The 72,089-nt window shown below is 40.7% G+C and overlaps 1 pseudogene; it reads left to right on the plus strand.

The window, feature by feature from the left end:
* The first annotated feature begins 41,536 nt into the window (after window positions 1-41,536).
* LOC127668492 (sorting nexin-18-like) lies at window positions 41,537-49,924 on the plus strand (annotated as a pseudogene).
* The last annotated feature ends 22,165 nt before the right edge of the window (window positions 49,925-72,089 follow it).

Genomic DNA, 72,089 nt, shown 5'->3' on the forward strand with positions numbered 1-72,089 from the left:
AAGCCAATGGTCTCGGGAAATGAGCCGGAGTAGCCATTCTAATATCAGATAAATTTGACTTTCAACCTAAAGTCATCAAAAGAGACACTGAGGGACACTTCTTGCTGGTCAAAGGAAAAATCCACCAAGAAGAACTTTCAATTCTGAACATCTATGCTCCAAATGGAAGGGCACCCTCATTCGTAAAAGAAACTTTACTAAAGCTCAAAGCACACATTGCACCTAACACAATAATTGTGGGGGACTTCAACACTCCACTCTCCTCAATGGACCGATCAGGAAAACAAAAACTAAACAGGGACACAGTAAAACTAATTGAAGCTTTGGACCAATTGGATTTGACTGATATTTATAGAACATTTCACCCTAAAGCAAGTTCCTGATGTTTAAGAGGTTCAGAAATTAAGATGAGAATCTTCAGTAGGCCATACAGGCTTTGGGAACTCTGATCACCTTGGACCATAGCATTGTACAAGGCTATCTTGGGTTAGAGTGTTTGAGAGCAGTATTCAATATAGTGTAATGACTAACTGGACAGAGCATTGACCTGTTTTCTCTGATCCCAGTGGCAATATAAAGAAAAATTGATATATGAGGAGTTGGGTGAAAACATTTGAGAATTACTAGTCAAAACCCAGAAAAAAGACATTGAGATTTTAAATTTGCCTCAAAGAATTCCATGCAAATTACCTTTATTTGTAACTGTGTTGAGACCACACTTGTTGTTCCTGTACACGAAGATTCGTCATTGCCTAGACTCTGTTGGTCTGAGTGCCTAGGGTTCAGGAGGTTCCCACCTGTCACAAGATGAACAATAAGTTAGGAAAGAGATACATTGCTTCTCTGTGAATTAATGTTATATTACATTAATATATGCATTGCTAAATAAACCACTGTGCCATAGTAAGTCAATCTCCATTGAAAATTCCTGGTAATCCCCTACATTGCTGCATAAAGCCATTCCAGGACCAGGGCTCTCTCCTTCCTCTCCTAGTTTCTTCTTGGGAATGATTTGATATGTGACAGGACAGAGAAGTGGGAGGGGTTGATTGGGGAACAGTCAAATGCAAGAGGGCTTATGGGATTATGCTGAGGGGCAAATAGGGAAAGGGAAAAACATATATAATATAAACAAAGAATATAGAAAATGACAAAAGAGAAAATTCCTATAGATGATAAGTTTCAATTTATTTCAATTAAAATTGTAAGTGTATTATTCTGCAATTTGGGTTGTGTCTACCATCCTGCTTCAGTCACTTAATTGTAGGATTAAAAGCCTGTATCTCCATGGCTCCCAAGTGCTCAGGTGGCATGTCTTCACAAGTTGTGCTGGCACTGGCACTTCTTTTAAAGATTTTGCCTGGAGGATTACAGCAGGTAATATAGTTTCTTTGTGTCCTAGACATGACACACAGTCACATTTTCTGTCCTGAAATTTCCATTCAAACCATAAAGATCTGGTCCATAAGGGTTATACTCTGAGTCCCCAGTAGGACACAGCTGCCAATCCTGGCAGGCCAGACAGGACAACCCTTTCCATAGAGGGTTGGCAGATGTGGCAGCCAGTTTCCCTCCCATCACAACACTGCTACTGAAGAGCACTGCAGTTCAAAGGTTAATGTGGAAACTGAGTGCAGGATGGCTACCACAATGAGACATCTTAGCTTTGAGTGTTCCTGTGAACACCCCAGCTCTCTGTCTGCTTCTCTGGAAGACCTCTCATGAACTACCTGGGTGTGTTATCTACACTGTTCTCTCCTATGCACTCTACCTCTAGGTGGGCTCAGAGCCCAGCCTGTTAGTTTTGCTACTATGGAATGTGAAGATACTTATAGTTGAAGATGGAATGCTCTCTCCAAAATCATGAGCTCAGATATAATAGAGCCAAAACTAACACTAGGGCACCAGATTCTAGTTCAGTACATTCCCTATGCTTCCACACTTTCTGGACTTCTCAAAATATATGGGGATATCAGCTAAAGAAATGTGTAGATTTCTTTCCTTTCCAGACATTTTAAGGTTTGTAATATGAGCAAAGTTTGGGAATATAGGTTTGTCCTTATCATAAGGACCCCAAATTGATTCAGGTGTTGATTGGCTAGTAGGTAGAATAGTATCATGAAATTGGTAGTGATGTCCAAAATTATAAGAAGGGACAATTCATACTGCTCAAAGGAAAAGTCTTCCAAGATGAACTCTCAATTCTGAACATATATGCTCTGAACATAAGGGCACCCACATTCATAAAAGCAACTTTAATAAAGCTCAAAGCACACATTGTACCCCACACGATACTAGTGGGAGATTTCAGCACCCCACTGCAAAAAATGATCAAATCATGGAATCAGAAACTAAACAGAGATACTGTGAAACTAACTGAAGTTATAGACCAACTGGATCTAACAGATATTTATAGAACATTCCACCATAAAGCAAAAGAATATACCTTCTTCTCAGCACCTCATGGTACCTTATCCAAAATTGACCATATAATTGGTTACAAAGCAGGTCTCAACAGATACAGAAATATTGAAATTATTCCATGTATCTTATCAGATCACCCTGGCCTAAGGCTGGTCTTAAGCTCAAACAACAGCAATGGAAAACACACATATACATGGACTTTGAACAATGCTCTTCTCAATGATAGCTTGGTCAAGGAAGAAATAAAGAAATTAAAGACTTTTTAGAATTCAATGAAAACAAAGACACATCATACCAAAATTTATGAGACACAATGAAAACAGTGCTAAGAGGAAAACTCATAGCTCTAAGTGCCTCCAAAAAGGGAATGGAGAGAGCTTACACTAACAGCTTGACAGCACACTTGAAGGCTCTAGAACAAAAGGAAGCAAATACCCCCAAGAGGAGTAGACTGCAGGAAATAATCAAACTTAGATCCAAAATCAACCAAGCAGAAATAAAAAGAGCTATACAAAGAATCAAGAAAACAAAGAGCTTGTTCTTTGAGAAAATCAAGATAGATAAACCCTTAGCCAGACTAACCAGGGGGCATGGAGACAGTATCCAAATTAATAAAATCAGAAATGATTAGGGAGACATAACAACAGGAGCTGTGGAAATTCAAAAAATCATCAGACCCTAGTACGAGAGTTTATACTCAACAAAGTTTGAAAACCTCGATGAAATGGATAGCTTTCAAGATACATACCAGGTGTCAATGTCAAAACAGGATCAGATAAACCATATAAATAGTCCCATAAGCCCTGAAGAAATAGAAGCAGTCATGAATAGTTTCCCTTCAAAAAAAGGGCCAGGACCAGATGGGTTTAGTGGGGAATTCTATCAGATCTTCAAAGAAGAGTTAATTCTGATACTCTTGAAACATTTTCACGAAATAGAAACTCAAGGAGCACTACTGAACTCATTTTATGAAGCCACAATCACACTTACACCTAAACCAAACCAAAAATACTAAACAACACCCTGACCAACCGAATCCAAGAATGCATCAGAAGTATATAATTCACCATGATCAGGTAGGATTCATCCCAGTGAGGCAGTGATGGTTCAACATATAGAAATCCGTCGTTCTAATTTACTACATTAACAACCCAAAGAAAAAAACCCAATGATTATTTCATTAGATGCTGAAAAGGCTTTTGACAAAATTCAGCATCCCTTCATGATAAAAGACTTGGCGAGTTCGGGAATCCAAAGCCCATACCTAAACATAGTGAAAGCAATATACTGCATACTGAAGAACTGAAGACCCAGCAAAGAATCCACACACCTCTAGTCACTTGATATTTGACAAAGGAGCTAAAAACATACAGTGGAAAAAAGACAGCATTAAAAAAAAATGGTGCTGGATCAACTGGAGGCCTGCATGCAGAAAAATGCAAATTGACCCATTCTAACTAATCAACATCAAACTAAATGGAGAGAAACTTAAAGCAATCAGACTAAAATTGGGGACCAGACAAGGCTGCCCACTCTTTCCCTATCTATTCATCATAGTACTTGAGGTCCTAGCCAAAGCAATCAGGCAGCAAAAAGAGGTCAAAGGTATACAAATTGGAAAGAAAGAAGTCAAACTATCAATATTTGCTGATGATATGATAGTATACTTAAGCAACTCCAAGACTTCCACCAGAGAACTCCTAAAGCTGATAAACAACTTCAGCAAAGTGGCTGGATATAAAATTAACTCAAACAAATCAGTAGTCTTCCTCTACTCAAAGGATAAACAAGATGAGACAGAAATTAGGGAAATGACACCCTTCACAATAGTACCAAATAATATTTCACACCTAGGTGTGAACCTGACGAAGCAAGTGAAGTGTCTATATGAGAAGAACTTTAAGCCTCTGAAGAAAGAAATCGAAGAAAGTCTCAGAAGATGAAAAGATCTCCCATGTTCATGGATTGGCAGGATCAATATAGTAAAAATGGCCATCTTGCCAAAAGCAATCCACAGATTCAATGCAATCCTCATCAAAATTCCAAATCAGTTCTTCATAGATCTAGAACAGCAACTCACAAATTCATCTGGAATAACAAAAAAACCAGGATAGCAAAAATTATTCTTCACAAAAAAAGATATTCTGGGGAAATCACCATCCCTGACCTCAAGCGCTACTACAGAGCAATAGTGATAAAAACTGTTTGGTATTGGTATGCAGACAGACAGGAAGATCCATGGAATAGAATTGAAGACCCAGAAAAGAATCCACACACCTATGGTCACTTGATATTTGACAAAGGAGCTAAAAAACATCCAGTGGAAAAAAGAGAGCATTTAAAAAAAAATGGTGCTGGATCAACTGAGGGTCTGCATGCAGAAAAATGCAAATGGACCCATTCTTTTCTCCTTGTCCAAAGCTCAAATCCAAGTGGATCTACAGATAAATCCAAGGATCTACAGATAAAATCAGACACACTGAAGCTTATAGAGAAGAAGTGGTGACAAACCTTGAACACATGGTCACAGGGGCAAAGTTTCTGAGCAGAACACCAATGGCTTATGCTCTAAGAACAAGAATCAACAAATGGGACCTCATAAAACTGCAAAGCTTCTGTAAGGCAAAGGACACAGTCAATAGGACAAAATGGCAACCAAATAATTGGGGAAAGATCTTTACTAACCCTGCATCGATAGAGGGCTAATATCCATGTATACAAAGAATTGAAGACTTTAGTCTCCAGAGAATCAAATGACCCTATTAAAAAATTGGGTACAGAGCTAAACAGGAAATTCTCAACTGAGGAAACTCAAATGACTCTAAAGCACCTAAAGAAATGTTCAGCATCCTTAGCTATTAGGGAAATGCAAATCAAAACAACCCTGGGATTACACCTTACACCAGTCAGAATGGCTAAGATGAAAAACTCTGGGGTCAGCAGATGCTGGAGAGGATGTGGAGAAAGAAGAACACTTGTCCATTGTTGGTGGGATTGCAAGCTGGTAAAACCACTCTGGAAATTAGTTTGGTGATTCCTCAGAAAATTAAACATAGTAATATCTGAGGACCCAGTTCTACCACTCTTGGTCGTGTACCCAGAAGATGTTCCTACATGTAATATGGACACATGCTCCACTATGTTCTTAGCAGTTTTATTTATAATAGCCAGAACCTAGATAGAACCCTGATGCCCCTCAACAGAGGAATGGATACAGAAAATGTGGTATATATACACAATGGAGTACTATTCAGCCATTAGAAACAATGAGTTCATGAAATTCTTAGGCAAATGGATGGAACTAGAACGTGTCACCCTGAGCAAGGTAACCCAGTCACAAGAACACACATGGTATGCACTCACTAATAAGCCGTTGCTAGTCCAAAGCTTAGAAGAAACAATTTACAATTCACCTAGCACAGGAAGCTCAAGAAGTAGGAGGGCTTAACTGAAGGTGCTACGGTTCCTCTGAAAAAGGGAACATAATACTCACAGGAGCAATAAGGGAGACAAGACATTGAAGTAAAGGCCACCCAGAGACTGCCCTACCTGGGGATTCATCCTATAAACAGTCACCAAACCCCGACACGATGACAAGAAGTATGTACAAAAGGAGCATGCCGTGGCTGTCTCCAGAGGGACCCTGCCAGAGCCCTACTAATACAAAGGCAGAAACTAGCAACCAATTATTGGACTGGGCGTGGGGTGTCCAATGCAGGATCTGGAGGAGCTGAAGGGGTTTACACCCCAGGGGAAGAACAATGACTTCAGCCACCCAGACACCCCAAGACTCCCAGGGACTGAACCATCAACCAAGGGGTACATATGGTTCCAGGCAAAAATGTGGCATAGGAATGCGTTGTTGGGCATCAGTTGCAGGAGTGGTCTTTGGTCAGGTAAAGGCTCAATAGAGGCCCCCAAAAGGGAAACCGACAGAGGTGGGGAGGAGGTGGAAGTGTGTCAGGTAGAGGGGCATATACATGGAGGCAGTGGGTGGGAGGAGGGGTTGGGAATCTTTGGGCAGGGAGCTTTTGGGAGGGTAGAAATTGGGAAAGGTTTTATCATCCACAGTGTAAATGAAGAAGATACTCAATTTAAAAAAAGAAATTGAATTTGAGCTGATTCATGCTTGAAACCTTTACCCTTATGTCCTTGTTTCTTTGTTATAGGAACATACTCTGTTGGCTACTGAAACAGAAACAAATACCAACTCAGCCACAAACCCCTTGACCTACAATATTTTCTGTTGAAAGTCTGTTATTCAGTCTCATTTGCCAGTTATACCTGCCAGATATACTAGGGCAGTGGTGTCAGAGAACCTCTAGGAATAATATAAAAATGTCTGATTTGACTTAAGGCCCAATTAATGAGACAGAATATATACAAGACACTGCTTATGTGACAAAAACAGAGTCTAGATGGCCAGAGATCTAGTTTAAAATCAAATCCTACTGGTCTAAAAAATTAAATAAAAGAAACAATCTAGCAGTCCAAGTCTTCTAATCCCACTGATCAATGCCCTATTCAGCCATTATAAGAAAAGATTCCTTCTGCAGCAAGTGTGAACATAGTGTCCAATACCAAGATACTATGGAGGAAGAGAGAGAGAGAGAGAGAGAGAGAGAGAGAGAGAGAGAGAGAGAGAGAGAGAGAGAGAGAGACAGAGAGAGACAGAGAGAGACAGAGAGAGAGGTAAAGAGAGAGGCAGACAGACACAGACAGTGACAGAGACAGACAGAGCAACAGAAACAGAGAGAAACAGACAGAGACAGGGAATGAAAGACACAGAACTATGTGATGTGTCTCCATCAATCCCCCTACCAGTCCCATTCATATATCATGGAACTGTGCAGAATAGGAGGACAAAATAATGTCAAAGCAGACAGAATGAAAGAAAAGAAGAACAGAGCCCTCCAATTGATCTGAGCAGAGCTAGCATGAACTGGGAGAAGCAGAAAGCACTGGGCCTACGCAGATCCTTTGCAGGACATCTGCAAAAATATGTAGCTTCCTTTTTTTCTTTTTTTTTTTCTAGATAGCGTTTCTCTGTATATCCCAGGCTCTCATAGAACTCACTCTGTAGACCAGGCTGGCCACCAACTGGGAAATCCACTTGTATTTGCCTCCCAAGTACTGGGATTAAAAGTGTGTGCCACCACTGCCTGCTTCTCTGCAAAACCTCCCATGAGCTACCTGGGTCCTTTCTCTATACTGTGCTCCCTTAAGCACCCTGCATCTACTTGTGCTCACAGGTCAGCCTGTTAGTTTTGCTGCTATAGAATGTGAAGATCCTTATAATGGAAGAGGAAATGCTCTGTCCAAAATCATAATCTCAGATATATCAGAGCCAAAACTGACACTAGGTCACCAGATTCTAGTTCAGTACATTCCCTATGCTTCTACACTGTTTGGACTTCTCAAAATATGGGCATATCAGCTAAAGAAATGTTCCCATTTCTTTCCATACAATACATTGTAAGGTTTGTAATGTGAACACAGTTTGGGGAAACAGGTTTGTCCTTATCATAAGGACCTCAACATGGTTCATATTTTGATTGGCTAGTAGGTAGAATAGTATCATGAAACTGTACTGGTAGCTCTGGTCCAAGAATTCCTGGTTGGGGAGACACAGTCTTATTGTGATATACAACCAAGTCTTTATTGATTCCTGTCTTATTTTTGTAGCTTTATAATTCCTTGTGGTTACAAAGATTATACTGTGTCTAGTAAGGTAAATGAGTATAAAGCTCGGAAATTCAATTTAGCTTGATCCCTAATACTAAATAGAATCTAGATTACCACGATGACTCCAGCTGAAAGTCAGAGTAAAACAAAATCCCTAGCACAGTCCCACCCATTTGGCACCTGTCAACCACAAGTGCTCAGAAAAATTTCTATTTCTTTGTAATAATAATTTGACTTTATAGTCAGAGATTGCCTATAATTCATCATTCTTTCTAGAATGGGTATAAACTAGCATCAATCCCTCTCCCTATGCCACCTGTGTGCTAGAATTTTACTCTTGAACCCAGACATTGCACTAAGATTTGGTTCTCCAATATATGCATAGAATGCTTATTTTCTAATTGTAAAGCATCATCAGTGTTTAGGGACTCAGAAGATGATAAACATGAAAGGTGTTTTTCCTGATAAGCTGGCCCTCCTAGTAACATCCTGTGCCAGCCTAGGGATCCTTCCGGATCTCTTGACCTATATGTCCATTAAATCACAAGCAGAAGACTGATCACATGGCAGGAGATTCAGGATTCTCTGTGGGGTCCAGTGTTCCTGACTTGACCTGTCCAGCAACTCTGCCTTAAATTACTGGTGAGCTTCAGTCTCAATCCTGTTTTCCTGAGCCAGATGCAATTGGAACCACTTCTACACAAGGCTTGTCCTAGTGAGAAACCTGTGGTGACTCACCTGGCCTGTTCATGGTGACTCACCTGGCCTGTTCAAGGTGCCACCTTCTGGGGCCTCCTTGGCAGCTGGTGATGTTGGTGGAGCTGCTTCATCGCAGACTTTCTTTCCTGAAGGCACCACTGTTGGACTGAAGGTTCCATTTGTTACTGAATAAGGCTGAGCTTCCTTTGATGAAATTGGTCCTCCAGAGCCCTCCTCCCCACCTTGTTTATTTTTCTTGAGAACCATACCATTTTTGAAAAGGAAAGGAAGCCCATTTTGAAAGTCGTGTTCTGATCTTTTGTTTTTCCTCCAAGAAAGATGCCTTCTTGGACAGTTCTTCTTCTTTCTTCTGTAGGAAAGGAAAAGAATTTAGGCCACTACTTCAAAGTTTGGAAGAAAGTCTTTTCAGCCCAGATATGAACAAAGTGTAGTTCCGTTAAAGTCTGACATTTCAGTCTAGGGCCTTGTATCCCTGGTGTTTTGGAAAATCCATTCTTCTAACTTACTCTTTTCCTGTTTTTAATAAAGTTAGGTCTCAGTCTTCTTAGTATGCCATGACATTGTATGTGTGTGTGTGTGTGTGTGCGTGTACATGTTCATGTGTGTTGATTGGATTACAGAAGGCATGTGGAGCCCTTTCATTGACTCACACACTTCAAAGACACTGAACAAGACAGTCCTGGGTACAGAGTGAGTAGTTGTCACACAGTCCTCCTATATCCATGCTTCTCCTCACACTGACCTTTTCTGTCAAGTAAACAAGATGTTCTTCAGTGTATTCATTTATCAGGTCTCTCTTCAGCTCCTCAGCCCTTACAAAAATCTGTTTTGTTGTCTACAATACAAAACCAAAATGTATAATTAGAACAGTGGTAATGTCAGAAAAGAGAGAAAGGAAAGAAGTTGGCAGGAGCAGCAGTATCTCATGCATGACTTGGACCCCATTCCCAGCCATCCCCTCTATACAGAACTCCTGAAGCAGCATTGCCCGCCCTTCCTTCTAGCGACATCATCTGTGGCTTTTCTGTGAGCAGCTGTGTTCTGCTCTGGAGTTATTGGTCAGCCACATTGAGAATGAAAACCTACCTTGAGAATATTTGATTTTTTATAAATCTCCACAACGTCTTTGTACTTTTTATCTGCAGGGAGCTTTTCCACATAGAGTCTAAAGGAATAGAGCAGAGAGACTAAGCTGTGCAGAGAAATTAAAATGTCTAAATGAGTCCCTGAGGAAATTTGGACTCTGTAGTCACTGCTTTAGAAGTTACTGGTGTTTAATAAGCACACCATGAGATCCCACATCCATTTCCATTACTGAGACTGGAGAAAGAATATCAAAATTCTTCCATGAAACTGGCACATTCAGCAAACATTAGCAGCCTATAAGCATAGTTAATGTGACACAGTGCCAGTTGGTCATTTCAACACCCAGGAGGCACCAGATAGACCCACAGATCCTTGAGGAAACAGGATGGACTCCTGGACTTAAACTAGAAAAAAATACAGTGGTCTCAGTCTTTCATTCCCAATATTAATCTTTGCTCACATAGCACTTTTGTGTATTGCTTACTGGGAGTTTACCACCTCACCTCAGATGTCACTAGGCAATGAGAGGAGATACTGAGGGTTCTCAGTTCTAGGTGCTGATGTGCCCTGGGCACCTAGTCTCATGATGCACTAAAAGATGCTAGTAAACTGCTTCAACGCTCATGTCTGTCCAAGATTCAAGATCCACTGCCTTGTCAGAAACTATGCTTGAGAAGAGGATATGACCAGAAATTCAATCTGGGAAGCTGATGTATGGGAGAAAATGTGACTTTTTGGTAAGAGAGACTTGTTTTTTGAAAAGGGAAGAAATGAGAGGAGATTTATTATGATCTCAAGAGGAAGCCTTCATTTTACTGGAAACCACCAGTGGAAATCCAAGAGAACCCCTGTTGTAGTATGTGTACAACAAAGGGACTGCAAACTGTGGTGCCTCAACTCATCTATAAATCTAAGTTTTGTAGTTGTGGAACAGTAATTGATGTACCTACTAAACATTCAGTCTTCTGAAGATCAATGAAATCATGTCCAGAAAACCACTCCCTAGTAGCTGAGCTCCTGCATATTTCCTTATATTCTGTTTCATTAATTTTAAGGCCAATCAGGATTGGTGAGACTTTTTGATCTTCCCCTTAGTAAAGTCAAAGCACCCTTGTCACTGAGGCTGTAAGAACTATTTCATGGTGACAACTTTACATTATATTTTTCACTCTTTCCATGCAATACAATGAACAGTTTGGAGAAATCCCTAAGGATGGTTAACCACACAGAAGCCAGGTAGTCAACAATCCTCTGGTGACTGTGAAGCTACAGGAATGCCTACCTCTCTCCCATAGAACTCAATAAGCATGGCCACCCATCAGAGACAAACCTGTGACTGTTTATATCAGGGGAGATTTGAAAACCAAAGTAGCTATCAATTCAGATACACACTGATTTTCAGCCCTCTTTTCTTCCACTATGAGCTGGACCTTGTGTACCATTAAAATTCCTTATTTATAATACCACCATTTTGGTCCTCATATCTTTGAATCACAAAAAAAAGTCTGCGTGGGCAGTGCCAGAAATCTGATGATATAATAACATCCTCAAGTTCTATAGCTGTCAACAAAGAAGAAAACCCTGAATAGAAAAGCAGTCTGAGCAAAAATAGTTTTGGAGAAAAGGAGTATAAACTGCAGGTTCTCACGTGAGGAATTTGTGGTAGAGCACAAAGGCTGCTTCCTTTTGTCCACAGTGATCAAGGTCAGCTGCCATTTTGGAGAAGTGTTCGCTCAGGCTCATATAAAATGCCAATGAAAAATTCTTATTTATTTCGATGTTCTGCCCAAGAGCACTTAGCAGTTGGAACCGCTCTTGGGGAAGAAGAGTGGCATTATCATGCCTGGCGATGTTCTAAGACAGAAAGGAGAAGACAGGAAACATCAAAACACTTTGCCTGGCATTCTGCCATTCCAGCTTTCTAGCATAATAATGCTCCCCCCCCCATTTACGTTTGTATATCTGTGTCAGATTCACAAACCTCTCTCCCTAAAGAAATCAGAGTGAATAGAACACCCCAAGTGTCAATTCAACTTCATAAATTTAGTGAATAATCATACTTTGGTATGTCTTATTATGCTAGTAAAGTGATAGATTTGGGATTAGGAATGTCTCTTCTGATTATAAACATAATGCAAAGGAGCTCTGAGGGAATGTTCAACTTAAGGAGTTGGGTTACAAATAGGCTATTTATTGAAATCAGGACCAGAAGACTTCACATAGCTGTAATTGAATGTGTACACATAGGAGGGTTATGCATTTGCATGATCATGAGGAATGAAAACTAAGATCCTGATGTTTAAGAAGTTGAGAAACTAAGGCTGAGGATCTTGAGGAGGCCATACAGGCTTTGAGAACTCTGAGCCCCTTGGACCACAGCATTGTACAAGGCTGTCTTGGGTTAGAGTGTTTGAGGGCAGTGTTCAATATAGTTCAATATAGACTAACTGGATAGAGCATTGACTTGTTTTCTCTGATCCCAGTGGAAATATAAGGAAATAATAATATACTACCAGTTGTGTGAAAACATTTGAGGATCACTAGTCTAAACACAGAAAAAGACATTGAGGGTTAAATTTGCCTCAAAGAATTCCACGCAAATTACCTTTATTTGTAACTGTGTTGAGACCACACTTGTTGTTACTGTACACAAAGATTCGTCATTGCCTAGACTCTGTTGGTCTGAGTGCCTAGGGTTCAGGAGGTTCCCACCTGTCACAAGATGAACAATAAGTTAGGAAAGGAGATACTTTGCTTCTCTGAAATTAATGTTATATTAATATATGCATTGCTAAATAAACCACTGTGTCACAGTAAATCAATCTCCATTGAAATTTCCTGGTAATCCCCTACATTGCTGCAAAAAGCCATTCCAGGACCAGGGCTCTCTCCTTCCTCTCCTAGTTTCTTTTTGGGAATGATTTGATATGTGCCAGGACAGAGAAGTGAGAGGGGTTGATTGGGGAACAGGCAAAGGGAAGAGGGCTTATGGGACTTATCCTGAGGGCAAAACTGGGAAAGGGAAAATCATACATAATATAAACAAAGAATATAGAAAATAAAAAGGAGAAAATTCCTATACATGATAAGTGTTGACTTAAGTCCATATTTCAATTAAAGCTGTAAGTTTATTACTCTGCAGTATGGGTTGTGTCTACCATCCTGCTTCAATCACTTAATTGTAGAATTAAAAATCTATATCTCCATGGCCCCCTAGTGCTCAGGTGGCATATCTTCACAAGTAGTGCTGGCACTGGCACTTCTTTTAAAGATTTTGCCTGGAGGACCACAGCAGGTAATATAGTTTCTCTGTGTCCTAGACATGACACACAGTCACATTTTCTGTCCTGAAGTTTCCATTCAAACCATAAAGATCTAGTCCATGAGAGTTGTGCTCTGAGTCCCCAATAGGATACAGCTGGAAATCCTGGCAGGTCAGCCAGGACAACCCTGTCCGTAGAGGGTTGGCAGATGTGGCAGCCAGTTTCCCTCCCATCACAACACTGCTACTGAAGAGCACTGCAGTTCAAAGGTTAATGTGGAAACTGAGTGCAGGATGGCTACCACAATGAGACATCTTGGCTTTGAGTGTTCCTGTGTACACCCCAGCTTTCTGCTTCTCTGGAAAACCTCCCATGAACTACCTGGGTGCTTTCTCTACATTGTGCTCTCCTAAGCACTCTACCTCTAGGTGTGCCCAGAGACTGTTACTTTGCTACTATGGAATGTGAAGATCCTTATAATGAAAGAAGGTATGCTCTGTCCAAAATCATGAGCTCAGATCAATCAGGGCCAAAACTCACACTAGGGCACCAGGTTTTAGTTCAGTACATTCCCTATGCTTCCACACTGTCTGGACTTCTCAAAATATATGGTGATATCAGCTAAAGAAATGTTAAATTTCTTTACTTACCAGATATTTTCAGGTTTGTAATATGAACACAGTTTGGGAAAATAGGTTTGTCCTTACCATAAGTACCCCAAGGTAATTCAGGTTTTGATTGGCTGGTATGTAGAATAGTGTCATGAAATTGTACTGGTAGTTTTAGTCAAAAAATTCCAGGTTCAGGTGACACAGACATATCAGTGATGTAAAATAGAGTCTTTAGGGATTCCCGTCTCATATTTGTAGCTTTATAATTCCGTGTGGTTACAAAGATTATATTGTGTCTAGTGAGGTAAATGATTATAAAGCTGGGAAATTGCCTTTAGCATGATGCCTAATACTGAAGAGAATCCAGATCAAGATGATTTCTCCAGTTCCTGTGTATGCTCCAGGTCAGAGTAAAAGAAAGTCTCTAGCACACACAGTCTGACCCATTTGTCACCTGTGAACAACAAGTGCTCAGAAAGAATTCTATTTCTTTTTATTAATGATTTGACTTCATGGCCAGAATTTGCTTATATTTCGTCATTCTTTCTAGAATGGACATAAACTAGCATCAATCTCTCTGCCTATGCCACCTGGGTACTAGAACTTTCCACTTGAGTCCAGACATTGCACTAAGAATTGGTTCTACAACATATACATAGAATTCTCATTTTCTTTTTTTTCTCATTTTCTTAATTGTAATGTATCATCAGTGTTTAGGGTCTAGGAAGACAAAAACTAAACATGAAAATGGTTTTTCCTGATAAGCTGATCCTCCTAGTCAAACCCTGCCCCAGCCTCAGGTTTCTTCCTGATCTCTTGACCTATTTGTTCATTAAATCCTTCAATGTTTGCCATGTACTCAGCGATTTATATGCACTGTTCCTTTTAAAATGTATTTTTAATATCATTTGGCTGCCTTGAGTATTCAGTGCTGAGCTTCCTGTGTTACATGGTTAACACCTCTATATTCTGTCCTCTCCTTTCATCTATTCTTTCATATTCTCTTCTCCTTCAGTTTTGGCCCTTTTTTTATTTTCTTCACCATCTCTATGTAGGCGGTGTGATCTTTATATTAATGGTCCCTAGTTTGCCTTCTCAAGAGTATCCTTACTGGCCTGTGATCAACCCTTCGGTCTCAGTTGTTTTCAGACATAAGATTCCAAATACTGAGAATGATAAGTTTTAAAATGGATTTCATTTTATTTCTGGAGTTACTGTCTTATAGCCCCAGACTGGTTCTTTTGACGTTACTGTCCAATAGACACTCTCATGTTCTCCTTCGTCCTCATGCCTCTGGTTCCCAAGGACTGATATTAAGACTATGCGAGACTACTCTAGCTATTCACATTAGGAGTTTGTTTGTGCTAACAGTCATGGATATGTAATTGTCTTAAACCATTACCAAATTTGAGTGGCAACCTACTCCATCAGTAAGGTACCCTTCATTAACCCAGTGTGCAGCACCAGGGAGAACACAGTTGTTCCTGTGCAATGGAATGTAACAAACTATTCTTTTGTCAGAGAAATACTTTTTTCCACATGACAGCATGAGAGAAAACAAATGTGCAACCATGGAGGAGAAAAGTACATCTATCCAGTTGGCAAAAATTAGTCAATCTCCTTTGCTAATTGAACAGTGGCAGATGTCTTATTGAATCTCCTCATTTCAACATTACTCTTAAAGAAGCCATCTTTGCAGTACTATTGTGGAAAACTATGTAGTCTGTCAACAAAAGAGAGGCATCTTGGGCCTCAGTTCTCCTGTGTCTATACACAGTTCTCTCTCTGCTTCAGTTGAAACAGCCCAAGAACTATCTGGATTCCTTCTCTATCCCCACCTCCTAAAGACTCAATTCCCTAGAGAGCCCTAGAAATTGCCAGCAAGTAGATAAGTAAAGGTTCAGTTACAAAGTTACAACCCTAGGAAATGTCAGAGCCAAGACCTTAGTTAGGGCACAGTCTTGTCCTTCAATACTTTCTGAACAATTCTACCTTACTTTAATGGTTCCTTATTTGAGGGACTGTCAAATACACACGTTAGTTTCTTTTCCTCCCTGACATTGTGGAGGCATGAAGATGAGTAGAGGTATAGGATTTGGATAAAGGGATGATAAACAGGTTATTGGGATTCACAAGCAAAATTCACATGTGCCTGTTGAAGTAGTTCAACTAAACACTGAGCCAGACTTGTTTACTCAGCTCCATGGTAATCTCAAGATTCTATTAGGAGCTGATTGGATGAGAGGGAATCTGATGTGATTAGGCAGATGAAAGCCAACAGTAATCTCAGAAATTAGAGAAATGACACCCTTCACACTAGCCACAAACAATATAAAGTATCTTGGTGTGACTCTAACCAAACAATTGAAAGATCCATATGACAGGAACTTCAAGTCTTTGAAGAAAGAAATTGAAGAAGACCTCAGAAGATGGAAAAATCTTCCTTGCTTTTAGATTGGCAGGATTAACATAGTAAAAATGGCCATCTTGCCAAAAGCAATCTACAGATTCAATGCAATCCCCATCAAAATCCCAACTCAATTCTTCATAGACTTAAAAAGAGCAATTCTCAAATTCATCTGGAATAGCAAAAAACCCAGGATAGCTAAAACTATTCTCACCAGTAAAAGAAGTTCTGAGTGAATCAGTATCCCCAACCTCAAGCAGGAATACAGAGCAATTGTGTTAAAAACTGCCTGGTATTAGTACAGTGACAGGCAAGTAAATCAATTGAATAGAACTGAAGATCCAGAAATGGACCCACAGAATTATGTTGACTTGATCTTTGATAAAGGAGCAGAAAATATCCAGTGGAAAAAAGATAGCCTCTTCAACAAATGGTGCTGATTCAATTGGAGGTCAGCATGCAAAAGAATGCAAATTTATCCATTCTAATCACCTTGTACTAAGCTCAATTCCAAGTGGCTCAAGAACCTCCACATAAGACCAGACACACTGAAAGTAATAGAAATGAAACTGGGGAAGACCCTTGAGGACATGGGCACAAGGGAAAATTTCCTCAACAGAACACCAATAGCTTATGCTCTAAGATCTAGAATTGACAAATGGGACCTCTTAAAACTACAAAGTTTCTGTAAGGCAAAGGACATTGTCAAATGGACAAAACATCAACCAATAAATTTAGAAAAGATCTTTACCAACACTGCATCTGACAGAGGGCTTCTATACAAGATATACAAAGAACTCAAGAAATTAGACTCCAGAGAGCCAAATATCCTTCTTAAAAATGGGGTACAGAGCTAAACAAAGAGCTTTCACCTGAGGAATATTGAATGGCTGAGAAGTGCCTAAAGAAATATTCAACATCCTTAGTCATGAGGGAAATGCAAATCAAAACAACCCTGAGATTTCACCTCACACCAGTCAGAATGGCTAAGATGAAAAAGTTAAGAGAAAACAGATGCTGTCATGGATTTTGAGAAAGAGGAACACTCCTCCACAGCTGGTGGTGTTGCAAGCTGGTACTACCGCTCTGGAAATCAGTCTGGCAGTTCCTTAGAAAACTGGGAATGATACTTCCAGAGGGCCGACTATAACATTCCTGGGCATATACCGAGAGGATTCCAAAGCATGTAATAAGGATACATGCTCCACTATGTTCATAGCAGCCCTATTTATAATAACCAGAAGCTGGAAAGAACCCAGAAGTCCCTCAACGGAGGAATGGATATAGAAAATGTGGTATCTATACACAATGGAGTACTATTCAGCCATTAGAAACAATGAACTCATGAAACTCTTACAGAAATGGATGGAACTGGAGAACATCATCGGAAGTGAGGTATTACAATCTCAAAAGAAAACTCATGGTATGCACTCACTGTTAAATGGATATTAACCTAGAAGCTTGGAGTACCCAAGACACAATGCACATATCAAATGATGTCCAAGAAGAAGGAAGGAGTGGCCTTCACTCCTGTAAAAGATCAGTGCAGCAGTGCCTGGGAATACCAGGACAGTCAAGTGGGAAGTTATGGATTGTGGAACAGGGAGAAAAGAAGGCTTATGAGGTTGTCGGGGAGGGGGGATCCAGGAAAGGGAAAAATCAATTGAAATGTAAATAAAGAATATATCAAATTAAGGAAAAAAGGAAAGAAAAAAGTGTGTGCCACCACTGCCTACTTCTTTATAAAACCTCACATGAACTACCTGGGTGCTTTCTCTATACTGTGTTCTCTTAACCACTCTATATCTATTTGTGATCACAGGTCAGGCTGTTAGTTTTGCTACTATGAGATGTGAAGATTCCCATAGTATAAGAGGGAATGCTCTGTCCAAAATCATAATCTCAGATATATCAGGGCCAAAACTGACACTTGGCACTAGATTCTCATTCAGTACATTCCCTTGGCACTAGATTCTCATTCAGTGTATTCATACTTTCTGGACTTCTCAAAATATGTGGATATCAGTTAAAGAAATGTTCCTATTTCTTTCCATACCAGACATTGTAAGGTTGGCAATGTGAACACAGTTTGGGAAAACGGGTTTCTACTTATCATAGGGGCCTCAAGATGATTCAGGTTTTGATTGGCTAATAGGTGGAATAGTATCATGAAACTGTGCTGGTAGCTCTATCCCAAGAATTACTGGTTGGGGAGGCACAAGTTTATTAGTGATATACAACTGTGTCTTTATGGATTCTTGTCTTATCTTCATAGATTTATAATTCCTTGTTACAAAGAGTATACTGTGTCTAGTGGGGTAAATGAGTATAAAGCTGGGAAATTTGCTTTAGCTTGATCTCTAATACTAAAGAATGTCTAGATCACCATGATTTCTCCAGTTCCTGTGTATGCTCGAGATCAGAGTAAAACAAAATCCCCAAACACAAGTTCTCAAAAATATTCTGTATCTTTTTAGTAATAATTTGACTTCATGGCCATGGTTTGCCTATAATTCATCATTCTTTCTAGAATGGGGATAAACTAGCATCAATCCTTCTGCCTATGCCACCTGAGAGCTAGAATTTTACTCTTGAGCCCAGACATTGCACTAAGAATTGGTTCTACAATATATGAATAGAAAGCTCATTTCCTAATTGTAAAGCATCATCACCGTTTAGGGACTCAGACGACAATAAGTAAACATGAAATGCATTTTTACTGATAAGTTGGTCCTTCTAGTCACATCCTGTTCCAGCCTCAGGATCATTCCTGAACTCTTGACCTATATTTCATTAAATCCTTCAATGTTTGCCATGTACTCAGTAATTTTTAGCCAGTGTTCCTTTGAAAATGTCTTTATTAATATCATGTCTGCCTTGAGCATTCAGTGGTGAGATTCCTGTGTTACATGGTTAACACCTCTATGTTCTGTCTTCTCCTTTCATCATTCTTTCATATTCTCCTCTCCTGCAATCTTGCCCCATTTTTTTCATTTTCTTCACTGTCTCTAGGTAAAGGTGGTGTGATCTTTTTATAAATTGTACCTAGCTTGCCTTCTCAAGAGTATCAGTTTGCTTACTGCCCTGTGATCCACCCTTCCTTCTTAGTGGGTTTCAGATGTAAGATTCCTAATACTGGGAATGCTAATTTTTAAAATTCATTTCCTTTTATTACTCCAGGAACCATCTTATAGCCCCTGAGTGACTCTCTTGAAGTTACTGTCCAAGAGAACCTCTCATGTTCACCTTGGTTCTCATGCCTCTGGTTCCTGAGGGTGGACATTAAAGGTGTATTCCACCATACTCTAGCTATTCACATTAGGAGTTTGTTTGTAATGACAATCAAGGAATGTAATTATCTTAAACCATTTGCCAAAATTGAGTGGAAACCTCCTCCATTAGAAAGGTGCCCATCTTCAACCCAGTGTGCAGCACCAGGGTGGACACAGCTGTTCATGTGCAGGTGAATGTAACAAACTATACTTTTGTCAGGGAAAGACTTGTTTCTACCTGACAGCTTCAGAGAACACAAATGTGAAACCATGTGCGAGGAAAATTCATCTATCCAGTTGGCAAAAACTAGTCAATCTAAGTTGCTAACTGAACAGTGGAAGATGTTTTATTGAATCTCCTTATCTCAACCTTACTGTTGATCAGCTAATCTTTGAAGTACTATTGTGTAATACTCTGTAGTCTGTCATCAAAAGAAAAGCCTCTTGGGCTTCAGTTCTCCTGTGTCTATACACAGTTCTCTCTCTGCTTCAGTTGAAACAGCCCCAAGAACTATCTGGATTCCTTCTCTAGCCCCTCCTCCGAAATACTCAATTCCCTAGAGAGCCCTAGAAACTGCCAGCAAGTAAATAAGTAAAGGTTCAGTTGCAAAGTTTCAACCCTAGGAAATGTCAGAGCCAAGACCTTAGTTAGGGCACAGTCTTGTCCTTCAATACTTTCTTCCCAATCCCACCTTATTTTGATGATTCCCTATTTGAGGGACTTTCAATTAAATAAACATGTTAGTTTCTTTCCTACCTGACATTGTGGAGGCAGGAAGAGAAGTAGAGGTATAGGATTTGGATAAAGGAATGGTAAACGTGTTATTGGGATTCACAAGGTAAACGGGTTGCTGAGATTCACAAGCACAAGTCATGTGTATGCATTGAAGCAGTTCAACTGAACAGGGAGCCAGACTTGTTTACTCGGCTCCATGGTAACCTCAAGATTCTATTAAGTGCTGATTGGCTGAGAAGGAATCTGATGTCAGAAGGCATATGAAAGCCAACAGTAATCTCAGAAGCCATGTTTTAAAAGGGACAGACTTGACACCATGCTAGAAAGCAAGCCTAGGGCAGCCGGACATGGCAGCTATAAGCAAAAAACCCAAAGATGGTAGTTCCTATTTCTTGGGCTCTTGGTTAAGAAAGAGTGTCACCCATTTCTTGCAAGTGTTATAAGACACTTATCATTGAAATGTGATTATACATCCTAACAGAAAATATTAGTATATGTTATCGTCACAGATATGTCCGCAGTGGGTGTTTATTTGCTGTTTAATTGCTGTGAAGAACCACCATGACTGGGGACTTTTTTTGAACAGCAAGTATTTAGTTGGGGCTTCCTTATAGTTTTACAGATAGAATCACTGATGTCATATCAGAGTTTTTCTGTAATAAACCAAAGAGTACAGAGGCAGAGATAGAGACAGAGAGAGAAAGAGAGAGAGAGAGAGATAGACAGATAGACAGGCAGAGAGACAGAGGGACACAGAGACAGATAGAGAAGAGACAGACAGACTGAGAGAGATAGACAGAGATAAAGTGAGACAGAAACAGGATAGAATGAGATACAGAGAGACAGAGACAGAGACAGAGAGAGATGGAAACAGAGACAGACATAATGAGAAACAGAGTTACATTTGTCCTGTTACTGGTATCTTAAATATCAAAACCTACCCCCAGTGAAACACTTCCTCCAAGAGTCTCCCCTAGTGACCTACCTCCTCTAATATATACTTCCAGACTCCCGTTGACACATCCCATCCTACAGTCCCCCAAGATTCATTCTTCTTTCAATAAACACCATAATTTCAACAGGGCCATACCTTCTGATTTTCCATACAGTCATTACAGGAGACTAATAATGCAAATATATAAGTCTGTGGGGCTGTTCTCATTCAAATCATCAGGAAATGGAAGAAGAAGGAGAGAGACCTCTAGGCTGAACAAAGATATTGCTGTTGAAAGTTTGTCATTCAATCTAACTGGGCAATATCCAAGAACCAAAGCATGGTCCTAGATTGAAAAGATCCTTTAGGGAAAATGTGATACATTTACATAGTGGCAGATTTGATATATTAAAAAACTAATGACATCATGGCATTTGCAGAAAAACTTTGGTAATGAAAAAAAAACATCCAGAGTGACATAACCAAGATCCAGAAATATACATATTTTATGTATGCACTTACATCCGGATAGTAGTCACTAAAGGATACTAACCAAACTTTAATCCATACATCCAGAGATAGGATATGAAGAAATGAACTAGGATGGATACATGCAACTCCATGGAAGTGAGAGATTGATTAGATTTTACAGGTGACCTATGTGAAAGACAATGTACACAGTTCCTGAGGAATAGGAAGGGAGCTAAGGGAAAGGAAGAGAATTCTGGGAGATATAGGTTCAGTTGCAGTGGCATTTGAGGCATAACATGGAAACCTAGTGTACTGGAAATCCTAAATTATAGGAAGGCAATCTTAGTGATTTCTACTGATGGGGTTACAAAATCTCTACTGGCCACTCTTTGTCACCAATAAAGCTTCCATGAAAAGTGACTGCATTGCATACATTTGAGTTGTTCTGCAAGGTCATCCCATGGAAATACACAAACAACCCCGGCTGTTGCTAAGACAACTGTTTACTCTTTGCTAACTGAGAGTAGAGTTCAATTGTTTAGACCAACACCTACTCAGCACATTGAAATTGAAGTTGAGCAGATGCATGCTTCAAACCTTTACCCTTATGTTCTAGTTTCTTTGTTGTATGAGAGTTCTCTGTTGGCCACCAAAAGAGAAACAAATACCAATTCAGCCACAAAACCCTTGACCTACAGTATTTTCTGTTGAAAGTCTGTTATTCAGTCTCATTGGGCAGTTCTACCTGCCAGATATGCTAGGGCAGTGGTGTCAGAGAACATCTAGGTATAATATAGAAATGTCTGATTTGACTTAAGGCCCAATTAATTAGATAGAATCCATACAAGACACTGCTTAGGTGACAAAAACAGAGTGTAGATGGCCAGAGACCTAGTATGAAATCAAATCCTACTGCTCTAAACAATTAAATAAAAGAAACAATCTAGCAGTCCAATTCTTCTAATCCTACTGATCGATTCCCTATTCAGCCATTATAAGAAAGGCTTCCTCCTGCATCAAATGGGAATATATATAGAGTTCCATACCAATATATTATGGGGGTAGAGAGAGAGACACAGAGACAGAGACAGAGTCAGAGAGACAAAGAGACAGAGACAGACAGAGTGAGAGAAACAGAGACACAAAGACAGAGACAGAGCACGAAACACACAGTCCTATGTGATGTGTGTTCATCAATCCCCCTATACAGACCCATTCATACATTAGGGAACTGTGGGAAATATGAGGGCAAGATACTGTCAAAGCAGACAAAATGAAAGAAGAACAGAGCCCTCCAATTCACGTGAGCAAATCTAGCATGAACTGGGAGAAGCAGAAAGAACTGGGCCTACATAGATCCTTTGCAGGACCTCTACAAACAAATGTAGCTTCGTTTTTTTCTTTTTTTCCAGATAGGGTTTCTGTGTGTAGCCCTGACTGTCATGGAACTCACTCTTTGACTAGGCTGGCCTCGAACTCAGAAATCCACCTGTATTTGCACTCTATATCTACTTGTGCTAACAGGTCAGCCTGTTAGTTTTGCTACTATGGAATGTGAAGATCCTTATAGTGAAAGGGAGAATGCTCTGTCCAAAATGGTCCCTAGCTTGCCTTCTCAAGAGTATCAGTTTGCTTACTGCCCTGTGATCCACCCTTCCTTCTTAGTAGGTTTCAGATGTATGATTCCTAATACTGGGGATTCTAATTTTTAAAATTCATTTCCTTTTATTACTCGAGGAACGGTCTTATAGCCCCTGAGTGACTCTCTTGAAGTTACTGTCCAAGAGAACCTCCCATGTTCACCTTGGTTCTCATGCCTCTGGTTCCCAAGGGTGGACATTAAAGGTATATGCCACCATACTCTAGCTATTCACATTAGGAGTTTTTTTGTAATGACAATCAAGGAATGTAATTATCTTAAACCATTTGCCAAAATTGAGTGGAAACCTCCTCCATTAGAAAGGTGCCCATCTTCAACCCAGTGTGCAGCATCAGGGTGGACACAGCTGTTCATGTGCAGGTGAATGTAACAAACTATCCTTTTGTCAGGGAAAGATGTGTTTCCACCTGACAGCTTCAGAGAACACAAATGTGAAACCATGTGCGAGGAAAATACATCTACCCAGTTGTCAAAAACTAGTCAATGTAAGTTGCTAATTGAACAGTGGAAGATGTTTTATTGAATCTCTCTATCTCAACATTACTGTTGATCAGCTAATCTTTGAAGTACTGAGTGACTCTCTTGAAGTTACTGTCCAAGAGAACCTCCCATGTTCACCTTGGTTCTCATGCCTCTCATTCCCAAGGGTGGACATTAAAGGTATATGCCACCATACTCTAGCTATTCACATTAGGAGTTTGTTTGTAATGTGTAATACTCTGTAGTCTGTCATCAATGGAAAAGCCTCTTGGGCCTCAGTTCTCCTGTGTCTGTACACAGTTCTCTCTCTGCTTCAGTTGAAACAGTCCCAAGAACTATCTGGATTCCTTCTCTATCCCCTCCTCCGAAATACTCAATTCCCTAGAGAGCCCTAGAAACTGCCAGCAAGTAGATAAGTAAAGGTTCAGTTGCAAAGTTACAACCCTAGGAAATGTCAGAGTTAAGACCTTAGTTAGGGCACAGTATTGTCATTCAATACTTTATTCCCAATCCCAACTTATTTTGATGATTCCCTATTTGAGGGACTTTCAATTAAATAAACATGTTAGTTTCTTTCCTACCTGACATTGTGGAGGCAGGAAGACAAGTAGAGGTATAGGATTTGGATAAAGGGATGGTAAACGGGTTATTGGGATTCACAAGGTAAACGGGTTATTGGGATTCACAAGCACAAGTCACGTGTATGCATTGAAGCAGTTCAACTGAACAGGGAGCCAGACTTGTTTACTCGGCTCCATGGTAACCTCAAGATTCTATTAAGTGCTGATTGGCTGAGAAGGAATCTGATGTCAGAAGGCATATGAAAACCAACAGTAATCTCAGAAGCCATGTTTTAAAAGGGACAGACTTGACACCATGCTAGAAAGCAAGCCTAGGGCAGCCCGGCATGGCTGAAATGATGGCAGCTATAAGCACAAAACCCAAAGATGGTAGTTCCTATTTCTTGGGCTCGTAGTTAAGAAAGAGTGTCACACATATCTTGCAAGCGTTAATAAGACACTTATCATTGAAATGTGATTATACATCCTAACAGATAATATTAGTATATGTTATAGTCACAGATATGTCCTCAGTGGGCGTTTATTTGCTGTTTAATTGCTGTGAAGAACCACCATGACTGGGGACTTTCTTTGAACAGCAAGTATTTAGTTGGGGCTTCCTTATAGTTTTACAGATAGAATCACTGATGTTGTATCAGAGTTTTTCTGTAATAAACCAAAGAGTACAGAGACATAGATAGAGTCAGAGAGAAAAAGAGAGAGAGAGAGAGACAGACAGACAGACAGACAGGCAGGCAGAGAGACAGAGGGACACAGAGACAGAGAGACAGAGAGACAGACAGACTGCGAGAGATAGACAGAGAGACAGAGACAGACAGAGATAAAGGGAGACAGAAACAGGATAGAAATACAGACAGACAGAGACTGACAGAGAGAGATGGAGACAGAGACAGCCATAAGGACAAACAGAGTTACATTCAGGTCCTGTTACTGGTATCTTAAATCTCAAAATCTACCCCCAGTGAAAGACTTCCTCCAAAAGTCTCCCCTAGTGACCTACCTCCTCTAATATATACTTCCAGACTCCCATTGACACATCCCATCCTACAGTCCCCCAAGTTTCATTCTTCTTCCAATAAACACCATAATTTCAACAGGGCCATACCTTCTGACCTTCCATACAGTTCATTATAGGAGACTAATGATGCAAATATATAAACCTGTGGGGCTGTTCTCATTCAAATCATCAGGAAGAAGAAGGAGAGAGACCTCTAGGCTGAACAAAGATATTACTGTTGAAAGTTTTTCATTCAATCTCACTGGGCAATTTCCAAAAACCAAAGCATGGTCCTAGATTGAAAAGATCCTTTAGGGAAAATGTGATACATTTACATAGTGGCAGATTAGATATTTTAAAAAATAGTGACATCATGGCATTTGCAGACAAAGGTTTGGAAATAAAAAAAAACATCCAGAGTGACACAACCAAGATCCAGAAATATATATATTATATGTATTCACTTACATCTAGATAGTAGTCACTAAATGTTACTAACCAACCTTTAATCCATACATCCAGAGATAGGGTATGAAGAAATGAACTAGGATGGATATATGCATCTCCATGGAAGTGAGAGATTGATTAGAGTTTTACAGGTGACCTATGTGAAAGACAATGGACACAGTCCCTGAAGATTAGAAACGGAGCTCAGGGAAAGGAAGAGAATCCTGGGAGATATAGGTTCAGTTGCAGTGGCATTTGAGGCATAACATGGAAACCTAGTGTACTGGAAATCCTAAATTATAGGAAGGCAATCTTAGTGATTTCTACTGATGGGGGATACAAAATCTCTACTGGCCACTCTTTGCCCCCAATAAGGCTTCCATGAAAAGTGACTGCATTGCATTCATTTGAGTTGTTCTGCAAGGTCATCCCATGGAAATACACAAACAACCTCGGCTGTTGCTAAGACAACTGTTTACTCTTTGCTAACTGAGAGTAGAGTTGAATTGCTTAGGCCAACACCTATTCAGCACATTGAAATTGAAGTTGAGCAGATGCATGCTTCAAACCTTTACCCTTATGTTCTAGTTTCTTTGTTGTACGAGAGTTCTATGTTGGCCACCAAAAGAGAAACTAATACCAATTCAGCCACAAAACCCTTGACCTACAATATTTTCTGTTGAAAATCAGTTATTCAATCTCATTTGGCAGTTCTACCTGCCAGATATGCTAGGGCAGTGGTGTCAGAGAACATCTAGGAATAAAATAGCAATGTCTGATTTGACTTAAGGCCCAATTAATTAGATAGAATCCATACAAGACACTGCTTAGGTGACAAAAACATAGAGTGTAGATGGCCAGAGACCTAGTTTGAAATCAAATCCTACTGCTCTAAACAGTTAAATAAAAGAAACAATCTTGCAGTCCAATTCTTCTAATCCCACTGATCAATTCCCCATTCAGCCAGTATAAGAAAGGCTTCCTCCTGCAGCAAATGGGAATATATATAGAGAGTTCCATACCAATATATTATGGGGGTAGAGAGAAAGAGAGACAGAGACAGAGACAGAGTCAGAGAGACAAAGAGACAGAGACAGACAGAGTGAGAGAAACCGAGACACAAAGACAGAGACAGAGAATGAAACGCACAGTCCTATGTGATGTGTGTTCATCCATCCCCCTACACAGACCCATTCATACATTAGGGAACTGTGGGAAATATGAGGGCAAGATACTGTCAAAGCAGACAAAATGAAAGAAGAACAGAGCCCTCCAATTCACTTGAGCAAAGCTAGCATGAACTGGGAGAAGCAGAAAGAACTGGGCCTACACAGATCCTTTGCAGGACATCTGCAAACAAATGTAGCTTCCTTTTTCTTTCTTTTTTTTTTCTTTTTTTTTTATTCGATATAATTTATTTACATTTCAAATGATTTCCCCTTTTCTACCCCCCCCCCCACTCCCCGAATGTCCCGTAAGCCCCCTTCTCTTCCCCTGTCCTCCCTCCCACCCCTTCCCAGTTCCCCGTTCTGGTTTTGCCAAATACTGTTTCACTGAGTCTTTCCAGAACCAGGGACCACTCCTGCTTTCTTCTTGTATCTCATTTGATGTGTGGATTATGTTTTGGGTATTCCAGTTTTCTAGGTTAATAACCACTTATTAGTGAGTGCATACCATGATTCACCTTTTGAGTCTGGGTTACCTCACTTAGTATGATGTTCTCTAGCTCCATCCATTTGCCTAAGAATTTCATGAATTCATTGTTTCTAATGGCTGAATAGTACTCCATTGTGTAGATATACCACATTTTTTGTATCCACTCTTCTGTTGAGGGATACCTGGGTTCTTTCCAGCATCTGGCAATTATAAATAGGGCTGCTATGAACATAGTAGAGCATGTATCCTTATTACATGGTGGGGAATCCTCTGGGTATATGCCCAGGAGTGGTATAGCAGGATCTTCTGGAAGTGAGGTGCCCAGTTTTCGGAGGAACCGCCAGACTGCTTTCCAGAGTGGTTGTAAATAAATTATATCGAATAATAAAAAAAAAAAGTTTAACTGTATGAGACAGTTGGAAGATATAAATTAAAACCACAAAAAAAAATAGGTGACTAGTGCTCCATTATGTAAATGGGCCACATTTTCCGCATCCATTCCTCTTCTGAAGGACAATTGGATTCTTTCCAGCTTCTGGCTCTCATAAATAAGGCTTTTATAAAATTCGTGGAGCATGTGTCCTTATTACAAGTTGGAGCATCTTCTTGGTATATGCCTAGGAGTAGTATTGCTAGGTACTCTGGTAGTACTTTGTCCAATATTTTAAACGCACCTCCAAACTGATTTCCAGAGTGATTGTTCTGGCTTGCAACCCCAGCAGCAGAGGAGTGTTCCTCTTTCTCCATATCCTTGCCAGCATCTGCTGTCACCTGAGTTTTCCTCTTAGCCATTCTTACAGATTTTGCGGAAATCTCAGGGATGTTTTGATTTGCATTTCCCTCATTCTTAAGTATTTTGAACATTTGTTTAGGTGATTTTTAGCCATTTAGTATTCCTCAGTCAAGAAGTCTTTGTTTAGCTCTGTGCCTCATTTTTTAATAGGGTTATTTTGTTCACTGGATTCTAAGTTCTTGAATTCTTTGTATATATTGGATATTAGCTCTGTATCAGGTGTAAAGATTTGCCTAATCTGTTGGTTGGCATTTTGTCCTATTGATAGTAGGTGATGGGGGAGCACCATCTTAGAGGCAGGGGCAGGTGTATAGGACAGTGATTTTATGAAGAGGAGACATGGAAAGGGGAAACATTAGAAATGTAAATATAGAAAATATTAAAAAAGAACAAAAGCATTATTAAATTAAACTGGTTGAAACATGTTCTGCATATAAGAAAACTGTATAAATGTTTGCTTCTTATATAAAATCCTAAGTTTAATGATTTCCCCCTCCCCCAATGAAAAGAATACAGCAGTGTAGTTATCTAATTTATAGGTCTGTTTATTACTCAAAGTTTGTCAGCTTAGACATCAAACCAGTAGTTCCTTCTCAAGTTCCATGTGTCTGACAGAAGGACAAAAAGGCTACAAGGCTTTGGTAGTGAGATGACAGAAAATATTTTCCGTTACAGTAAGTTCATTATTTTCTTCTTAGAAGGTATTCAGTGAGGGTGACATCCAGGAGAGTGAATGTCATAGCTTAGTGGCTTCTACAATAATACAGACTCCTTCCTTACTCTATACTACCAAAATAAAGGATTGTAAAGCATTGTTCAATAAATATATTCTTTCATATTACCCCAAGACACGATTAGAAATTATGAGTTCAAAAAGTGAAAATTGAGACCCCTCAAAAAAAAAAAAAAAAAGAACTCAACTTACAATGAAAAAAAAAAAAGACTTTGTGGTTCTTTTCAGGGGGAATTCTAGCAATCAACCTTGTTTCCCAGAGAACTATAATTGTGGTTGGGTAGAACTAATCATGTGAGTCTGACCATCCATGGAGGGTGTGCCCAGGTCTGCCTGGGCTGCTTGTTGGGCAGTTTAGCAGGGCCAAAAGTGGAATGGCAGCCCAGAGCAAATGATCCCATGTCCTGTCTGTACTTAAGCAATGAAACCATGAATGCAGACACAGAAAGTTTTAGATTGCACTTTGGCTTTTGTTGTGGTTTTACACTGCATGCTGGATTGATGACCACACAGAGAAAAGGAAATGTTTTATTGGTTGTTTAAACTTTCCACCAGAGTGCAACTTCCACAAAGCAAGGCCTTTGTGCAGAGTTGGCTCTGCAGTTCAGATGGATTTCTCATGGACAAAATACTGAGAAATGTGTCACTAAATGGCAGTGACTGTCACCCAACTCCTTTTCCAGTCATTGTGTGTGAAGGAAATTATTTTGTTCAAACAAGAAAATGTGGAAAGACTATTTTGTAGCTTGCCTGAAAACAGATCTTAGGCACTGCTTTTATGCCTCAGGAGCATGTGTCCTGTATCCAGGTGATCAGACAAAAACATGCCTTTAGTTAAAATTTTAGAAGCTCAGGAAATACAGTAAGAGTGAGAATAGGCATATGGCACTGTTTTGGCAGCCTGAGAATATTTTTGTGAGGTATGAATTAGGTTTTGTGTTTGCCTATTAATCATTGGTGTTTAACTTTACTAAATGATGGCAAGGTTGAAATATTAAACAATTAGATAAAATAAGGTTTTTGTGTTCAGATCTTTGAGTCTTATATAACCATTACATGGTCATACATTGTATGCTACTTGATCCCTGTAAGGTGCCTCTGCCTTTGGTAGATGAGTTCTGTATGTACATGAGTTTAGTAACTGTCCAGATAGCTCTCCAGGCAGTGTTGGTATTGTCTTTCAACATAGTGGAGTGCAGGAGAACTAACTGTATCTATAGCTCATGTGTGTCACAGCACCCTGAACCTGTTCACCTGTCTTAAGTTAGCATCTACGACCGTGTTAGCTCTAATGACATCTAATTTAATGTTTTTGTCATTGTCACATGTAGAGGGATGTTCCATGCCCTGGCATTTCTCCAGGTAACAGAAGGCCCTGAAATGTTTGGTTGCTCATCACAGAGCTTTCTCTAATTAGCATTGTTTCCAAATGACTGAAGTGTTTCTAGATTTATCAGCCATATTATGAAAGATTTCCCAACATTTGTCTAATGAAAAACCAAGGTGGAAAACAGTTCCTATCTGAAAAGGACACCTGAGCTCCAGAGCCATGGGATTGGCTGCTCCCTTCAAGGCCCTCCCCAACTCCCCATGTCATGGTGGTGATCCCAGTGTCCCTTATTGCTTGAGTTCTTCATTTGATTTTTTTCACTTTGTTGAACCTTTCAATAATTTTAGTAATAAAAATGTAAATGTTAACTACTTTTGTTTTATATAACAGGCTTTGTCTTATTTAAACGATTATGGGTAATATAACTTTTTTTCTTTTAATCATGTGAAACTTTCTTGCTTCTCAGACAAAAACAAAGAAAAGATTTCAATTTCAGCAGTTGTGATACTGCAAAGTTGTACCTACTACAGGCTCCTCTCTCTGACCCTGTCTTTCTGCTGGAGGTTTTATTCTTTCAGACACCAGCTATGGTTTACCACTCTCATTGTTTTTTTATATTCCTAGGTATAAAGAAAAAATAGGGGAAAAAAACAACTAATTTTAGGTTTGATAAGAGTGTCCAGAAAGTTGGCAGAAAACCTTCTATCTTTGAAAATAAGCCAATTAAAGTAAATGAGTGAAATGTATTTGATTAAGTTTTATATAGCATACTATTGTCTCCATAGCATACCATAGCATAATCAATATGCTGTTTCATATTTTAGCATAAATTTTCCTACTTACATATAAACTCATCAGATCCACGTTTTCCACAATAGAAAAAAAATAGACTATTTGACTTGTCATGATGATTTTAATTAGTTCTTGATTTTGTACTTTAACTTATATTTGTTCAATTTATGAGAACATTAGAAACACATATTACTTGTTTTACATATACATCTTTCTGTAAACATTGAATATTTACTATGAAACATGGAAATTATTTCCAGATGGTTATGGAGATAAACACACTGACTGGTAATCAGTGAAATCTCCAGGGTTTTTTTTTCTTATTTGCATTTCACTCCTGAATAAAGGTGTTTAACATTTCTTTAGGTGCTTCTCAGCCACTCAGTATTTCTCAGTTGACTTTTTTTTGTTTAGCTCTGTACTCTATTTTTAGTAAGCTTATTTGTTTTGCTAGAGTAGAACTTATTGAGTTTGTTGTATATATTGTATATTAGTCCTTTTTCAGATGTAGGATTGGTAAAGATCTTTTTCCAATCTTTCAGTCACCTTTTTGTTGTATAGACACTTTTCTTTGCCTTCCAGAAGCTTGACAATTTTATGAGGTCCTATTTGTCAATTTTCGATCTTACAGCATCAGCTATTGGTATTTTGTTCAGGAAAATTTCCCCTGTGCCCAAATGCTTGAGGCTCTTCCCCACTTTCTTTTCTATTACTTTTACTGTATCTGGTTTCATGTGGAGGTCCCTGATCCAGTTGGACTTGAGCTTTGTACAGGGGATAAGAATGGATCAAATTGCATTCTTCTACATGTTAACCGCCAGTTGAACCAGCACGTTTTGAAAATATTCTGTCTTTTCTCCACTGGATGGTTTTAGCTCCTTTATCAAAGATCAAGTGGCCATAGTAGTTTTGATTTGTTTCTGGACTTTCAACTCAATTGCATTGATCTACCTGCCTGTCCCTGTACCAATTCAATGAAGTTTTTATTACTATTGCTCTGCAGTACAGGTTGAGGTCAGGGATGGTGATTCTGCCTGAAGTTCTTTTATTGTTGAGAAATTTTTGCTACCCTGAGATTTTTTTTATTCGATATAATTTATTTACATTTCAAATGATTTCCCCTTTTCTAGCCCCCCCACTCCCCGAAAGTCCCGTAAACCCCCTTCTCTTCCCCTGTCCTCCCATCCACCCCTTCCCACTTCCCCGTTTTGGTTTTGCTGAATACTGTTTCACTGAGTCTTTCCAGAACCAGGGGCCACTCCTCCTTTCTTCTTGTACCTCATTTGATGTGTGGATTATGTTTTGGGTATTCCAGTTTTCTAGGTTAATATCCACTTATTAGTGAGTGCATACCATGATTCACCTTTTGAGTCTGGGTTACCTCACTTAGTATGATATTCTCTAGCTCCATCCATTTGCCTAAGAATTTCATGAATTCATTGTTTCTAATGGCTGAATAGTACTCCATTGTGTAGATATACCACATTTTTTGCATCCACTCTTCTGTTGAGGGATACCTGGGTTCTTTCCAGCATCTGGCAATTATAAATACGGCTGCTATGAACATAGTAGAACATGTATCCTTATTACATGGTGGGGAGTCTTCTGGGTATATGCCCAGGAGTGGTATAGCAGGATCTTCTGGAAGTGAGGTGCCCATTTTTCGGAGGAACCGCCAGACTGATTTCCAGAGTGGTTGTACCAATTTGCAACCCCACCAGCAGTGGAGGAGTGTTCCTCTTTCTCCACACCCTCTCCAACACCTGCTGTCTCCTGAATTTTTAATCTTAACCATTCTGACTGGTGTAAGATGAAATCTTAGGGTTGTTTTGATTTGCATTTCCCTAATGACTAATGAAGTTGAACATTTTTTAAGATGCTTCTCCGCCATCCGAAGTTCTTCAGGTGAGAATTCTTTGTTTAACTCTGTACCCCATTTTTTAATAGGGTTGTTTGGTTTTCTGGAGTCTAACTTCTTGAGTTCTTTATATATATTGGATATTAGGCCTCTATCTGATGTAGGATTGGTGAAGATCTTTTCCCAATTTGTTGGTTGCCGATTTGTCCTCTTGATGGTGTCCTTTGCCTTACAGAAACTTTGTAATTTTATGAGGTCCCATTTGTCAATTCTTGCTCTTAGAGCATATGCTATTGGTGTTCTGTTCAGAAACTTTCTCCCTGTACCGATGTCCTCAAGGGTCTTCCCCAGTTTCTTTTCTATTAGCTTCAGAGTGTCTGGCTTTATGTGGAGGTCCTTGATCCATTTGGATTTGAGCTTAGTACAAGGAGACAAGGATGGATCAATTCGCATTCTTCTGCATGCTGACCTCCAGTTGAACCAGCACCATTTGTTGAAAAGGCTATCTTTTTTCCATTGGATGTTTTCAGCCTCTTTGTCGAGGATCAAGTGGCCATAGGTGTGTGGGTTCATTTCTGGATCTTCAATCCTGGGTAGTGGTGGTGCACACCTTTAATCCCAGCACTTGGGAGGCAGAGGCAGGTGGATTTCTGAGTTTTAGGCCAGCCTGGTCTACAGAGTGAGACCAGGACAGCCACGGATACACAGAGAAAACCCTGTCTCAAAAACAAACAAACAAGCAAAAACAAATGAAATGTTTATGTGGTTTTATTTCTTTGAATTTATTTATGTAGTATATTATGTTGGTGGATTTTCATATATTGATCCATACCTGTATCTGTGGGATGAAGCCTACTTGATCATGGTAAATGATCATGATAATATGTTCTTGGATTTGGTTGGCAAGAATTTTATTGAATATTTTTGCACCAATGATCGTAAGGGAAATGGGTCTGAAGTAGTCTTTCTTTGTTTGGTCTTTGTGTGGTTTAGGTACAAGCATTAGTGTAGCTTCATAGAACAAATTGGCTAGTGTTCCAAACTATCCCTTCTATGTTGTGGAATAGTTTGGAGAGTATTGGTATTAGGACTTCTTTGAATGTCTGATAGAATTCTCCACTAAACCTGTTTGGTCCAGGGCTTTTTTTTAAGTTGGTAGACTATAAATGATTGCTTCTATTTCCCTAGGAGTTGTAGGACAGGTTAGATGGTTTATCTGATCCTCTTTGAACTTTGGCACCTGGTGTGTGTCTAGAAAATTGTCCATTTCTTCCAGATTTTCCAATTCTGTTGAGTATAAGCTATTGTAGTAGCATCTGATGACTTTGAAATTTCTGTTTTTATATTTTTGTGGTGATCTTTTGGGGTTGTTGAAAGAAGATTACTTTCCTACTTTTTCTAAGGTGTAGTTTCTATCCTTGTGTGTTGTCTTTTTAATCTATTATCCTTTGTAGGTCTGGATTTAGAAAGATATTGTGCAAACTTCACTTTTTCAAGGAATATCTTGATTTCTCCAAATAAGGTGATTGAGAGATTTGTTGGGTATAGTATTCCGGGCTGGTATTTGTGTTCTCTTAGGGTCTGAATGAGATCTGCCCAGGATCTTTTAGCTTTCATGGTCTCTGATGAGGAATCTGTCATAATTCTGATAGGTCTGCCTTTATATGTTACTTGAATTTTTTCTCTACTGCTTTTAATATTCTTTCTTAGTTTACAGGATTTGGCGCTTTGATTATTATGTGAAGGGAGGAATTCCTTTTCTTATCCTGTCTATTTGGAGTTCTGTAGGGTTCTTTTATGTTCATGGGCATTTCTTTCTTTAGGTTAGTAAAGTTTTTTTCTATAATTTTGTTGAAGGTATTTACTAGATCTGTATGTTTGGGGGATCTCTCTCTTCTATACCTATTATCCTTAGTTTTGAATTTCTCATTGTGTCCTGTATTTCCTAGAGGTTCTGGGTTATGAGCTTTTTACATTTTGCATTTTTATTGTTGTTTCAATGTTCTCTATGGTATCTTCTGCATTGAGATTCTCTCTTCTATCACGTTTTGTCTGTTGCTGATGCTGGCGTCTTTGACTCCTGATCTGTTTTCTATGTGTTCTAACTCCAGGGTTGTCTCCCTTTGGGGTTTCTTTATTGTTTCTATTTCCATTTTAAGGTCATGGATGGTTTTGCTCATTTTCTTTGTTTGATTGCATTTCCTGTAATTATTTAAGGCAGTTTTGTGTTTCCTCTTAAAGGGTTTCTACCTGTTTACCTATGTCCTCTTGTATTTCTTTAAAGGAGTTATTTATGTCTTTCTCAAAGTCCTCTATCGTCATCATAAGAAGTGATTTTAGATCTGTATCTTGCTTTTTTGGTGTGATGATGTATCCAGGACTTGCTATGATGGGAGAATTGGGTACTGATGATGCGAAGTAACATTGGTTTCTTTTGCTTATGTTCTTATGCTTGTCCCTGGCCACCTGATTCTCTTTAGTGCTACTTGCTGATACTTTGTCTGACTGGATCCTGTCCTTGCTGTGATCCTGGCTTTGTCAGAATTCCTCAGAGTTCAGATGTCTCTGTGATCCTGAGATCCTGAGTATGTCATAGCCCCTGGGAACTGCCTTTGGGACCAAGATATCCTGGTCTGACCAAGCTCCTGGGATTCTGTGATTCTCTGATCCTGTGATCCTGCAATCCTGGGTATGTTAGAGCACCTGGGAATGGAGCTTCCTCTGTGTGGTGTGATACTGTCTGCCATGTCTGCAGTCAAGGTCTCCTCAGAGTACTGGCCCAGACCTGAAGGAACCTGTGCCACTGGTCAGGAGGAGTTCCTGGGTGCATGGGTCCCACTTGTCCCAGGTACTTCTAGTGTTGGGGCAGATGTATCCTCCCCACTTCTGATTCTATAAGCCTGGGCTTGTTAGTGCCCCTGGGAGTGGAGCTTTCTCTGTGTGTTGTGGGACTGGCTTTGAAATTCAGTGCCCATGCTCAGGGCTCTGGTCCATTCTGGAAGGGGATCATACACTTTCACTTTTGAATATATTTCCCTCACATATGAGACACCATAAGTAAAAACACTGTGACTGAGTTATACCTAGAAAAATAAGTAAGGTTTATATGTTCTTTCATAACTCATGTCTATAACCTTTGATAAGATCTTCCTTGTGATCTAAATTTTAGACTTTCTTGTTCTCTGTCTACATGTTAATTGTACTAACATGTACATATGTTCACATATGTACAGGTTTTATTGTCCAAGTTCTGCAAATGAGAGATCAAGTGTCTCTCTCTCTCTCTCTCTCTCTCTCTCTCTCTCTCTCTCTCTCTCTCTTTCTAGGATTGTGTGATTTCACTTAATATTATATATTCTAATATCTTTCTATCTTTTGAAAACTTTATGATTACATTTTCTTTAGAGCTGCATAAAAATCCAACATACATATCCACTTTTGTGTTAGAGTAGAGAAATGTGGGTGTATTATATTTGATTTTCTTCATTTTTTCTCGGTATTCTTTCACTATATTAATAATTTTACTTTGTGCATGAACTCTGCTGTGTTAAATCTTATGTTGATTGATGAACTTCATGGATATCTCATATATGGTAGAAATGGTCACAGATACAACTGGTTGATAAAGCTCCTCTTCTCAGTGCTGGAATATGAACACAGAAGTAGTTCCCAGATTGTATGGCAAGTACTCATGGTGTTTCAGTTATGCTCATAATCTGATGAAAATTTCCCATAATCTATGGAAAACAGAGAATAAAGAATTGGACAGTATTCTACAGATATTCCTCATGCACAATGGTTCTGTGCAACTTCCAAATCAGAACACAAAAGTATCCATAATAAAATTATCTAACTACTGTAAGTGTTGTATTGAGGCTGACTGCATGATATAAAGGAAGGTAAATCGCCTTGCTGGGGTATATTGCTGGGGTAAATGTCGACATTTAGAAAAAATGTCTAAAGTTATTATTTTTAAAGTATTTATCTCCAAAAAGGGATGTGGGGGAAAAGAGGCTCAAAATGTTAATAAAATTATTTTTATTCATTTTATTGAAAATAACTTATTTTAATGTATATATTGATAGTCAATAATTAAAGTTGCTAAAATTTTAGAGTCTCAATCACAGTGAAATGAACAAATGAAACATCTTAGGAAGAAACCTTATTTATAAAACTTTCTCAAGTGGCCATTCTTGTGCACTTAGAGTTAAAATGACAAGCCTGCCTGCCCTGCCCTCTAGCCCACTGTCCTTTGCCCTCTCTTCCTTCATTTTCTTGCCTTTTTGTTTTTCCTGGGTATTTCCTTGATGAAATACATCAGTATGGCCCCAATTTGCTTGCATAATTCTACCAGAGCTAGAGTATGTCTGGGATCAATTTGTGGATCCAAACAACAGATTAGGGAACGACAATACTAGGGAAAATACCATCACTATCCCTTGACTTCTTCCATATTTTATCATTTATTATATTAGGCATTTGAATTCTGTCAAAGTGACAATATACTAACCATTTATTATCTGATCTCCAGAAACTGAGTAAATTATATTTCATAGCTAAACGTCTTTGAGTTTCAAGGACAATTAAAATTGAGGATGTTATTATAGATTGATAAAATGGTATGAATAGAATTATTTCTATCCTTGAAAACAGCTATGTCAGTCCTCAAAATGTGCTGCTCAGAGGTAAATGATAGTTCCAGTTAAATAAAATAGAAGCTTTTCTAAACAAGGAGACTGGGTAAGTTATAGTGTGAAACACCTGGACACCTAGTATTCAGTAATGCATACTCAGAGTCACAGTGATGCTGCAGCAATCTTTGGAGGAAAATGTCTATCCTAGAATGAACTCACTTATTTTCCCACGATGTCTCTACACTCTTTACCATTGCATAAAACAATAGAAGTTGACACAAATGAGAATATAGTATATCATTTAACATGTGATGTTTGACAACCAGGACATGATAAAGTATTTTAATGTAGAACAGATTACCTGCAGCTCACTCAGCCAAAGTAAGCTGTACAATCTACAAAACTGCTCAAGTCTAAATCAATATCTATAAAAAAAACACAGCAACCATACACACAGAGAAGCACACATGCACATACCCACCCCCCAAACACACATATTCTACCATACAGACATCCAAATACACTCACACATCTGACATTCACAAGGAGACAACACAGAACAAGTGCAATATTTTGAAAACATCAGTGATTTAGCTTGTGCAGTCTATTGGTCTCGTCATTAAGCATAGCACAAAAGGAAATAATGAATAGTTCTTGAAAGGTGGATTAGAAATGAATAATCCAAATATTTTCTTCATTTCTTAAATTTTGGGAGGGGAGGAAAGAGTTTATTTAACTTACACATCCTCACTATAGCCCATATTGAATGCAACTAGGACATGAACTCATTGCAGAAACCTAGAAGCAGGAACTGATGCAGAGCCTGGTAAAAGATGCTGTTTATGGTTTCCTCATCAGGGTATGCACAGCCGGCTTTCTTTTTCAAAAGAAAAAAACACATTTATTTATTTTATATCCCAATATCAGCCCTTACTCTCTTCCATAGTACACCTTCATTCAAGTCCTCTGCCCAGTCGACCTCTGTGTGTTACCCCCAACTAGAAGTTTCCAAGAAACAACGCCCTGCCCTTCAAATCACTGAGGGACTGGGCACATATTCTTACACTGATGCCAGAAAAGGTGGTCCTTTTAGGAGCATGGCATCCAGAGGCAGACAGGCAACAGGCTCAGGGAAAGACCCTACTCAAGTTGTTGGAGTCCTGAATGAAGACCAAGCTGCTCATCTGCTACGTATATGTATGGTACCTAGGGCCAGCTCATGTTCTCCCATTGGTGGGTGGTTCACTCCTTGCCAGACACCAAGGATCTAAGATACTTAACACTGTTGGTCTTCCATTGGAATCCCTGTCCTTGTTGTATCCCTCAATCCTTCTCCTAGGTCTACAATAAGACTCTCCAAATTCTGTCTAATATTTGGGAGTGAGTCTGTTTCTGTTTCCATTGGGTAATAAGTGGAACCCCTTAGAGGACAGTTACAGTTACTTCCTCTCTGTAAGCATAAGAGAGTATCATTAATACTTTCAGGAACTGGTTCTTGCCCATGAGCAGGGTCCCAATTTGTGCCAATCATTGGTTGGCAATTCCCTCAGTCGCTATTATTGTCCCTGTACATTTTGTAGGCAGGACATATCGTATATTTACAGTTTCTGGCTATTATAATTAAAGTTGCTATGAACATAGTTGTGCAAGTGTCCTTGTGGGATGGTGGAGAATCTCTTGGGTGTGTGCTGTCTGTATGCTTTGTTTGCTCAATTTACTGAGATGTAGCTGTTTGGGTAAACTTCAGTGTCCAAGAATCTGATATTCTATAAAGTTGCACCGTATAAAGTATCAAGAATATTTCCCAGGCTCTCTATGCAGTATATTTATGGTTAAACATTTTATTTTGATGCCAAAAGATCTTCAGTTTAAATCCTCAACTCAAAATTGTAAGGCTCAAATTTAACAAGAATAGAACTGTCAACTCCTACTCTTATGAATGCCACTAATTTGAAAAGAGTTACTGCATTCCTATGGGTGACAAAGCTTATTTAGCTCCCTGTTAATCCTAAAACTAATAACTAAAACCAAGGAAAGTTTATTTAAAATCAGGCTTACTTAATAAATGATCCTCAAACTATTCAGTGATTTAATTGACACATGGGCATGATAAACACTGCAACTGGATCGTGGTTAACACTAGACAGAACTGTGCCCATGCCTCTCCCTCCAGCAGGGCTCTGTTCAGGCTGTGGACACTCTGCCTTGTCAAATAAGGTCAGTTTTCCCAAGTACATTCTCTACAGGAACATCTCTCAAACCTTCTGCTTCTGGCTGCTGAAAGCCCATGCTATCTTGAGCAGCAACAGAAGACTTAATGCTTTCCTGTAGGGCAGCTAAAGACTGGCCAAGGAAGCCATCTTGTCGACCATGGAAGCCAGGACAAATATCTAGGTAGCCTGCAAGTCTTTGCAATTTTAGTAGAAACAGAGACAATTTGGTTTATACTTCTGCTACAATCTATTCTTTTCAGAGTTTTGAGGATGTGGATTTACTAACTGTAGCTTTAACAGGGCAGACACCTAAGTTTATTTACCAAGACAATAGCTGCCTTTCTAATTCATTTAACTGGGGCCCCAGGTTACAGTTTTCTAAAATTTGTAGGCCTCTTGCTGAGAAAGAGAAACACAGTGTACCTTGTTGACCTACTTCCCTCTTAAAGAGACAATCTCACAAAACAAGTTCTATGTAAACTTTTTACTCTTAATTTATTTAAAAATACTGCTTTGCAATCACTACTCTCAGTTAACCAACATCTGGGATTCCTGGTAAATGAATTGAAACTGTTTCAAGCTAAAGTAAATTGTGAAGGTCTATAAACCAGCTTAAAACCTGCAAGTACAATTCCTTAGAATTTTTAAGGAAGTAAACGCTTAAATAATTAGTGTTCTAAACATTGATTTACGATTTGTAAACGAAAGTTATAAAAATTTAAGAAAGCAACTAAAGGTAATAATGTTTCAGATTTCCTCTCCTATGCTATTGTTAGATGAAAACTTCTAAAGTTCACAATTTTAACAGGAATGAATAGAGTTCTAATAGGCTATTAATGTAGACCTGGTTCTTCAGGCTTTTAAAATATTGATGCTAGTGTCTTGGATTAGTGGTAGATACTTTTAATCCTGGAACTGGAGGCAGAGTCAGGCAAATCACTTAGATGGAGGCCAGCCTGATCTACAGAGTGAATTAATATGTAGGGCTACATAGCAATTAATATACAAGCATACATATATACACATTTATAAATACATATTATTACTGTCAAAATTTCTAAGTTTTAAATTTTTAAGGATGTCTTCTAAATATAAACTTGAACATTATTCTACTAAATACTTCATTTATACTTGAGGGAGTTGACATGTATCCACCACGTTAGATCAAATGGACTCCAGATAACTATTCTTGTCAATAGTTTAAATAATATTTTAATAATAATAAGTATAAATAATAAACTATGTTTCCCTGCCTGCATCCTGTTCCAGAGTGTAGAATTCCTACTTCCTCCTCTCTCTCTTCCACTCCCTCCCTGTTTTATAGCCTGGAAGTTGTGTCTGAAAAAGCCTATATTGTGTTACCGAAAGTCTGTTAATAAAAAGTGGTTCCCCTCTTTATGGGCATGACTAATTTCATTCCATTTGCTCCCTAAAGGGGGAATATATGGGGGGCGGGGCAGCGAGCAGGGCGGGGCGGCCATGGAGGAGGAGATCTTGGCTGCCTTGGAGAGCAGCTGAAATGCCTGTTCTTCAGGCAGGGCAAGCTGGAGACTGACGCCATTCACCTGGTCCTGTCCTCAGATGCAGCAGAATGTCTTCAAGTATTCGGGATCAGGACTGGTTCCCCAAGGCGAGGCCAGCTTCTCCCCGATGCTGAGCCCTGGGGGCTCCATGGTGCAGATGCCCGGCACCCCTCCAGCAAAGCTCTCTGCTCCAACAAACCCCGCCCACTTCTGGGTACCAGTCACCAGACATGAAGGCCTGGCAGCAAGGAGCAATGGGAAACAGCAATGTGTTCAGTCAAGCTGTCCCGAGCCATCCTGCACCTGCACAATCAGCATTTTACAACATGAGCTTCACCGTGTCCATGGCAGGTGCAAACGCGAATCTTCAGAACATGAATCTAATGATGGTCCAGATGCAAATGAGCTCTCTGCAGATGCCGGGGATGAATGCTGTGTGCTCTGAGCAGATGAATGATCCAGCACTGAGACACACAGGCCTCTACTGCAACCAGCTCTCATCCACTGACATTCTCACAACAGACACAGATGGAAACCAGGACAAGAGGACAGAAGAGTTCTTCTGTGGTGACTACGGACTAGAGGAGCTCTACAGGTGCAGCAGGTTCAGGTGTTTGCTGACGTCCAGTGTACAGTGAATTTGGTAGGCAGGGACCCTCACCTGAACCAGCCTGGTCCACTGGGAACTCAAAAGCCCACATAAGGACTACAGAACCCCCAGGCCCAGCAGAAGAGCCTCCTTCAGCAGCTACTGACTGAATAAGCACTTTTAAAGGAATGTGAAATTTAAATAAGAGACATGCAGAGTTATATGAATATATTATATAGTTCTCTGGGATTTTTGATATCTCAATCTGCAGCCATTCTTCCGGTTAAGGCATATGGAGAAAAAAAGAAAAAAGAAAGAAAGAAAAAAATCTTTACGGAGTGAACAATTCACTAAAATCAGTCAGTGATATATAACACAGAGTAAAAAGAGCAACCGTAGTATAGCTGAATAGCATATTCTCCTAAGGATGTTGTCATGACTCCTCATTTTAGGCAACCCATATACCCATTTTTTTTTAATCTGTAAGGTCCAACGTAAGAAAGAACAGATATTCTGTTTAAATGAAAATATGATTTCTTATGCCTCACGTATCTTTCAGTTGATACAGAAAGAAAATAGTGTCAGGTTGGGAGCTTGGCTCAGTGATTAAGAGCATTGGCTGTTTGTCTAGACGACCTAGGTTTGGTCTCCAGCTCTCATAGGATGGCCCACAACTGCCTCTAACTTCCTGCATTTCCAAGGGTCTCGGAAATGACCTTCTGACGTCTATAGCTGATAGACATACATGGTGCGCACACACATTCATACAAAACACTTATGCTCAAAAAACAAAAATGCTAAAAATATTTTTAAAATCCTGACTGCAAAATATGCTACTGTAATGGTGACACAAAAGATGTGGGAGTAAACAAACCATCTGAGTTCAGGCCATGCCATATGAGATGGGATGCTCTGTACATGTTACAGCAAGGATAGAAAAGTACCCTGGCAATCAGAAGACAAGGAATACTACAGAGTCACACAGCCAGAGAAATCTCACACCACAGATTTGTTGGGAGGGGAAAACCCAGAGAGGTATGTGGAGAGAATATCTTCTGTGTGTATAGATCAGACACCTGTCAATTAAATTCTGTTGGCCAATAGTTTAGGCAGACTGTAGGAGGTGGGACATATCAGAAGCAGAAAGTATTTTGGGACAGTGCTGATTGGAAGATTCACCTGAGAATATGTGACAAGACAGGCCCATGGTATCTGAGCAAAGGTAACCAGACACACAGCAGAATATGAATTAGAATAAATGGGTTAATTTTTGTTATGATCAAGTCAGAAATTAGCCAAACTATATGACTAGAGTATATGTAAATATATTTTGAGTTTGAGTCTTATTCATGGGAGCATGGGACTGGGAGGAAGAACCAAACTTAACTTCTACTGGGCTTGCTGCCTGTGCTCAGATGAAAGCCAGCAACAAACTGAGTAGAAGACAGGGATATATACCTGTTCTTGGGGTTTGGCACAAATCTTTGAAGATGGGGATTGGTGGGATTTCAACATGTGTGCTTGGGCTACTCTGTAAGGATGGAGTATGGATGGGGAAGACTGAGGCTGGCCTGTAGGGCAGTTAGAGTGTTCTCTGCATGGAAATTGGCAGTTGGAGGTGCTCAGGGGAGGAGTTTTGCCACTCCTGTGCCTCAACGGATTTACACACATATCTGACACTGCTTGAGTGGCCAAGAACAGAAACTAGATATTCAAAACTCTTAAATAATATCAATCCTACAGATCTAAAAATATATGCATATATAAATAAATGTAACAATTTGGTTGGTTCTTGTGATATTCTGATATACTCATAAATCAGTGCCTTATTTAGCCATCAGAGGAGGTTTTTCATGTATCTGATGGGAACAAATACAAACAATCAGACATTATGAGATAGAGAGACAGAGATACATACAGAAAGACCAACAAACAGACAGACACACACAGAGGAGAGAGAGATAGGGGGGGAGAGAGAGAGAGAGAGAGAGAGAGAGAGATGGGGGGGAGAGAGAGAGCGAGCAGCACACCACTCTATATGAGATACTTCAATTAAATCCCTCTCCTCAGAGTTCAGGAAATCCTGAAGTAGTAAAATAAGAATAAATAATATACTTTCCATAGGATAGACTAGACACAAGGAGAACAAAGCCTTCTAAGTCAACTGATCAAAGCTTATTTGTATACACAGACAGTGAGGCAGCAAACATAGGGTGTACTGGGGTGTGCAAACAAGTCTTCCCCAAAACTTTCAGTTTAGTATTTTTATAGGACTCCTGAATGTGTAAAAATATGTCTCAGTTCCTTGTGTCTTCTCTTGAGCTCTTTCCTTCTGTCTGTTTGCTAAGTCTTACTTTGTTGAGCTTTTCTGTTTGGTAACCTAAGTTTCATTCTCAGATTAAATATACAGATCTAGAAGAGAACCCCCTTCCTGAAATTATCTGCTGGCCTCCAAACCTTTATCCCTTTAGTGATCCATATCAAACAAACAAGCCAATAAATGCTAAGTATCTTAGATGAGAGGTAGAGAGATGCTTTAGTGATTAAGAGCATGTACTGCTCTTGCAGAAGATCCAACTGTAGTTTCTAGTACCTCATAAGCTGGCTCACAACTATGAAAGTGGAAGGTAACATAAAGCAACATCTGAAATTGTCTTCTGACCTCCATATTTGCATGCTGTGTGCACATATCCACCCACTGTTCAGGTGACATTTCTTACTGTATATGAAGGTGCATCTCTGTATTTTCAATTGTTAAATCTGTAGTGACAAAGAGCTAAATGATGGCAGGAGTTTGATGCTGTCATTTCTGAACCATCACTGTGTTTTAGATTTTAAATTTTGCTGATCTACAGCTGCTCAAAATATGAATGTCATTGCCTGGTGGCAATCCAATAGATATTCTGGCACTGCCTTACTGCTGATTGCTAATTACCAATATCTGACAGCCAATAGAAAGATCAAAACTACTGGGGTTGACCAGGGCAGGAGACAGACAGAGGGGACAAAAGCAGATGCAGGAGTATGAAAAGATACTGATGGAAGCAGAAGATAGGGAACAGAGCTGTAAACAGTGAGAACCAAATGGGTAGGTAGATTGTTGTACAACTTGAAGTAAGTTGAAATGAGCTCTCCCGTCAAAATGCCTACAGTTTTGACCTATACAGAAATCTATGTTTTATTTATGCTGTAAGCTGCTCTGTGAAAAGCCCTGCTTTCACCTATGCTCACAACACACACCTGCAAAACAGTATGTGATGCAGCTTCTTGGGTATATGGATGATTAAACTGATAGACCATTTCATGGTTTCCTAAATAGGGGAATCCAGAGAAGCTTCCATCCCTCTTCCAAACACAATTGACCTTCCTGCCTGACAAGTGTAGCCCAGCCTTCTCACATCTTTCTCTTGCTCAAATACACTTTGAGTCTTGGTAACAGGCTCTCAGGGCAGCAAAAGAGCCCCTGAGAACAAAATCTCTGATTTATTGGTTGTGCTGTATGCATAGAGGCAGAGAAGGCCCACACAGAACTAAGTACACATGTATGAATGCTCACATCTACAAGCATAATCTCTCACTCATGGAGACCCTCATCTCTGTACATACTCATGTATCACACACAATTGGAGAAACCTCCCATGACAGAGAGGCACATGTAGACACACATATTGAAAAATGGTTGTTTCCAATTGTATAGCCATTTAATCTACTGTACACTTGAGAAACTGCCCTGAGTCACCATGAAACCAGACTTGTGTGTTAGTTCATGATAAATAACTGTGGCATCCACTGCTTCCTCCTTTTCCTGGACTTCAAAGAAAATGTGTGGGACCCTAACAGCTGTCCAATCATGTTCTCTCTTTCAGATATCTCTGGATAAAATGGCTAAGGGTCCTGGAATGCCAACTGCAGGACCAGTGTGGTGGCCAATCTTTCAGCCTGATACGTCTATCTAGAAAGCCATGTCACAGATGGAGATAGATGCATAGTGCTCTCACAATGCAGAGGGGAGAGGCACTCAACAGTAAGTGACAGGCATGCCACTTCCCTCATTCATCTTAGAATCTCTGTCTCCTCAGGTGGCTCCATTCAGTCTGTGGAAAACTTCATCCCGCTGCTCCCTCTGAATCTCTCTTGACCATTTAAAGGTAAGTCGCCTAAGAGATCACAGCAACAGAGCTTGTGAGCAATGAGTCTTTCTTGTCACCTGTGCCTTTGTGTAACCATTTAGTATCTTTTAGCTTATGGCAGCTATATTGGTGATGTGTGGAGTTTGGTTCTCCAGAACTTGAGCATGCTCTATCAGTAACTCTGGCCTAAATAGAACATCAACAGCACTGTCACTCAAAGCTCACTGAAGCTGAGGCAAGAAAATCATGTGGCCAGCCTGCCTTATATGGATATCCTACCTCAAAAATGCATGATTGTCATTCAGACAGGTCACTGTACCTGACACCTCATAGACTACAAATGCCTCTTACTATGCTAACAGGAAAATATCAGCAGCAAGGAGGATAAACTGCTCTTTAAGTGTGTTAATGAAATCACCTGAGAGGTTCTTTGCTTGTTGATGGAGAATCACCAACATATCAGCACAGCCCTTCTCTCCTCTCTAGAATTGGCTTTACTTGCGATCAGGTCTAACTATGTAATCCAAACTGCCTAGATGTCTTGGTGTACTTCTCTCTCTATCCCAAGAAGCAGGACTTGAGATGTAAGGCAGAATAGCATACTTTTTGTCTTCTGGGTGACTTATCTGATTACCTTGAACCTTAGTGAAAAAGAAAGGAAAGATATTAGCAACTTTCTACCTAAACTATCATGAAGTTCAGAACATTTGTTCCTTCTTCATTGCTGAATTTCCGCATCCCATGTTCCTTTAGGCACTGTTTAAATTTGGCATTTAACTCAGCCCAAAACATATATACGTAGTTTATCCCAGTCACACTAAACTCCTAGAGCAACTCCTGAGGGGCCTATGCTCAGGACGCTAAACAATAGGAAAATCGGCAAGATTTTCTATCTTTTATTATCTCCAACAGGTCCTCAACTTGTAGCCACAAGGTCTCTTCAGAAAACACATTCAGAGTCTACAACATAAATACTATTATTCTTTTTCTGATTCAAATCAAGGAGAGCTAATGGCTGAGTAGGAAGTCCATACACAGCTGGCTAAAATATTCCATGTTCTCCTTCTCTTGCTGTCTTGGGATTTTCAGGGACTTTAAGCTTCCCCTAGAACTCCACACTCTCTACTTCCCCATGGGTTCTCTGCCTGATCCCCCACCCCACCTCCCCTTAGGTACATGCATCAAGACTGAGGAGACCCAGGCAGGCTCATGAGCCAGTACACGGTTACAGAGTTCTATGTTCATGGATTTCTATTTTTTTCAGAAGAATTTGTGCATGTGAATTTTTGGTCGATATGTAGGTGTATATGAATTCCTTATTAGAGCCAAGGTCACCCAAGGAAATTAGAAATTGAGTACAGAACTTATGTGCAAACATATAGGTGCTGAGATCAAATAAGTTCTGATTGAATGAGATGTTTTTTGAGTACTGAGCCATGTCTGGAGCCTCACCCCCTGCCCATAAATTAATTTCTACTCCACAGAGCATTGGAGATCAGAATACTTTGTGTCCTCCTCATGTTTTGATCTAGGAACATTTACAAGTGATGACCTGGCCCCTCAGCCTAGTCCTGTACTTATAGTACCACCTCACTTACAACTCTGCTCTGGCTAGCAGCAAGTCGGTCTGGAGATTGGGTTGTGTCTATGTGTAAAGGGCCAGCTGTGATATGAAAAGACATAATCTGTGTCTTCACTTAGACCAACAAGCAAGGAGTGGTGAGAATAATAGGGAAGGATCTAATAGATGTGAAGAAAAAGTGTGTGTCTGGGACAGATGTGGAATGGAATGTAAGCATTGCAACAAGGATACTTAGAGATTCACTTTCTGTCCTCATCTAGGCACAGACATGCAAAGGGACCAGTGGTAAGAAAACCTTGAGGAGAGGCCCGGGCCCCACCCTGGCCAGAAGCAGCCTGTGCAGCAGTAGCTCCTGCTAGCAGAGGGGATCTGCAGGGAGGGCGAGAGCAGAGCAGGAAGCGGACCTTGTGCTGCCTTCCAAGCTCCTTCCAAGCTCCCTTCCTGTTCATGGACGCGGATAGTGACCGCTGAGCCCTTGGACTGGCCCGAGCTCGGTGCGCAGGGCTCAGGAACGTGGTTCTGCGTGCCCAGGCGCTCTAAGGCTTTAAGTCGGAGAACCCTGTTGAGATCTCACTGCAGGAGCAGGAGGTGTTGAGCTAGTGCAGCGAGCAGGACATGGAGGGCTGGCTCGAAGGGATCAGCAGCCGCGGCCACCGCGGTCTCCTCCCGTCCTCCTCCGTACAGGTGATCTGCACGCCCGAGCCTGGCCCACCGGCAGACTGAGGCCAGGGAGCTCCTCCCGCTCTGCCAACGCGCTGCCCGGCGGCTTTGAGCCTCTGCCTGCTGCGCTGCCTGCTGCCTTCCAGCTGCTGGCAGCTGGCATCGCCAGCTTCCTTCCAGCAGGGGCGCCCTACAGCCGTCTCCCCAGCAGCTCCTCCGTGGTCACCAGGCCAGCCTAGGCAGGGATGATGACTGGAAAGACGAGTGGGACGACAGCTCCACGGTGGCCGACTAGCCAGGCGCGCTGGGCAGCGGCGCGTACCCAGACCTCGCAGACTCAGCAGCGGCGGGTGGCAGCGCGGCCAGCGGGTACCTCTGTCCACATGCTCGGACCTGTCGCTGGGCTCACGCGGCGTCTTGGAGCCCCTGCCTCAGCAAGTGTCTGGAGCCAGAGCTCCGCCTCCGTGAGCCTCAACCTCAATCTTTCTCCACCTCTGTCAGGTGGGGCCTGGAGGCCTTGGTGCTGAGAGAGAGGCATCAGACTTCGTGAAGGATGGGGACAAGCTGTGCATGGTGCTGGGTCCCTACGGCCCGAGTGGCGCGAAAACCCCTACCCTTTCCAGTGCACCATCTACGACCCCACCGAGCAGACCAAGTTCAAGGGCTGAAGAGTTGCATCTCTCACAAGCTGGTGCCCATGCACACCCAGGTGCCCGTGCACAGGTGCTATCAGCACTTGGACTGGCTGTATGCACACCTGGCAGAGAAATTTCCCGTCATCTCGGTGCCCCATCTGCCCGAGAAGCAGACCATCAGACGCTTCGAGAAGGACTTCATCTCCAAGCGCAGGAAGGGTCTGATCTGCTGGATGAACCACATGGCCAGCCACCCTGTGCTGGTGCAGTGCCATGTCTTCCAGCATTTCCTGAGCTGTCCCAGCAGCATTGATGAGAAGGCCTGGAAACAGGGTAAGCAGAAGGCTGAGAAGGATGAGATGGTGGCTCCAACTTCTTCCTCTCTCTGAGCACACCACCTGCTGCAGCCCTGGACCTGCAGGAGGTGGAGAGCAAGAAAGACTGCTTCAAATCCTTCCCCAAGATGGATGACGGCGCGCTGCAGCTCAACCACACTGCCAACGAGTTCGCGTGCGCCCGCAAGCAGGTGTCTGGCTTCAAGAAGGAGCATCAGAAGGTGGGCCAGTCCTTCCTGGGCCGCAGCTAAGCCTTTGAGCTGCATCAGCAGGCCTTCTCCGCGGGTCTGAACCAGGCCTTTGCTTTCCCTGGAGACGCCTATGACGCCATCAGCCAACTCTTCGCTGAGCAGCCCAGGCAGGCCATGGACCTGGTCATGGACTGTTAGCGCTGTATCAGGGGCACCTGGCCAACTTCCCAGACATCATCCATGTTCAGAAAGGAGCTCTTACCAAAGGAAAGGAGAGTTGGCTACACAGGGAAGAAGGGAAGATGGAGGTCATAAAGCTGATGTCATTCCAGACCGCTGTAACACTATCTCCTTTACCACATTGGCCAAGATTCATCACTTCCATCAAATTAGAGTAAGAGACTTTAAATCACAGATGCAGCAGTTTTTACAACAACAAATAATATTTTCCCAAAAAGTGACCAAGAAGTGGGAAATCCATTTTGTGGAGGAATAAATAGATAACAATTCCTGATATGGTTAGTCTATTATGAGATTCAAATTAGATATAAAAATACCTTTTCTGTGGAGCCTGGAAGTGAGAATCTTTCAATAGAATTTAAATTTTATTTTGCCTTCTTCATATTAAACATCAAATTGGTGACTATAGTTGGTAGACAAACTACTGAGGTCTGAGGCTCATTTAGTAGTCAGACTGATGGACAATTGTGATGTCAATTATCTAAGGCTCATGTCATTTGACACACTGACACATACATTGCCTTTTCTTAGACTTAGTGGCTTCAAAAATATTTTTTGTAATTGTTTGAAAAATTGTAAGGAATAACGTATTTTCACAAACAGATAGATAGATACACAGACAGATAGATAGACAACCACAATAATATATGTGCAACAATATGAGTACTATTTGTCTAAAGTATTAGGATATATATACATCTCCACAGGTTCTCAGTTTCTAGTTTTTTAAACCTATTCAAAGTGAATGTGAAAAGGACAGCATGTAGATTTCATCAGCACTGTGAACCTTAGAGTCTAACGCATGAAAAAAATCACAGGAATCTTTGAAGCCTATAGAAGAAGACACACACTTATTAGGATTCAATAAAGTTTATGTAGCTAATTTATGTTGAGGTCAAGGGAATAACCAGGTTCTCCTAAAAATTAAATCTAATTAGTTCTCAGGGAGTCCATATATTCTAAAATCCCAAGATTTGCCCAGCTCAAGATAGATTACATATGGATTCCTGGTGGTTAGAATCAAACAAACAAAAAGATCAAAACCAAAATTAGTATTTAATAAAAAGTAATCTTGTTCAGAGATTAGAGTCATTTCCCTTGCCTACAGAAAAAGAAAATGGCACTTCATTGACTAGTAACTCCTATCAGGATTGTTAATAGCCACACTAACCCTTACTTTTACCTGAACAGGAAGTAAAAGTAATTGTTATTCATTTTCCTTAGATTTCCATTCCTTCCCAAACATCTCCATCAGATTCCGCACTAAGATAACTCCCAAAATGTTATAGAAGCACCCTTTGCTTTATGAAGGCAGTGTTTCTCTCACTCCCCCAGGTATGTCCAATATTCTACCTTGATATTGTCTCTTCTCTCTCTTTTTTTTCTTTTTTTTTTACGATGTATTTTAATTTTATTCGATATATTTTTTATTTATATTTCAAATGATTTCCCCTTTTCGGGGCCCCCACTCTCCGAAAGTCACATAAACTCCCTTCCCTCCCCCTGTTCTCTCACCCATCCCTTCCACTTCCCTGTTCTGGTTTTGCCTTATACTGCTACACTGAGTCTTTCCAGAACCAGGGGCCACTCCTCCGGTCTTCTTGTACCTCATTTGATGTGTGGATTATGTTTTGGGTATTCCAGTTTTCCAGGCTAATAGCCACTTATTAGTGAGTACATACCAATCTTTTGAGACTGGGTTACCTCACTTAGTACGATGTTCTCCAGCTCCATCCATTTGCCTAAGAATTTCATGAATTCATTGTTTCTAATGGCTAAATAGTACTCCATTGTGTATATACCACAGTTTTTTGCATCCATTCTTCTGTTGAGGGATGCCTGGGTTCTTTCCAGCTTCTGGCTATTATAAATAGGGCTGCTATGAACATAGTGGAGCATATATCCTTATTACATGCTGGAGAATCCTCTGGATATATGCCCAGGAGTGGTATAGCAGGATCTTTCAGAAGAGACATGCCCAGTTTTCTGAGGAACCACCAGACTGATTTCCAGAGTGGTTGTACCAATTTGCAACCCCACCAGCAGTGGAGGAGTGTTCTTCTTCTCCACATCCTCACCAACAACTGCTGTCTCCTGAGTTTTTAATCTTAACCATTCTGACTGGTGTAAGGTGAAATCTCAGGGGTGTTTTGATTTGCATTTCCCTGATGACTAATGAAGTTGAGCATTTTTAAAGATGTTTCTCCGCCATCTGAAGTTCTTCAGGTAAGAATTCTTTGTTTAACCCTGTACCCCATTTTTAATAGGGTTATTTGGTTTTCTGGGGTCTAACTTCTTGAGTTCTTTGTATATATTGGATATTAACCTTCCATATGATGTCGGGTGGTAAAGATCTTTTCCCAATTTGTTGGTTGCTGATTTGTCCTTTTGATGGTGTCCTTTGCTTTACAGAAACTTTGTAATTTTATGAGGTCCCATTTGTCAATTCTTGATCTTAGAGCATAAGCTATTGGTGTTCTGTTCAGGAACTTTCCCCCTGTACCTATGTCCTCAAGGGTCTTCCCCAGTTTCTTTTCTATTAGCTTCAGAGTGTCTGGCTTTATGTGGAGTTCCTTGATCCATTTGGAGTTGAGCTTAGTACAAGGAGACAAGGATGGATCAATTCCCATTCTTCTGCATGCTGACCTCCAGTTGAACCAGCACCATTTGTTGAAAAGGCTATCTTTTTTCCATTGGATGTTTTCAGCTCCATTGTCGAGGAACAAGTGGCCATAGGTGTGTGGGTTCATTTCTGGATCTTCAATCCTGTTCCATTGATCCTCCTGCCTGTCACTGTACCAATACCATGCAGTTTTTAACACTATTGCTAGGTAGTATTGCTTGAGGTCAGGGATACTGATTCTCCCAGAATTTCTTTTGTTGTTGAGAATAGTTTTAGCTATCCTGGCTTTTTTGTTATTCCAGATGAATTTGAGAATTGTTCTTTCTAACTCTATGAAGAATTGAGTTAAAATTTTGATGGGTATTGTGTTGAATTTTTATAGTGCTTTTGGCAAAATGGCCATTTTAACTATATTAATGCTGCCGATCCATGAGCATGGGAGGTTTTTCCATTTTTAATTCTTTAAAGACATAAAAAGGGCAATTCTCTGGGTGTGTTTGTGTGTGTGTGTGAGTGTGAGTGTGAGTGTGTGTGTGTGTGTGTGTGTGTGTGTGTGTGCTTGTTCACATGCCCGTTTCAGCTCTGGATCTCAAGGCCCTCTTGCCTAGATTCTAAGGGTAGTCTCTGGAATGCGACCTTTCACCTAGTTTGTAACAAAGAGCAGTGTCTCAAACTTCTGACTTTTTTGGGTCATTGGAGAGTTAGGATGTATTTTTTATCCTTTCAGGATGAATGGGAAGAGGAACTGTAGGAAGGAAGAACAGGAAAGGGATGAAGACTGCCCAGTAAAAGAAGATTAAAGATAATTTTAAAAGAGAGAGATATATTAAATTCACACTCAAAATTTGTTTATCGTTCAATCCTTTTGGAATATATTGGCTTAAGCCTTGGCTTGTAACAACCACACTAATTAGTGACATTGTGTTATATGGTTGTATAGGGGAATAGGTTTCTCAAAACAGCATGGATTTCTTCTCTAAGTCCACATTGTGTAAGCATAAATTAGGCTGTATCCATCCTGTCTAAAACACAAACATACAGGATGCCTTGGGTAATTTTCATGCCAACATCACAACAACCTTCCTCAAGTTTTTCCTAGTGCTGCCCATTCATCTGCAAGTATCATGATTTCGCTCTTCTTAGTGGATGAATGCTGTTTGATTGTGTAAATGTGACATGTTGTTACTACCTGTTTGTCAGGTGATGCACATCTAGACAGTTTCCATTTTCTAGTTATTATAAATAAAACAGAAATAAACATATATAAGGAAATATCTGTAGTAACATACAGAGTCAATGGCATATATGCCCAATATTGATATAGCTGGATCTTTTGGAACATTTACTTTCTTCCTTTTGGGAAAACACCACAATGAATTTCACAAGGACTCGTCCAGTGTTTACTCTAACCAACAGCAAAAGTCTTTGGTTTTTCCCATCATCTTTGCTATCATTTGCTGCCTTTTTTTTTTTTTTACTAATCTTAGACATTATGACTACTGAAGGATAGAATCTCATAACAATTTTCATTTTCATTTCGCTCAGCCCTGACAGAGATTCCCAGATTAAAGCCCTCTCATCAAGTTTCAGAAATGTATAAGGAAGAGGAGACAAAAATATTTACTCATGCATTCTAATAACAAAAATAAGACACAATCCTTCTTTGTCAATTTTTTCTTATTTCTTTGTCAATTTTATTTATTTTTTATTATCTTTATTTCTTATGTATCATAAAAGGAGTGGAATTATAAGAAATATTATCTGCTTAGTGTTTTTATGGGACTCCTAACTGTGAGAATGAATGGGTCTCTGACTCTGGTACCTGCTCTTAGGATTCTTTTCTTCCTGTTGGGTTGCTGTGTCCAAGGTTGATATGGTAGTTTTTGCTTTATCTTATTATATTTCATTTTGTCAAATATTTTATTTGGTGGTTGTCTTTTGGAAGCCTATTCTTTCCTAATTAGAGACAGAAATGGAGTAGATGCAGTGGGGAGGAGCTGAGAAGAGTAGAGAGAGGGTAAACTATAATAAAGATATGATTAAAGGTATGAGAAAAGAATCTGTTTTCAGTATAAGAAAAAAAATGAGCAAAACCAAAGACTTGCTTTGCTGAGTATCATAAACATTAATGGATTATTAAGAGTAAGGACAAAGTCTGATACCACACATGATACTGTATTTCAGAAGAAAATACTGTATTTCAGAAGAAAATACTGTATTTCAGAAGAAAATTTGAATAGTGAAGAATTGTTAAGAGTATAGATGCTCACAGATGGCTTCTCTAAATATAATGAATAGATGTATGGAAAGTGAGCAAACTACCTTATTGCATAGGAGGTATGACACCAGACTCATGGCCCTTGGCTTGATTTTATTGTTTTAGAGAACATGTTAATTCTTTTGAATCACCTTCAACTTTTGACTCTATAAAGGTGTTTCAAAAAGAAATGAGAAAGTATTCTGTCCTCCCTGGCAAATGGAGTTGAGTTTCAGGAGCACAAGAGGCTGAAACTCCAGGGCTTGTGAAATCAGAGGCTGAATGAGTTTAAACCACAGAAGCTCTGGAATCTTCCAGACCCTAGCAGGGAAAGTGCCACCAAATAAACAAAATAGGTGCACATTAGGCTGGTGGGAACATTTAAAATCTGTGTGGTACACAGATCTGATAGAATGCTCCCCTCTTTTTATTTTAAACTTTCCAGTTGATTTACATAAATATGCTACATCTTTCTGTGAAGGAGATTGGTCAGAATGACGTGTGTCTGAATTTTAATTACACTGGGGCTTTCTAGGGGCATTTCACATTGAGTGTTCTTGTCCAGTCAGTAACTCTGCTTGACAACTCTATTTTATAGGGAACAATTTACTGGGTCTGACACTTCAGTGGCAGCATCTAACCTTATTGTCTAAGAGCTCCATTTTCTTTTTGCACTTAATTTTTCTCTGAAGTCAGAGAAGAAATGCATTAGTGGCAGTTCTGATGAGGTAAAGCTCTGGAACCTGGTTTCATTGTTTTCTATTCTGTGTATTTTTCTGGGCTGCACTGCTGCCACAGATGATCTGTGCCATCTTTCCAGTAGGTTGTGTGAAGATGGCGGGCAACTGGATGCATTACAGGTGCATAGCAAACTCTTCAAGAGTGATCCACAACTTGACAGAGTCTGATGGACGAGTTGGTCCTCAGAATCCCAATTTTTTACCCCTTCAACCTATGATGACTTGATGGCTGACCAGAACAGAAATGAATTGGAGAGAAAGCCCTCAAGGCCGGGCTTTTGGGACTAGGGTGAAAGGAAGGCAACAGATTCTGACTCACAGAGTTTTGAGTTACCCTTTAGACATTTGTTGGAACTATGGTGTGTTCAATACTACTCTAAACTCTGGGAATGTAGAGATTAAACAAAATATCTGAAAACCAAACGAAAGCAATCAAACATCCAACCAAACCAAACAAAATTAACCAACCCAACCAAGCAACTGGCCAACCCCAATCAATCAACCAAATAACCAAAAAAGTCAACCATCCATCCAACCAAACCAATCAACCAACAGCCAACCAACACATTAACAACAAACTAACAAACTCAAATGAACTAACCAATCAAACCAGCCAACCAACCAACAGAACTAAGTAAACCAACCTACCAGCCAACAAACCAACCAAACCAACCAACTGAACCAACCTACTAACTAAACTAACCATCCAAACCAGCCAACCAACGAAGCAACCAAACCAGTCAACCAAACAACCAAATGAACTAACCAACCAAACCAGCCAACTGACCAAAGGAATCAATCCAATCAACTTACCAACCATCCAAAACAACCAAACAAACAAACCAGTCAACTAACCAAATAAACCATTCAAATCAGCTAACTAACCAAAGTAACCAAATCAACCAACCTATCAAACAAGCAACCTAACCAACCAACCCACTCACCCACCCACCTACCCACCAACCAACCAACCAACCAACCAACCAACCAACCCAACCCAACCAACCAACCAATCCAGTCAACCAATGGCGCCAATCAAAGACACCCTCCTACCACCACTAGCATCCTCTGCGCACCCACCCCTGCCCACACACACATAAAAATTTAAAGCATCAAACTCCCTGCCCTCATCAACAAAGATAATGTCTAGTAGCAAATACTTGGGAAGTAAATGGATGTCTGGATTTAGGCAGTGACAGCAGGGGTGACAGCTGGGGGCAGACACAGCTTCCCATTTTGTAATACTATAATACTGTTAAGCACTGCCTTAACCCAAATTGATTTCACTGACTATTAAGATTCCATGCTTTTTGTCTGACAAATGTCACACTCGTGGTCACGCATTTGTACTTTATTTAGAATGCCAGTTTAAAGGGTTGCAAGAAAGATAAAGGACTAGTGTGCCTTTGTGGGTAAGTTCTGGGAAGGATTACCTCTTAACAGAGTGGTAATTGATTCCCATGAAGAAGTAAGGAGAGGGTCCTGATCCTGGAAAGGATTGATCTAGCATTGGAGGGGAGTATCAGGACAGAGAAAAAAGAGAGAGGTGATTGGAGAATGGGTGGATAGAAGAAGGTTTATGGGACATATGGGGAGGGGGGAACTGGGAAAGGGGAAATCATTTGGAATGTAAACAAAGAACATAGAAAATAAAAATAAAAATATAATAATAATAATAATAATAGTAATAATAATAATAAAAACCTCTCCAAGAAAGCTGCCAGATGGCACTGGTAAGGTGCAGATGGGCAGAACCATTTGCCCCACCCCCATAGGCAGGACTATCCAGGTTACCCCTCATCCCTTGGGCTTGTTCGCGAGGAAGTGGGGGAGTTTCAGTCTCTTTCCAGACAGCATGAATACACACCCAAATTTTCTGACACCTCAAACACACCGAGGTCAGATTGTCTCCACACAACCAGACTGTCAAAGGCACGAGCCTGGTGGTTGGGAGAACTGGCCACTCTGTAAGGTGGGGAGTGGCTGTGGGCTGCCCCTGTGCCAGGTCTGCTCAGCCGGGATCTAGGGAGAAACACTGGCAAGGAAGAAGCAGTTCTCAGGACCGTGACATGCAGAAGTCACCAGAAGGTGGGACAGTGCTTCACACTCTTCTAATGCCCAATCCTCCTCCTGGGGACAGTCAGTGGGAACTAGTCTGAGCCACCTTCTCATGTCCTTTCACATTTCCCTCTTCTGTAGCCGCTTCTGTCCTGGTCGCACTGCGGCTGCCTTGGGCCATCCCTGTTTTGCCCCTGTGATGGGTGGGCAGCTGTCCCCAGAGACAGCATAGAGTCTGAGTGGCGGGTGTCTATAAACAGAAGCAGTGCTGTGGACATTTTGAGCTGTATGGTCACCAACTCCATCTGTGGCAGGAAGGCAAGCTCCACCAGTTGCGAGACAGGCACTGCTCCTCTTTGGTGCCCGGTTGGTGGCATTGGGTGGAGACTGCTTGGAAGGACTGAGCCTAAGAAAAGGAGGAAGAGGGGCAGGGTGTTGGGGATGGGGACTTGGTGACAGTGCCAGGGAGCTTGTGAGCTGCGGACTTGGAGCAACTTCTCCTGGGCATGCGCTGAGGGGTGGTGGGCAGAGCATGAACTGCTAGCCAGGAGCCAGGAGCCCTGAGCTGTGAGCTGGGAGACTCAGCTGGAGCCCTGAATGCTACCACCCTCCGGGTGCTGAGCTGGCCTCTATAAATAGCAGGTTACAGCTTCTGCTTGGGCATTCAGGCTTTCACTGGGGAACGCAGGAAAGTCACCCTGAAAAGTGTCTGCTGCTGAATGGCTAAGATTAAAAATTCAGGAGACAGCAGGTGTTGGAGAGGGTGCGGAGAAAGAGGAACACTCCTCCACTGCTGGTGGGGTTGCAAATTGGTACAACCACTCTGGAAAGCAGTCTGGCGGTTCCTCCGAAAACTGGGCACCTCACTTCCAGAAGATCCTGCTATACCACTCCTGGGCATATACCCAGAGGATTCCCCACCATGTAATAAGGATACACGCTCTACTATGTTCATAGCAGCCCTATTTATAATTGCCAGATGCTGGAAAGAACCCAGGTATCCCTCAACAGAAGAGTGGATGCAAAAAATGTGGTATATCTACACAATGGAGTACTATTCAGCCATTAGAAACAATGAATTCATGAAATTCTTAGGCAAATGGATGGAGCTAGAGAACATCATACTAAGTGAGGTAACCCAGACTCAAAAGGTGAATCATGGTATGCACTCACTAATAAGTGGTTATTAACCTAGAAAACTGGAATACCCAAAACATAATCCACACATCAAATGAGATACAAGAAGAAAGGAGGAGTGGCCCCTGGTTCTGGAAAGACTCAGTGAAACAGTATTTGGCAAAACCAGAACGGGGAAGTGGGAAGGGGTGGGAGGGAGGACAGGGGAAGAGAAGAGGGCTTACGGGACTTTCGGGGAGGGGGGGCTAGAAAAGGGGAAATCATTTGAAATGTAAATAAATTATATCGAATAAAAAAAATAACAATAAAAAAAAGTGTCTGCTGCTGCTATTGCCCCCTACTCAGCCTCTGCAAGAGGTAACAGCCTGCCTGGGATTCTGGGGCTCCAGGGAGGGAATTTTGCAGGGTGCAGAGGGTGAGGATGGGTGAATATGGAAGCTGTGGTTTTGCACATTAGACAGCTCAGGATGGTGGTGGTGGGGAGTACAATCTGCCTGAGAGGCAGCTGGTGTGTTTCTTATCAAGTTTCCCAACTTGCAGCAGTGATCGTCCCCTCACAGGGGGCGGCTGCTGGAGATACCCCTGTGACCCTCATTACTGCCTAGTGAAGCTTGCTCTGTCTGGCACGCACTCGTGACACACACTGACACTCACACACACACACACACACACACACACACACACGAGTTCTAACCCCCAGGTGACACTGAGTTCTGACCCAGCTGACTGACAGGTTTTGGTCCCTTTGAGGGGTCCTTAAAAGATGCTGCAGTGACTGGGAGTGTTAAGGGGCTGCTTCACAGCCCTAGTCCCAGTCCCTGGCCCCTGCCTGCTTCAAAGAGGAAGTGGTCTTGGTTCTTTGAACTTGGTAGGGATGCTGGGATCGCAGCTGACTAAAGAGCACACTTTCCATGGCTATCTCCAGCCCCCCTTCAGCAACTCCTGTCCCTCACCCCCAAGCCAGGCCTGTTTCCCCTAGGCTACCTTCGGGTTCTACCTACCCCAAAGAGGAGTCAAGAAGGAGTTAGAAAATCGGGGCTTCAAAGTAAGAGTGGGTGATGAGAGGATCATGTGGAGTCTTAGATTTGCACCACAGCCTCAGTGAGCTCCTCTGATGCCTCTGGCAGGGCAAGGAGCCTGAGTAAATCCCGGAGCCTGCTGCTAGGATGGAAGTTAAGGTTGCAACCAGCTGCTTCTAGGTGATGTGAGAACCAGAAAAAACAGAAAGCCTGTGTTTGCCCTTCTCCCTCTCCGCCTTTGATTTTGCTTCCCTTTGGGGAGGTGATTTCTGCCCTGAGGACACCCAGTGGTTTCTGTTTGAAGACAGAAGCTTGATAGGTGTGGATGTGCATATTGATGAGATAGTTGCAGCCACTCAAAACTTACTGGAAAAACCCAGAGGAGAGAGAGGTGTCAGTTGCTGTTAGCAGACTGAGGTTTCCTGAGGGCAAGGATGCTCAGTTGATTGTGTGGCTCAGGAAGCACTAACTTAGCAGGGAAACCCTGGGGGACATTCTGTCACACTGGCTTTTATGATGTAAAATGTCTTCTTTGTTTATCTTGCTTTTCTTTCACCTGCTTCCTGCTTCCTTACTCTTTCTAAAATGACATTTGAGGTCATTTTGTGGGCATTACATTTTGCTTACATTTCCCCTTAGTATGAAAGAAGTTATTTATAAAGGTGTAGCTCTATAAAATACATGGAAGAGCAGACTACAGGGACGAATTCATGTCTCCTACGATGGGCACCAGGTGGCCCCTTTTATAGCTGTACATCTTCATTTCGAGGACCTTGCTTGCACAGGAATTTTCTTAATGAGATCTGGAATCAGAATGATATCAATCTGACTTGGTTCAGAGACTCAGTCACAGAGTGGCTGCCTGATGCTGTGTTAGAGGTAGAGTTAGGAGAGGCTTAGACAAGTGGACACTGTCAGCTGACTCAGTGTGGGAGGAAACACATTAGCTTATGTTCTTTGGGATATATTCCAGGGAAACATTGACATGAAATCACAGTAATTGATCAGTGCCTTTGCACTCAGCACACGGGCCTTAAACCCAAGCCTGTAGGAGTTGCAGTAAGTTAAAATGCTTCTTCGGGGGGAAAGAAGGAGAGAAAGAAAGAAAGAAAGAAAAGGAAATGAGGGAGCATTTTATGAGAGTTGCTCCGGCCCGCGGGGGTTTTCGACAGGGGACCCTAAAAGAGAAGGGCAGAGAAACAGAGACAGGAGAAGCGAAGAACGAGGTCAAGACAAATTAACTGCTCAAGACCTAGTAAACTGTATTTTCTCAGGGAACTTATACAGGCAGGGGAAGAAGTGAGCGAGTGGGATTCTTAACGTGGAAGGAAGGAATGAAGGGAGGGAGGAAGGAAGGAAGGAAGGATGAATTACAGTGTTAATGCTTCCATTATCCCTGAACACGTTCTGTGATAAGATGATAAGAGAGCAAACTGGACCAGCCCTGTTGTGCTCATGGTTTATCAGTGTTTATGCAGGTGAGAGTTACTGAAAGTATTTCTTTTTTGTTGACCTGGTTGTAAACTTGCCTCTCTATAGGTGAATGATTAAATTATGAGTCATAAAAGATGTGTCATCTCCCTTTCTGGATGATCTGGCTTTTCAATCATGTTTCTGTATGTGGCTATTATAAGAATGGAGATCAAGGGGAAATAATCGTTAACCAAGGCTGCTAATTACAAGATGCATTGATAAAATATTTTATTATGTAAAATTCAAAGCTCACAAGACTAGTTCAGTGGACTCCTGTCTACCTGACAGGCTGATGCTGGAGTTGTCCACTCAGGACCAGTGAGTTCTTGTCTACAGTGTAGCCAGATGCTCTGATTATCCATTCAGGATCAGTGGGTTCTTATCTACCCCATAGCCAGATGCTATGGTTGTCCAGTAAGGGCCATTTTAACTTCACCTGTAGTCTCCTGCACTTTCTAGTCTCCTTGGAGTGTGGGACCAAATGATAGAAATTATATCCAAGGAAGTGTAGCTACAAATGATGTCTTACCTGGGCTGTGCTCACCATTCTTCCCCTTTTAGTTGGTTGGTCTTGTCTCCTTCTTATCTCATGGGACAGTGGGAGTAAGGAGCAATGGTGGACAGTGGGTTGGAATGTAATGGGGCCGTTCTGCCCTACTTGATTCCTTTATCCTTTCCCCCTCATTATTTCCTGATTAAAAGTGTTGTGAGGCCCCATTAACACAAATAATGGACAAGTGGGGTCTAAAGAGGTTGGACGTGCTGCCCAAATCAGCATCATTAGCATTTTATAGTGTAAGACCCCAAAAACCGAGGGTGCCCCAGCACCCCACACCCCGGAAGGCGACACCCAAATCACTCGCGAGAAACGGTCTCGATGCAATGGCATGAGGATTTCTTTATTTCCAGAATTCTGGGTTTCATAGCCATGCGCGACGCAGGGTCAGATGACTATGGACCACGAATGCCGAATTGAGACAGCTTTTATAAGTTTACGACAGAGCCCGCGACTCACAAACCAATCATTTCTTAGCATGGAGAGCCCGCGAAATGCGAGCCAATTGATTTGTACCACTCCATAGTTTGTAGGCCAATCAGTTTAAATTATCGGAGCCTGCGCTCAGTGAACCAATTAGTTTCCTATAATGTCTACAGCTGCCTGAACTCCTGCTTAGGGGTAATGGCATAAGTTTACAAAAGCAAGATAAGCTTAGCCCATTTTCAGTTACCCTATGGGGCCAGGATCACCTATTCAAGGCCTTTCTGCTAGGTCTAAACAAAGGGTGGGCTCTGGAATGTGACCTTTTACCTAGTTTCTAACAAAGCGAGATAGCATTTTAAACTACTGATTTCTTGGGGTCGTTAGAATTAGGCTGTATTATTTTCTGTCCTTTCAATAGCTCGTTCTAGAATTTTGTATGATTCTCTTATAATGATTATAGTGCATTTGTGGGTGTTTCTTTTGTTTTTTCTTTTTAAATTTAAAATTCTCTCCTTCAAGCTAGCTTAGATACTGATTGACACTTGTGTGCAAGGTACTCTGCTAGGCTATGTTCTGTTTATAGCAGTGAATAACAAAGATGGCTGCTTTCCCCAGGCTCTCAAACACATCAAGCTGAAAAATTGCTCCTGTAGAAGCTTATTAATGTTATTAATATTAATGTTATTAATATTAATGACGAGTGGCTCATTAGGTCAAGGTGGCTTATGTACAACAGTGAGGACTAACAGAGTTTGTATGCCTGGAGCCCATGTGCAAGCTAGACACATAGAGTAATTGTCTACAACCCCAACACTACTTGGGAGATGGGAGGCAGAGACTGAATCCCCAGACCCCATGGTCCAGCTAGCCTGGCATACACAGCAGAAAATTTACCATATGACCCTGCCTCCAAAATGGTGGAACATGAAGGCAGATACTCCAGGTTGTCCTCTGATTTTCAGATGTACATTGTGGCATGTACCAGCATATGAATACACATCACACACACACACACACACACACACACACACACACACACACACATACTCACACACACAAACACACACAGACATGCGCACACACACTCACACACACACACACATTCATGCAAAACACTTATGCTTATATAACCAAGAAAGGCATAATTATTTTTAATATCTTGACTGAAAATATGCCACAGCAATAGAGACACAAAAGATGTGGGAGTAATCAAACAATCTGAGTTCAGGCCATGTCATATGAGATGGAACCCCCTGTACATGTTATAACAGGGATAGAAAAGTAACCTGGCAATCAGAAGGCAAGGGATTCTATAGAGTCATATAGCCCAAAAAATCTCACACCAAAGTTTATTTGGGAAGGAAAAACCCAGAGGGCTGTGTGGAGAGAATATCTTCTATCTGTATGGATGAGGCACCTGTCAATTAAAATCTGATGGCCTATAACTTAGGCACAATGTAGGAGGCGGGCATACAGGAGGCAGAAAGAGTTCTGGGAGAATGCCTGGTGGAAGATGTGCTTGGGATACTGTGAAAAAACAGGCCCATGTTAGCTGAGCAAAAGGTAAACAGACACACAGCTGAATATATCAATGAGAATAAATGGATTAATTTTTGTTATGATCAAGTCAGAAATAAGCCTAACTATATGATGAGTGTATTTATAAATATATTTTGAGTTTGAGTCTTCTTCCTGGGAGAATGGGGCTGGGAGAAAGAACCGAACTTAACTTCCACTGGTGCGTCTGCCTCTGCTCAAATGCAAAGCAGCAAAGAATTTAATACATGACAGGGATAGAAACCTGTTCGTGGGGTTGGGCACAGAGCTTTCCAGGGTAGGGATGGCTGCGATTTCGACTTCTGTGCTTAGGCTACTCTGTAAGATTGGAGTGTGGATGGGGAGACTGAGGCTGGCCTGTAGGGCAGTTAGAGGGTTCTCTCTGTGGAACATGGCATTTGGAGGTGCTCAGGGGAGGGGCTTAGCCACTCCTGAGCCTCAAGGGATTTACATACATCAGACCCTGCTTAAGTGACCAAGAAAAGGAAACTAGATATTCAGAATACTTAAGTTAATATACACAGATGAATACAAGGGACCTGTCCTCAGGACAAAAATCTATAGGAAGATTAGCAAGGTTTCCTGTCTCCTATTTTCTCTTTCAGGTCCTCACATGCAGCCCCAAGATTTCTCTAGAAAATGCATTCAGTGCCCACAACTTGAATGCTATTATGCTTTCTCTGGTGCAAATCAGGGAGAGCTAATAGCCGAGGAGAAAGTCTGTATGCACTTTGTTAAAATGTTCCATGTTCTCCATCTCTTGGTGTCTTGGGGATTTCAGTCACAATAATCTTCCGATAAACTCTAAAGTTTTGCATCCCCATGGTTTCTCTGTCCAAGTCCCCAGCTCAACTCCCTTGAGGGACCTGCCTCAAGTCTGAGCAAACCTAGGGTATCTCATGAGCAGGTACAAAGTTATAGAGTACCATGTTTATATACTTCTATTTTTCTTGCTTGTATAGAAGACTTTCTGTGTGTGAATATTTCAACAATATGTATGTATATGCATTCCTGATGAGAGCTGAGAATACCAGAGGAAATTATAACTAGAGTACAAAGACTTGTGAGCCAACATATGTGTGCTGAGATCAATTATGATCCACAGATTTAGTGCTATTCTTTTTAGCACTGAGCCTTGTTTGGAGCTCCATTTACCATCTTTAAAATAAGTGGTGCTCTGGAGAGCATTGGAGATCAGAATGCTTTGTTTACTCCTCATCTTTTCATCTAGGAACATTTAAAAGTGATGATCTGGACCCTTAGCCTGGTCTTTTACTGATATTACCACCTCACTTAAAACTCTGCACTGGTCTACAACAATTTGGGCTCCGGGTTGAGTTGTATCTGTGTCTACAGGACCAACTGTGATGTGAAAAGACAATGTCTCTCTTTACTTAAACCAACAACAAGAAGGATAAGAGAGCATACAAGGGAAGGATATAATAGAAGTGAAAAAACAGAGCTTGTCTAGGACACATGTGGAATGGAATGTGAGCATTGCAGGAAGGACACAGATGCACTTCCTGTACTCATCTCCCCAGAGACACCCAAGAAGCCAGTGGTAAGAAAGCCTTGCACTGTAGGGATGGAACGGCCATCAGTGTGGCTTCCATGTATTATCCATTTGCTGACTGTTGATTTGTGGAAATAATCGAGAACTCATTATTATCAGATAGCAATGGTTAGTGAGCCCTGGCTGCTCTTTGGGATCTAGTAGCAACCATTATGGACACATGATATTCATTCCTGTCATGCTAAATTCACACACTTCTAGGCAACCTTGAAATAACCAGCTCAGTTCTTCAATAACAATTCACTATTGCTTTCAGCTTTACACCATCCTAGGCCAGGTCCTAGGACCAAAGGGTCAACAGGTTAATTTAAGAGACTGGATGTCTGGGCAACTGAACTCTTACATTGCATGTAATCTGGGACTCTGAATAGACTTCAAAGCCCAAGCTGAAGACCACAGATCTTAAGGAAAAGGGAGGATCCACTGGAGAGAATACAGCAAGGTTCTATTAGCTACTATTCATTATGATCAAAGAAATTCAGTCTCAGGTGTGAGAAATCCACTATGTACTTTTATTTGGAGAAGCCCAAAGCTACATAAACAATATAAGCTAGTACTAATTCTCTTGGTTACCGACCAGAAGTAGATGGTAAGACCCTACTGTTTAAGACATCACAGTTCAGTCTTGGCAGATAGAGAAATAATCTGAGACTGGCAAACTTCTTCCCTGCTGCCTAGCATTCTCTGTGCAGTATGGTGCTATGCATAGTGTTGGGAGAAAAGTCATTTCTGACAAGCAGTGGATTTTTTTTGCTATAATGCTGACATGAAAGGAAGGATATGCCTATAGATACAGTCATGGAACTATTGGTATAATAATAACCAACAATTTCTGGTTGAATTTTTGCCATTTCACGGGATGGAATCCACGCCCAAAGCTCTAAATCTCATCCTTTTCTTATTTTGAGCTTTAATACATTTTATTTTATTTTTTATTGAATATATTCCTTTATATTTCAAATGTTATATACCTTCCTGGTTTCCCCCTATGGAAAACCCTCAACCTATCCTCCCAACCCCTGCCTCCAAGAATATGCTCCTCCACCAAACCACTCCCACTACCCCCACTCGATTTCCCCACACTGGGCCCTCTATTGAGCTTTCAAAGGACCAAGGACCTCTCCTGCCACTGATGACCAACAAGGCATTCTTCTGCCACATTTTTGGCTGGAGCCATGTGTACTCCTGGGTTTATGGCTTAGTCTCTGGGAGCCCTGGGGTGTGTGGTTGACCAAATCGTCATTCTGCCCATGGGGCTGCAACCCTACCCCACTTCCTCCAGTCCACCCTCCAACTCCTCCATTGTGAACCTCATGCTCAGTCCAATGGATGGCTGCTAGTTTTCTCATCTGTATCTGTCAGGGCCTCTCTAGAGACAAGCACAACAGGCTCTAAATCTCATCCTAATCCCATACATTGACCAGGAGGAAACAAAAAAAATGCTATTTTGGACATGTCAGTCTCCTTCCTGAATGTGGTTATGTCCATAGATTAGTGCTACTTTTCCCATTGGTCAGAAAAACTCCTTTTGTATCTGTTAATGTATAGACTTATTTACTCCTTATATTGTAGAGACTAAATGTTGAGTGTTTGATCCCAAATAAGTAATTTATAGAACACAGATAAACACCAAACCTCACCACTCAGAGGGCATGGTGTAACATAACCCAGAAACAGTATAATAGATGGAGGGTGGGGAGTATTACTGTGTTAACCTCTCTTCTGGACAGGACAAGCCATTGTATTCATAAAAGCCCAGCAGCTGTGTTTACTTCCACTCCAGCTTTAAAAAGTAAAGGCTTTTCAGTATTCTATCATGCATATGAAAGAAGCTCCTACTCTAGCCTTAGTAGACGAGCTATTAATAGCAACTGTTTGGGAGTATGAGGTGGGATTTTGCCCAGAATTTATAGGATGTCACAAGAAGATGTGCAAGACACCCTGATTAAACAAGGCAGGTTTTTTAAATGATACAGGCTCCCTTGGCTTCCAGGAAGACAGCCCTTGCAACCATGCCTGACAAGAAGAGTTTGATCTTGGGATCCCACATGATTGTAGGAAATACCTGATGCCTGAAAGTGCTCCTTAACTCCAGAGAACATCTAGCATAGGTGTTTCTCAGGATAGAAACACACAGTAAACACATATAGAGAAACAAACAGTCATGGTTTGAGAGAGTGGGAGGGAGAGAGAGAGAGAGAGAGAGAGAGAGAGAGAGAGAGAGAGAGAGAGATGTGCATTTCTTTTTTTATATTTTTATTTTTTATTCTTTTTTTACATTCCAAATGATTTCCCCTTTCCCAGATCCCCCCTCCCCATATGTCCCATAAACCTTCTTCTCTCCACCCATTCTCCAATCACCTCCCTCCTTTTTCTCTGTCCTGATACTCCCCTCCAATGCTAGATCAATCCTTTCCAGGATCAGGGCCCTCTCCATACTTTTTCATGGGAGTCATTTGTTATGCTATTTGTGCTTTGGGTATTCAGAGCTTCTGGGCTAATTAATATCCACTTGTCAGAGATTGCATTCCATGTGTATTCTTTTGTGACTGGGTTACCTCACTTAGGATGATATTTTCAAGATCAAACCATAGTAGGAGAGACTTTCCTCTTTTTTTAATTGGGGAAGCGTGCAAGAGGGCAGTGAGGACTAAATGTCATCAAGATACATTGTAGATCACTCTCACATGGAAATCTGTTAATGCATAGCCTTATTTACTCTGAGTGGTTGCAAACAAGTGCTGAGCCAATGTGAAAGGATAAATGTCAAAGTTTCCAGCCATAGTACCCAAAAAGTCTTTAATCACAGCACCTGGGAGGCAGGAACAGATTTTTTTCTAAGTTCCCTGTCAGCCTGGACAACATAAGTACTATCGGGACTTCAGGACAGACATTGTTTCACACAGAAATCCAGTCACAAGGAAAAAGAAGGAGAAGGAAAAGGTGGAAAGGAGAGAAAAGAGAAATAAATAACCAGGACAAGGTTGTCCACCATCACCTGCCAATCCTATTTCCTGACAGTCAGGCCTCTCATTTAATGTGCTTTTGGGAAACAGGAATAGGCACAAGACTCGAGAGTTTGAATCAAAGTTAACTTTTACTATAGAATTAAAATAACTTTTTAAAGAAACTAGGAATCTCTTTGAGCATTCAATTATGTAAATAAAAGAAGGGATTCTGTGAACTTTTAGGGAAACATCAATGTGTTCTGATTAGCTTCACTTGTGTACAGGGCCAAAGTCAGAGGCATTGAAGAGAATAGTTGTCCACCCTCAGGTCATAGTGAGCTTCTTTCTGCCAGTCTTTCAGCAACAGTGAGTTTGTCGTGTCATCCCTTGTTCACGACAGTAACTTTGTGTGAGGTAGACACAAACTCTATCCTCAGTGGACAAGTCATTAACAATTCGTGGAAATCACATGCTGTAGGAAACATGTTCAGGCAAGGTCTTTACTGTCTCTAGGCCAGATAGATTTTCCTGGTATATTATGATGTGTTTTGTGGCTAGATTGGTCAGTCAGGAATATGACCATCAGGACAACTTGTTGCGGGACTGGACAAACTGGAGCAAGTGACATGGCGTATGAAGAGTGGAGAAAGTCTTCCTTTTCCTATTTATTTTATATAAATGTAACAACTTCCACAGGGCTATAGTCATCTCCTCTTGTCTTCCAGGGTTTGAGAGGTGGTCACTGTGTTACCAAAGTTCTTTTCACACCTATGATGAACTGCAAATTCAATATGCAGTGAAAATCAAAGTACAGCTGTCACTACTTTAATGGTATAAGCCTCAATTGGCATCGACAAAAGTGCTTCTGGGAGCCTAGCAGAAACACTAGCATCTTTTCCTGGAAATACATCTTTTTCAGTTTCCCATGATGGGGTACCAGACTATAATGAAGAGTGTCATGTGGAGAAACATCATATTATGCAGTTTGTATTAGAAACTGAATATTGGTGTAGACTCATCTCAGATTAAAGTCAACCCAAAAGAAAGTAAGTTTCTCTTGAGTCAGAATATTCTCTTAATTATTCAAAAATCAATTTGTTATTCAGGGTAACATTTTGAGTAGATGAAAAATATAGATCAATATCTGGGACCATTGAGATGTGTCTCTTTGGCAGTAGGTTATTGTTGGAATTGCAATCTGTCCCATATTGACCCTGCATCAGGTAAGGCAGACTAGATTTGGGTGCACTGGAGCCTTACATGCTTACTGGTGCATGGTCAAAAATTTTGTCTTAAGTTCTTAATAAATATGCTATATAAAATAATTAATTTCTAATTGCTATGAACTCGTCATATACCATTCTATCTTTACATAAAACTTATATAGACTATATTTATATATAAAACTATATATATATAAAACTATATATAACTATATATAACTATATATATAACTGTATAATTATATAACTATATAACTATAACTATATTATATATATATACACACACACATACACACACACACACACAGATATATATTTCCTTCTGGGCACTGTATATGATAATAGTATGCCTTCCATTCACACCAGTGCTCATAAATGACATAGATACCATATGCATGACTTAGAAACAACATGCATAACACCCATTGAACAGATATTTACACTACACTACATACATATATGTAATACATTCACATATATAAAACACACAGAGACATATATAGGTGCATATGCAGACACACACAAACACATTTAAACTTTCACACACACACACACTCCCACAACAGAAGGTAAGTGAGATTTGATTCATCTCAAATATGTGACAGTTACCTTGATGTTCCAGATGGTGACATGACTGCAGTCCTGCAATTGGAGAAAAGGAAATGTTGATAAGTCATGGAAAACTCCCATTTTGAAACAACTTATACATTTTATATTATACTAAAGGAGAGTCTCATGTGCTCTAGGCTACACCATATATCCTAGAGAGCACAGAAGGATCTTGGAATTATCCTCCTGACTCCTGCTCTCCAGTGCTGTGTTAAAGGCAAGCAGCACCTTGGCAGATTCCAGAAGTGCTGGGAACTAGATCCAGGGCCTAAAGCTTGAAAAACAAGCACTCTCCCTACTGAGCCCTGTCCCCAACCTCTAATATAAAAAGCTCACTGTAGGGCAATAGTTCTTAGCCTAGAGAGTGTGATTGCAGTGTTGGTGGCAGCTATGGGAAAGGGTCTAGGGACCAGTACTCCTACATAGTTCTCAGAGTCAGTGTGTCACGACCACATACCTTGGCACATTTTATCCAGAGTCACTTGCAAAATATTGCTTTATTACAAGGACCAGTAATTGCAGTGTCATATTGGAGTCATGATATAAATCACGTAGTAAAAGTTACCTAATAATTTTTGAGGGATGCTCAAATATGGCATACAGAAACGCAAGGATTAATCAGTCTAACACAGTTTGTCTATGTAGGGTCAGATAGCTTCTTACTCATGATTCACCTCCTATAGCTGTCCTGCTGCTGCCATTACAGGTATGCTTTACATTGGCCAGAACTAGAAAGGGTCTTTACAACAGAGAAACTTTGGATTGGAGTTCTAGGCATTTTTATAATCGTGCAATCACTTTCAACATCCCAGTACCAAAACATTATTGTCTCCCAAGATAGGGCTATGTAGTTTAAATCAGATCTGCTAGAAAAGTCTTTTTCACATTCAACTGAAAATCATTCTCTGCTTTTGATCCATGAGAGTACACAAAGGGAATCTGGGGAAATCTTACAGTGTGTAACAGTATCCACTGATCGTGCAGGGAAGCAGGCACTTCACAATAACCTGACTCCAGATCTAGGGCATCTGCCAAACTCTTCTCACCACAACAGGTACTGAAACCACAGATAAAGGCATAAACTAAAAATAGTGTCTGTTTTCACACGTCTACACAATGATGCTACAGAAGGAAGATAATATATGTCTTATAAAAGAAATCTTAAGTTTTATTAGGTCTCAGTATTTTTGATAAGGAGAATAATGCAAAATGTATACACATATACATTCATATGTATATAGAAACACACACACACACACACACATACACACACACACACACAGAGAGAGAGAGAGAGAGAGAGAGAGAGAGAGAGAGAGAGAGAGAGAGAGAGAGAGAGAGAGATAGTATCTTAGATTACTTTGGATCTCTATGACTGAATTTCTGGTTCTTATCTATTTCATGGGACACGTTTTGGTCCTTTCCCTATGTTGCTGCATCTCTTCTGAATCTATACTCAATGGAAGAGTCCTGGCTGATATGCAGTAAAGAGATACAATCTCACTATCTGGGTCTGATCTGACACGCAGAGATCTGATCATACTAAGTGTGAGATCACAGACCACAACATAGGAGAAGAAACCACCTCCCTAGATGGTGAGAACCATATACTTCTAGACAAAATTCCAGAACAAAATTTGCATAATTTACCTTTTGTGCAAGTTTGTCCTTTGCATACAGATCTCTGACTGAAAGTTTGTAACTGACATTGATAAAGAACAAAGTATCAGGGAATAAGCATTAAATAAGCTAATGAGTTTCATACTTTTTTCTTTTCCTCATGTTACTGGGGATGGAATTCAGAGCCTCAAGCATGCTGCTCTCACACTCTGACTCTGAGGTACACACACGTCCTCTTTCCTTAATCTTTTCCTGAGAGTATTAGTATTCCCAGATATCAGGATTATGGGACAGAAAGGAATAGCATCTCAGAGACAGTGAATGATCAGATTTCAAATATGAGAAAACGTACATTCACTAATCCCAGAATCATAGATATTTGGTTACTATGGATTTCTAAGAAGGGGGTGATGAAGCTGAACTGCCAGGAGGGTAAGGAAAAAATGATAAAAACAATCAGCACTGTGTCCTGACTGAAAACACGGCCTTGATTACTTGCACAAAGATACATACACAGAAGAGTGCTGTGTCCTGTCTGTGGGCATGGAGCCCACTCCGTAGATAATTGGATATTTATTTTCATCCAGTAGGTACCAGTGTGA

The sequence above is a fragment of the Apodemus sylvaticus genome, chromosome 18 (genome assembly GCF_947179515.1).
Source record: "Apodemus sylvaticus chromosome 18, mApoSyl1.1, whole genome shotgun sequence".
NCBI classification, from domain to species: domain Eukaryota; kingdom Metazoa; phylum Chordata; class Mammalia; order Rodentia; family Muridae; genus Apodemus; species Apodemus sylvaticus.